This window comes from Mus musculus, chromosome 3, assembly GCF_000001635.26.
Source record: "Mus musculus strain C57BL/6J chromosome 3, GRCm38.p6 C57BL/6J".
NCBI lineage: Eukaryota > Metazoa > Chordata > Mammalia > Rodentia > Muridae > Mus > Mus musculus.
This window is the reverse complement of record NC_000069.6, coordinates 144,683,172-144,754,953: the sequence shown is the minus strand read 5'-3', so window position 1 is coordinate 144,754,953 and position 71,782 is coordinate 144,683,172. Positions and strand designations below refer to the sequence as shown.

Below are 71,782 nucleotides of genomic sequence, written 5' to 3'. Positions count from 1 at the left end.
GTTGAATTTTGCACAGAAAAAAACCACAATGCAGAAGCCCCAAACCTACAAAACAAAATGTGCAATCGCAGAAGCACGTGGGATGTAATCAAGACGTCTGCTGACTTTCAGAATGCCCCTCCCATGAGAGGAACAGAAGCCCCTCCTCCACCTACATTTTCACTGCTCAAGTCCAGAAGGCGAGTGGTGTGCTTGGTGCTGGATAAATCTGGAAGCATGGACAAAGTAAGAAACGATATGCTGGATTTCTTAAATTAAGTATTTAAGCGAAATACAGAACTATAATTTATTCTGAGGTTTAGTTCTACTAAACATATAAACCTATATATTCATGATCAAATGTATGTGTATATGTATATGTATGTATATATATATATATATTCATGATCAGAAAAATATCTACCCAACAATTGTATGTAAATAAGTACCTAGAATAAGTTTTTTAAAACAAGTTATTGATGCCCCAGTATAGGGAAATGCCAGAGCCAGGAATGGGAGTGGGTGGGTTGAGGAGTGGGAGGATGGGGGAGGGGATAGAGGATTTTCAGAGGGGAAACTAGGAAAAGGGATAACATTTGAAATATAAATAAAGAAAATATCTAATAAAAGAAAAAATAAAATAAGTTATTGAGCCTGGCAGAGGTGGTGCACGCCTTTAATCCACAGACTTGGGAGGTAGAAGCAGGTACCCTCTGAGTTCGAGACCATCCTGGTCTACAGAGTGAGACAAAGCTCCCAAGACAGGCAAAGCTACACAGAAAAACCCTGACTCAAAAAAAAAAAAAAGTTTTGCTGTTGTTTTTATTGGATTAAAGGTCATTTTTACTCCTGAACTTTCAGTTTTTGCTACAAAAAAAGTACAACAAGAAGAAAAAATTTACAATTTCAATATTTCATGTTTTATTTTTATTACATTCGCCTTTCCTCTCAAAAGCTATTATATTTTAGATGTTTTATAATCCAACTTTTATAGAATCTACCACATATACTCCTTACCAAAAAGAAAAAGAAAACAATTATTTTGTGAAAAAAAAATTGTGTGGGTGTGTGTATGTGGGTGGGGAAGAGCGGGGTGCTGGGAATTGAACCCAGAGCCTTGTAAATACTAGGCATGCATTCTGACACTAATTTTTTTTTTGTCTGTTGGTATTTTGAGACCAAGTCATGATATGGAGCCATAGGTGGCCTCATGTCTGCAAGGTGGTCACTCAGACAGGTCTCAATCTGTGTCCTTCCATCTGTCTCAGGACCGTATGTGCTTGGATTGCAGGCATGTAGGCCCACCTCCATGACATACCTTGTGAAATACTTGTTACAATTTCATACATGTATGCAATATATTTTTAACATATAAAACCCCACTGCCCTGTCTTTCACTGCTTCTCGCACCACCTCAGCAATTATCCCTACGACTCTCAAGGGTATTGTAGTAATGGCTCCCTTACTGTGGAAAGCACAGGAATTTCATCAGTGTCTACCTGTAGAGAAAGATGAGTCCCCTTCCCCAGCAGCCCTGAAATGCCCTGAGAGCCTCTTGAGCCCTCCCCCACCCACACAGGGATGTTCATGTTGCCTGGCTTGATCTTGTGCAGGTATCCAGAGCTGAGTTCATAGTGCAGTGACCACGTCATGGCCAGTAGAGGGCGCCTCACAGCTCCAGCTCTAAGCCTCTTTCCACCTTCTCCCTTGCCCTGTTTCCTGGACTGTGGAGAAGGCAGGATACAGTGTCTCATTTATTCTCAGTACTTTGACCAGTTATGAGTCTCTGAATTAACCACTTCCCATTGCAAAAAGAAGCTCCTGTGAATGCCCCAGAAACTAAGGCCCAGAGGCAGCACTAATCTATAGGTATAAGCATATTTAGAAGGCAAAATGTAAGTATTTGATAACATGTACAAACATGGCAAAACTGGTAGTAGATTCCCCAGTACAACCTATAACCATGCCAGCCTTGGGTTCATGACCATTTTTGCAGTGTGAGGCATGAACTCTCTCTCGTGGAGAGGGTGTCATAGCCAACCAGAAAGCAGTTGATTGCACCCATGGCAGTGATGTGACCATTACACCAGCAGACACATTTTTTTGGCAGATGGGCATTGTACTGCCCATTTGCCACCATTAAAATAAGACTATCCCAGTGACCTTATATTTCCAGACGCCTATATAGCTCCTTCTGGCAGCATGAAAGCTATCCATCAGGGAAAATGATTCTTGCTTGTCTCCATCTTGATTTCTCTGCATCCACCAGCCTGAGAGTGTTGTCTACTGTCTAGTTCTGGGGAGGAGCCAAAAGTAATGATAGGGATTGATATTGTTTGGTGACCCTTTGGAAGGAAGTGTCCCACACTTCTCATTGGAGTTATTGTTTAATAACATAGGCTTTCTGGAAGCAGCAATAGCCCATCAAGCACAGACACAATTTTTAAGGATATTATATAAACAGTGTTCCATAATCTTCATAAATACTTCTGTATTAATGGACATTTTTGAGATATTCACCGTGTTACTTTTAAAATATATTCCAATAAACACATCTTATGTGCTTTAAAAATCATTTCCTCAGCTGAAACTTCCAAATAGATAACTGTTGGAAAATGAGCATAGACTTTGAAGGTTGTCAGAACTATAACAACTAAAGTTTAAATATCTTAAACTTTTTAATTAGATTAAAGAGTTAAAATTTTAATGTCCATTAATTATTACCATGTTCTATGGTCCATGGATGCCTTTATTGTTCATTAATCCGTCAAGGTTGGAAGAGACCCTGCTATTGTACATGCATCTTTCTCTTACAGGAAGACCGTCTTATTCGAATGAATCAAGCAGCAGAACTGTACTTAACTCAAATTGTGGAAAAGGAGTCTATGGTTGGATTAGTCACATTTGACAGCGCTGCCCACATCCAAAATTATCTAATAAAAATAACGAGTAGTAGTGACTACCAAAAGATCACCGCAAACCTCCCCCAACAGGCTTCTGGTGGAACTTCAATTTGCCATGGACTCCAGGCAGGATTTCAGGTGATCTTTTAAATTGAATGTAACTGGACATTGACTTTCCATCCTATCTGTTTACCTTTGAATAGGGTCCTGAATTCAGGGTTCACTCATTTAATAGCATTCTGACCTGAAAGAGAAAAACCTTTCTGAAAGTAGCTTCACCAACTATTATTTACGGCCACACCTTTTCAGTTTTCATTTGCTCTACTGATAAAATCCTGAGAGGCTGTGTGACCGGAGGTAGAGGACAGGGCAAAGGTTCCTTGGGCAAACAATTATCAAAACCTCAATGAGGAGCTACACATTTCTCTGGGATCCCATTAATAGATAGAATTTGTATGAATAGAAGAAGATGCCACAGAACGGGTAGAAAGAAGTTTGTAACAACTGTGTAGTTCAGATAAAAGTCATAGCACACTAATTTAAATTGGAGGCAGCTCCACAAGCAACAAGCAACAAACACAGGTGCACACAAAATGAAATCATGATGGTGAACAAGAAAACGCAGACTTCCTTTTGAGCACTGTACTCAGAGGTTACAGTATCTGTCTGATTCTCTCCCACCCCAAGTCAGCCTCCACTTTAGTATTTGTGGTCATGTTTTGAGCCAGCAAAATGGGAGACTATTTCCGTTCCTCATCCTGCCTGTGTGGAAGTCATCACTACTACCCTATGCAGACCTTTGATTCACACTATCCCTTAGCTTGCTTCATGGCACCCAGGTCAAAAATCAGATGGGTTTTTAAAACCGGAGGTGCTCACTCTACTGTATATTATCTAAAGGATCTTGTGAAAGTAAGAATAATTTTTATTCATTTGGTAGCTACTGTATGCCAGAAATCGTTATTGGAGATTTGTTCGTCCTCTACTGAGTAGCCAACATGTCTATCTCTGGAGGATTAAAAATGCTGAGAAGTCTAATGCTTGCCCATTTCCGTGTATCATCAAGTCAGCTAAGAAAGAGAATATTAAAAATATTGAAAATCTCTTTCCTGAACTCAGATGACATGGTTATAAATAGGGTTTACCACATTTAACTATAGCAATTATATAAGTAAATGTTCACAAAGATTTGCTATTTTGAAAGTAATTGTCATACATCTATTCAGTTCTAAAGCATGAATAAAATAACCAGCTTTCACTTAATGAAATCATATCAAGACCTAAATGTATTACTCTCACAATAATTATAAAGTAGCTATATGTTGGCCATACAGTATATTACTGACTGTGCTAAGTACCGTGGATGTGTGATCTTGTATTCTTTTACTTTTAGGAGTTAAGTAACATTAGTAAAGCCATTCTGCCCAAAATGAAGCTGAAATATGGAATAGTGAGATTTATCCATTATAAGACAATTGCCAAATCTAAGATTGAGAACCTTATCTCTACAGTCTATAAACGATCATTACACTAACAGTCTGAAAGAGGGGTGTGTGTGTGTGTGTGTGTGTGTGTGTGTGTGTGTGTGTGTGTGTGTGAGTGTTTGGGAAAATCTCAGGAAAGACTAAACATAAATTAGAAAACATAATTTCTTCTCAAGGTACCTAAAACAAAGACCCTTAACTAATATTCTTGGTGGAAGCCAGAAAAATATGCAAACCAATTATAACAAAGTATATCAACTTCTTCCTTCATGATAAGTCAAAGTTGTTTTGTTTTGGGTAAATCATAAAATTCTTTAATAATAACTAAATAAAATACACGAAAAGTCACATATCAAATAATTGAATCTTGCTAGTCCAACTGTGGTCATGACTTTGCAAATGCTATTGAGTCGGAAGGAATCTACAACTATCTGAAAGTCTTGAATCTTCATCAAGTGTTTTGTGGGGAGATAATAACAACTATTTACATTCAACTATTTACATTCATACATAATTTTTATTCATTTGGTAGCTACTGTATGCCAGAAATCGTTATTGGAGATTTGTTCGTCCTCTACTGAGTAGCCAACATGTCTATCTCTGGAGGATTAAAAATGCTGAGAAGTCTAATGCTTGCCCATTTCCGTGTATCATCAAGTCAGCTAAGAAAGAGAATATTAAAAAGATGTGCATTCTTAAGTTTATCAGCAGTGACAGCATGTAATTAGCACCCTGCTTTTCACAGGCAATTACCTCCAGTGACCAGAGCACTTCCGGTTCTGAGATCGTATTGCTGACAGATGGGGAAGATAATGGAATACGTTCCTGCTTTGAGGCCGTCTCTCGCAGCGGTGCCATCATCCACACCATCGCTCTGGGGCCTTCGGCTGCCCGAGAACTGGAGACTCTGTCGGACATGACAGGTACAACTTCGGAACAGTTTGAACAGATGTTCACCAAGTGGGAAGCTTTTCAAGACTTCCCTGTTTAAAGTTAATTTTTCTCTCTTCTTTGACCTTCAAGTTCAGTTCTTTCCTTTCTCTGCTTCTTCGCATGTCCCCATCTTAAATTATTCGGTGCCTGCTGCTTTCATTCATCCTTCACCCACTTTTTCTTCATTGCACTAAACAGACGCTCTGTCTCCATGGTTACGCAAATACAAGTAGAAAGTGTCAGCTCAATACCAAAGTACCATTCAATCCCGCAGTAAAGATTTAGACGTCTCATGATAGGTGAGGAGGTGAAAACCTGGAGACACAAATGATTTTCTCAATTAAAACCCTGGTCACCGGATCAGGCCTCCCCGCCAGCCCACTCTGCTCCCACCACCTCAGGAGATCCGAGTATCTTCTCTCCCTAACAGGTTTTCCCATCACACCCTGACCCAGCACTCACACCCTGCCTAGGTTACTTCCAGGATCTTCCAGTTGGCCTTTCTGAAATGCATTACTTTAGTTAGCATGCACTGGTTGGTACATTTCTGGCAGTCATTTGTCTAACTCCTGTCCTTTGTTATCTAGTCTTTCCCATATCTTCATACCCAAAAATCTTCTTTCACTGCCATCATTTAATCTCTGCATTTTGCCCATGACTATTCTGTTATACATTGGCATCCTCTGAAGCAATCTTCAGTCTCACCTTCTATAGAACCACTGGGTACTGGCCCAATTTCACTATCACACTTACCTCTGCTGATTGACATAAAATAATGAAATTTCCCTTATGCTTACATTTTCCACTTCTCTTTAACCTACCTATTCTGAATAAGATTTTTTGATTAATATAGGTTTATAGTAAGTTCAGAGATACTCTGAATGTCCATGGTTTAGAAACTCATCTTCTGTGGAGTTTAAACAGAAATGTTAACTCGAGGCTGGTGATTCAGCTCAGTGAGTGAAGGTTCACAGCCTGAGTTCAACTCCTGAACTAACATGGCGGAAAGAGAGAAGCAACTTCAACAAGCTGTCCACTGACTTACCTGCAGGCACACAAATATAGTTATTTAATAATAAAAGACACATCAAATGGACTTTAAACTAAATCTCTGATAGCACATTTGATTTTCCCATTTAAAACTCCCCTTCAGGAGGGCTTCGTTTCTATGCCAACAAAGACCTAAACAGCCTTATCGATGCTTTCAGTAGAATTTCATCTACAAGTGGCAGCGTCTCCCAGCAGGCTCTGCAGGTCAGTACATGGAGAGAATACTTTAAAATATTCCCTCACCTTTGCAGTAAATTCCTATTATGTTTCTTATTACCTCTTCTTTCTCTAATAAATCATTCTTTTGCCAAAAAATTAATTCCATTATGAAAAACACCATCAGTGTATTTTCTTTTAGAAGTCATACAAAATGTGGTTACCTTTTCCTCTGGCATTCGTTCCTTAGTTTTACATGGGGTGTCTGTGTGTTTTCTGTGTGTGTGAGAGAGAGAGAGAGAGAGAGAGAGAGAGAGAGAGAGAGAGAGATATGAAAAGCTGTTCAACAATTCCCTGTGTTAACATTACTTTTTGTCTCTTCCATGACCTTCAAGTTCACTTCGTTCCTCTTTCTCAGCTTCTTCACATGACAGCATCTTAAATTGTTCAGTCCCTGCCACTTTCATTCCCTCTTCATCCACTCTCTTTTCATCGCACTAAACACAAGCTTCTGTCTCCATGGTTACTCAGATACAAGACCAAAGTGTTGGCTCAGTTGCAAAGTACCATTCAATCCCACAGTAAAGATTTACACATCTCATTTTTAGGTGAGGAGTGTGTCAGTACATGCACGGGAGGGGAGAGAGAGAGAAAGAGGGGGGGAGAGAGAGCAAGAGAGAGAGGGAGGGAGGGAGAGAGATTGGTGGACTGTGGTTTGAAGAATGTTTTAAATCATCATTGCAACTAAATCTTATATATGATTTTTAAATTACTTTGAACTGCCTAAATTAGAAAATTCCACTACTTAAGATAACAAATATGTTTTATGTGTTTGCTTTTTCTTTCTGTTACAGTTGGAGAGCAAAGCCTTCGATGTCAGAGCAGGGGCATGGATAAACGGTACAGTACCTCTGGACAGTACCGTCGGCAACGACACGTTCTTTGTTATCACCTGGATGGTAAAAAAGCCAGAAATCATTCTTCAAGATCCAAAAGGAAAAAAATATACAACCTCAGATTTCCAAGATGATAAACTAAACATCCGGTCTGCTAGACTTCAAATACCGGGCACTGCAGAGGTAAGTCTATTCTTTTCACCATGTTTTATTAATCCATACTTGTGCTGTAAAAATAAAATAATGACATGTTACATTATCAGTATTAAGATCAATGAAAGAATAGTTTTCACTAAAAATTAAGTTGAATATCTAAGTGTTCAAATCTATATTATCTATTAGTTTTTAACAATCACCCATTAAAATCAGTATTGAGGTTAGCAATGTAGGTCTCTACTCTTAGTAGGACAGTTGTTTACCATGCGTAAGGCATGAGTTCCATATTCAGCACCCCACGTTTTTCAATTTTATTTTTCCAAGTAGCAAGAAATCCTTAGCAAAGTTCTTAAAGAGAATTTTTTCAGACAGGTACTTGGACTTACAGCATCACGGGTACCAAGTCTCAGTTGATTACAATGACAGTGACCACTCGAGCAAGAAGTCCCACCATGGAACCACTCCTGGCTACTGCTCACATGAGTCAGAGCACAGCCCAGTACCCTAGCCGGATGATTGTGTACGCACGGGTCAGCCAAGGATTTTTGCCTGTTCTGGGAGCCAATGTCACAGCCCTCATAGAAGCTGAACATGGACATCAAGTCACCTTGGAGCTCTGGGACAATGGGGCAGGTATTGGGAGCCTGTATCAATTCCATGAATTGAAATTCTCCTATAGGATCCTATAACTTGGTAGTCAACATTTTTTAAATAGTTATAAACCTATTTGAGTAATACTGTCTTTAAAACTTCTTACTTGCTTATCTTGACAAAGCAAGCCCAGACAAAAGCACAAGTATTTTGGTTAAATTTGTTTATCAGTTTCATACTTCCCATGGAACTTGAGATAGTTTTTCCTTTTCGCTAATATTAGGAGTTTGCATATGGTTTTGGGGGTCTAAATATATTTTCTTTGTTCTGGTAAGCTTCTTCTTTAGTATTCAACATATATATTTATAGGCTTTCCATATGAGAATATTACAGATTTAATCACACTCACCCTTTGGTACCTCCCCCTCTCTCTCTTCCTCCCCCTCTCTCTTCTTCTTCTTCTTCTTCTTCTTCTTCTCCTATTTCTTCCTCTCTCTCTCTCTCTCTCTCTCTCTCTCTCTCTCTCTCTCTCTCTCTCTCTCTCTGTCTCTTACTCTTTCTCTCTGTCTCTTCCTCTCTCTCTCTCTCCCCCACCCTCTCCCTCTGTCTGTCTCCTCCCACCAATATCCTTCATTTTACCTTCAAATATAATTTTATTTATCTATATAAATTTCAATAGCTACACATGAGAGAAAACGTGTGGGTTTAATGCTAGGTCCTGTATCCATTCCACAGGTATACAGGTATGCCCTTTGGCAACACTGCACTACTTTGTTACTGTGGTTCTAGCAGCACTGAGCTACTTTGTTACTGTGGTTCTAGCAGCACTGAGCTACTTTGTTACTGTGGTTCTAGCAGCACTGAGCTACTTTGTTACTGTGGTTCTAGCAGCACTGAGCTACTTTGTTACTGTGGTTCTAGCAGCACTGAGCTACTTTGTTACTGTGGTTCTAGCAGCACTGAGCTACTTTGTTACTGTGGTTCTAGCAGCACTGAGCTACTTTGTTACTGTGGTTCTAGCAGCACCGCACTACTTTGTTACTGTGGTTCTAGCAGCACCGCACTACATTGTTACTGTGGTTCTAGCAGCACTGAGCTACTTTGTTACTGTGGTTCTAGCAGCACCGCACTACATTGTTACTGTGGTTCTAGCAGCACTGAGCTACTTTGTTACTGTGGTTCTAGCAGCACCGCACTACTTTGTTACTGTGGTTCTAGCAGCACCGCACTACTTTGTTACTGTGGTTCTAGCAGCACCGCACTACTTTGTTACTGTGGTTCTAGCAGCACCGCACTACTTTGTTACTGTGGTTCTAGCAGCACCGCACTACTTTGTTACTGTGGTTCTAGCAGCACCGCACTACTTTGTTACTGTGGTTCTAGCAGCACCGCACTACTTTGTTACTGTGGTTCTAGCAGCACCGTACTACATCGTTACTGTGGTTCTAGCAGCCCTGAGCTACTTTGTTACTGTGGTTCTAGCAGCACCGCACTACATCGTTACTGAGGTTCTAGCAGCCCTGAGCTACTTTGTTACTGTGGTTCTAGCAGCACCGCACTACTTTGTTACTGTGGTTCTAGCAGCACCGCACTACTTTGTTACTGTGGTTCTAGCAGCACCGCGCTACTTTGTTACTGTGGTTCTCTAGTATACCTCACAGACCTAGTAATACCACCACCAGCTTTGTTCCCTTTATTCGGAGATGATTTGGCTGTTCTGGGGCTTTTGTGTTCCCATATGGATTGTACTTTTAATTCTATCCCTGTGAAGAATGTCACTAAACTTTTTGGGGGATTGTTGAATCTGCAGATGGCTCTGGGCTGTGAGTCCATTTTCACAGTGCTAGTCCTGCTGACGTAAGCACGGAAACCTTTTCCATGTCCCTCCTCTATGGTTTACGGTTTTCACTGAAGAGGTCTTTCACGTCCTCAATAAAGGTTACTCCTGGATAATTTTTAAGGTGTTATAAATAGTATGGTTTTCCCGGTTTCTTTCTCAGCATGTTCATTGACTTTTTAATCAGTAATAATCTCATATCAGATGAGCTTCATTGGTTATATAATACTGTCGTCACACAAAAGTTGGCTAATATTTTTTTACATTGGTTTTAGATCTTGCTTCTATGCTAAATGTCTTGTCTGTTCTGAGTGCTTTTGGACACCTTTCTATTGTGGAATAAAAATAACTGCTAATGTTAACTAAATATCTACTACAAGTTATATTTTCTTTTTTTTAGCTCTTTTTTTTAATTTATTATGTATTTCCTCAATGACATTTCCAATGCTATCCCAAAAGTCCCCCATACCCTCCCCCCCACTTCCCTACCCACCCATTCTCATTTTTTTGGCCCTGGTGTTCCCCTGTACTGGGGCATATAAAGTTTGTGTCTGATGGGCCTCTCTTTCCAGTGATGGCCGACTAGGCCATCTTTTGATACATATGTAGCTAGAGTCAAGAGCTCCGGAGTACTGGTTAGTTCATAATGTTGTTGCACCTACAGGGTTGCAGATCTCTTTAGCTCTTTGGATACTTTCTCTAGCTCCTCCACTGGGGGCCCTATGATCCATCCAATAGCTGACTGTGAGCATCTACTTATGTGTTTGCTAGGCCCCTGCCTAGTCTCACAAGAGACAGCTATATCTGGGTCCTTTCAGCAAAATCTTTCTAGTGTATGCAGTGGTGTCAGCATTTGGAAGCTGATTATGGGGTGGATCCCTAGGTAAGGCAGTCTCTAGATGGTCCATCCTTTTGTCGCAGCTCCAAACTTTGTCTCTGTAACTCCTTCCATGGGTGTTTTGTTTCCAATTCTAAGAAAGGGCACAGTGTCCACACTTTGGTCTTCATTCTTCTAGAGTTTCATGCATTTGGCAAATTGTATCTTATATCTTGGGTATACTAAGTTTTGGGCTATTATCCACTTATCAGTGAGTACATATTGTGTGAGTTCCTTTTTGATTGGGTTACCTCGCTCAGTATGATGCCCTCCAGGTCCATTCATTTGCCTAGGAATTTCATAAATTCATTCTTTTTAATAGCTGAGTAGTACTCCATTGTGTAAATGTACCACATTTTCTGTATCCATTCCTCTGTTGAGGGGCATCTGGGTTCTTTTCAGCTTCTGGCTATTATAAATAAGGCTGCTATGAACATAGTGGTGTATGTGTCCTTCATACTGGTTGGGACATCTTCTAGATATATGCCCAGAAGAGGTATTGCTGGATCCTCCGGTAGTACTATGTCCAATTTTCTAAGGAACCGCCAGACTGATTTCCAGAGTGGTTGTGCAAGCTTGCAATCCCACCAACAGTGGAGGAGTGTTTCTCTTTCTCCACATCCTCGCCAGCATCTGCTGTCACCTGAATTTTTGATCTTAGCCATTCTGACTGGTGTGAGGTGGAATCTCAGGGTTGTTTTGATTTGCATTTCCCTAATGATTAAGGATGTTGAACATTTTTTCAGGTGCTTCTCTGCCATTCGGTATTCCTCGGGTGAGAATTCTTTGTTCAATTCTGAGCCCCATTTTTTAATGGGGTTATTTGATTTTCTGGAGTCCACCCTCTTCAGTTCTTTATATATATTGGACATTAGTCCCCTATCTGATTTAGGACAGGTAAAGATCCTTTCCCAATCTGTTGGTGGCCTTTTTGTCTTATTGACAGTATCTTTTGCCTTGCAGAAGCTTTGCAATTTCATGAGGTCCCATTTGTCGATTCTTGATCTTACAGCACAAGCTATTGCTGTTCTATTCAGGAATTTTTCCCCTATGCCCATATCTTCGAGGCTTTTCCCCACTTTCTCCTCTATAAGTTTCAGTGTCTCTGGTTTTATGTGAAGTTCCTTGATCCACTTAGATTTGACCTTAGTACAAGGAGATAGAAATGGATCAATTCGCATTCATCTATAGGATAACAACCAGTTGTGCCAGCACCATTTGTTGAAAATGCTGTCTTTCTTCCACTGGATGGTTTTAGCTCCCTTGTCGAAGATCAAATGGCCATAGGTGTGTGGGTTCATTTCTGGGTCTTCAATTCTATTCCATTGGTCTACTTGTCTGTCACTATACCAGTACCATGCAGTTTTTATCACAATTGCTCTGTAGTAAAGCTTTAGGTCCGGCATGGTGATTCCACCAGAGGTTCTTTTATCCTTGAGAAGAGTTTTTGCTATCCTAGGTTTTTTGTTATTCCAGATGAATTTGCAGATTGCTCTTTCTAATTCATTGAAGAATTGAGTTGGAATTTTGATGGGGATTGCATTGAATCTGTAGATTGCTTTTGGCAAGATAGCCATTTTTACAATGTTGATCCTGCCAATCCATGAGCATGGGAGATCTTTCCATCTTCTGAGATCTTCTTTAATTTCTTTCTTCAGAGACTTGAGGTTTTTATCATACAGATCTTTCACTTCCTTTGTTAGAGTCACGACAAGATATTTTATATTATTTGTGACTATTGAGAAGGGTGTTTTTTCCCTAATTTCTTTCTCAGCCTGTTTATTCTTTGTGTAGAGAAAGGCCATTGACTTGTTTGAATTAATTTTATATCCTGCTACTTCACAGAAGCTGTTTATCAGTTTTACGAGTTCTCTGGTGGAAGTTTTAGGGTAACTGATATATACTATCATATCATCTGCAAAAAGTGATATTTTGACTTCCTCTTTTCCAATTTGTATCCCCTTGATCTCCTTTTGTTGTCGAATTGCTCTGGCTAGGACTTCAAGAACAATGTTGAATAGGTATGGAGAGAGTGGACAGCCTTGTCTAGTCCCTGATTTTAGTGGGATTGCTTCCAGCTTCTCACCATTTACTTTGATGTTGGCTACTGTTTTGCTGTAGATTGCTTTTATCATGTTTAGGTATGGGCCTTGAATTCCTGATCTTTGCAAGACTTATCATGAATGGGTGTTGGATCTTGTCGAATGCTTTTTCTGCATCTAACGAGATGATCATGTGGTTTTTGTCTTTGAGTTTGTTTATATACTGGATTACGTTGATGGATTTCTGTATATTAAACCATCCTTGCATCCCTGGAATAAAATATACTTGGTCAGGATGGATGATTGCTTTAATGTGTTCTTGAATTCGGTTAGCGAGAATTTTATTGAGTATTTTTGCATCGATATTCATAAGAGAAATTGGTCTGAAGTTCTCTATCTTTTTGGGATCTTTCTGTGGTTTAGGTATCAGAGTAATTGTGGCTTCATAGAATGATTTGGGTAGAGTACCTTCTATTTCTATTTTGTGGAATAGTTTGTGCAGAACTGGAATTAGATCTTCTTTGAAGGTCTGATAGAACTCTGCACTAAACCCATCTGGTCCTGGGCTTTTTTTTGGTTGGGAGACTATTAATGACTGCTTCTATTTCTTTAGGGAATATGGGACTGTTTGGATTGTTAACTTGATCCTGGTTTAACTTTGGTACCTGGTATCTGTCTAGAAATTTGTCAATTTCGTCCAGGTTTTCCAGCTTTGTTGATTATAGCCTTTTGTAGAAGGATCTGATGGTGTTTTGGATTTCTTCAGGATCTGTTGTTATGTCTCCCTTTTCATTTCTGATTTTGTTAATTAGGATGCTGTCCCTGTGCCCTCTAGTGAGTCTAGCTAAGGGTTTATCTATCTTGTTGATTTTCTCAAAGAACCAACTCTTGTTTGGTTAATTCTTTGAATAGTTCGTCTTCTTTCCACTTGGTTGATTTCACCCCTGAGTTTGATTATTTCCTGCCGTCTACTTCTCCTGGGTGAATTTTCTTCCTTTTTTTCTAGAGCTTTTAGATGTGTTGTCAAGCTGCTAGTGTGTGCTCTCTCTAGTTTCTTTATGGAGGCACTCAGAGCTATGAGTTTTTCTCTTAGAAATGCTTTCATTGTGTCCCATAGGTTTGGGTATGTTGTAGCTTCATTTTCATTAAATTCTAAAAAGTCTTTAATTTCTTTCTTTATTCCTTCTTTGACCAAGGTATCATTGAGAAGAGTGTTGTTCAGTTTCCACGTGAATTTTGGCTTTCCATTATTTATGTTGTTATTGAAGATCAGCCTTAGTCCATGGTGGTCTGATAGGATGCATGGGACAATTTCAATATTTTTGTATCTGTTGAGGCCTGTTTTGTGACCAATTATATGGTCAGTTTTGGAGAAGGTCCCGTGAGGTGCTGAGAAGAAGGTAAATCCTTTTGTTTTAGGATAAAATGTTCTGTAGATATCTGTTAATTCCATTTGTTTCATAAGTTCTGTTAGGTTCACTGTGTCCCTGTTTAGTTTCTGTTTCCACGATCTGTCCATTGATGAAAGTGGTGTGTTGAAGTCTCCCACTATTATTGTGTGAGGTGCAATGTGTGTTTTGAGCTTTACTAATGTGTCTTTAATGAATGTGGCTGCCCTTGTATTTGGAGCATAGATATTCAGGATTGAGAGTTCCTCTTGGAGGATTTTACCTTTGATGAATATGAAGTGTCCCTCCTTGTCTTTTTTGATGACTTTGGGTTGGAAGTCAATTTTATTCGATATTAGAATGGCTACTCCAGCTTGTTTCTTCAGACCATTTGCTTGGAAAATTGTTTTCCAGCCTTTCACTCTGAGGTATTGTCTGTCTTTTTCCCTGAGATGGGTTTCTTGTAAGCAGCAGAATGTTGGGTCCTGTTTGTGTAGCCAGTCTGTTAGTCTATGTCTTTTTATTGGGGAATTGAGTCCATTGATATTAAGAGATATTAAGGAAAAGTAAATGTTGCTTCCTTTTATTTTTGTCGTTAGAGTTGGCATTCTGTTCTTGTGGCTGTCTTCTTTTTGGTTTGTTGAGGGATTACTTTCTTGCTTTTTCTAGGGCGTGATTTCCGTCCTTGTATTGTTTTTTTGGTTTTTTCGGTTTTTTTCTGTTATTATCCTTTGAAGGGCTGGATTCGTGGAAAGATAATGTGTAAATTTTGTTTTGTCGTGTAATACTTTGGTTTCTCCATCAGTGATAATTGAGAGTTTGGCTGGGTATAGTAGCCTGGGCTGGCATTTGTGTTCTCTTAGTGTCTGTATAACATCTGTCCAGGCTCTTCTGGCTTTCATCGTCTCTGGTGAAAAGTCTGGTGTAATTCTGATAGGCTTGCCTTTATATGTTACTTGACCTTTCTCCCTTACAGCTTTTAATATTCTATCTTTATTTAGTGCATTTGTTGTTCTGATTATTATGTGTTGGGAGGAATTTCTTTTCTGGTCCAGTCTATTTGGAGTTCTGTAGGCTTCCTGTATGTTCATGGGCATTTCTTTCTTTAGGTTTGGGAAGTTTTCTTCTATAATTTTGTTGAATATATTTGCTGGCCCTTTAAGTTGAAAATCTTCGTTCTCATCAACTCCTATTATCCGTAGGTTTGGTCTTCTCATTGTGTCCTGTATTTCCTGGATGTTTTGAGTTAGGATCCTTCTGCATTTTGTATTTTCTTTGATTGTTGTGCCAATGTTCTCTATGGAATCTTCTGCACCTGAGATTCTCTCTTCCATCTCTTGTATTCTGTTGCTGATGCTCACATCTATGGTTCCAGATTTCTTTCCTAGGGTTTCTATCTCCAGCGTTGCCTCACTTTGGGTTTTCTTTATTGTGCCTACTTCCCTTTTTATGTCTAGTATGGTTTTGTTCATTTCCATCACCTGTTTGGATGTGTTTCCTGTTTTTCTATAAGGACTTCTACCTGTTTGGTTGTGTTTTCCTGTTTTTCTTTAAGGACTTGTAACTCTTTAGCAGTGTTCTCCTGTATTTCTTTAAGTGAGTTATTAAAGTCCTTCTTGATGTCCTCTACCATCATCATGAGATATGCTTTTAAATCCGGGTCTAGCTTTTCGGTTGTGTTGGGGTGCCCAGGACTAGATGGGGTGGGAGTGTTGCGTTCTGATGATGGTGAGTGGTCTTGATTTCTGTTAGTAGGATTCTTACGTTTGCCTTTCGCCATCTGGTATTCTCTGGAGCTGTGCAGGATACACTCAGCGGGGTCCTGGAACCAAGATGTCTGTGCAGGGTATACTCGGCAGGGTCCCGGAACTAAGATGTCTGCTACCAATGCTCAGGCAAAGCGCTCCTGCGCCGGGCAGGTCCCTATCCTCTGGCCGGGAAAATGGTCACCTGCCTGTGCAGGATACACTCAGCGGGATCCCAGAACCAAGATATCTGCTGCCGATGCTCAGGCAAAATGCTCCCGCGCCGGGCAGATCCCTATCCTCTGGCCGGGAAAATGGCCAGCTCTCTGTGCAGGATACACTCGGCGGGGTCCTGGAACCGAGATGTCTGCTGTCCATGCTCAGGCAAAGCGCTCCCGCGCCAGGCAGATCCCAATCCTCAGAATTCTTAAGATCGCGTGGCTGGTGTTGTGGGTATCTGGCGGTAGTCAGCCGACTCTGCGCCCGAGCTACCCCAGTGCTGCTCGGACCGAAGGGGGCTTGTGCCCCTACTCAGACCGGGTTTTCTGCTTTCCTAACTAATGCAGTCTTAGGTCCCGCACGATTGGATTGGAGCAGATGCTGTGTTCCACTCACCAGAAGTCTTAAGATCGCTTGGTGGGTGTTGTGGGTAGCTGGCGATAGTCAGACGACTGAGCACCCTAGCTATCCAGGTGCTGCTCGGAAGTTATATTTTCTAAAAACAGCATTACTACACAGTCAAGCAAGGCTTTGTATCAGAACAGTGTGACCTAGTGTTTAACTGTGCTGTATACTCTCTGACACACTCTTATCATCAATGCGAACAAACAGCATCAATTTTCATTTTAACTTACTATGTGACTAATCACTGTGCTTCATTATAAAGGTGCTGATACTGTTAAAAATGATGGCATCTACACAAGATACTTTACAGATTATCATGGAAATGGTAGATACAGCCTAAAAGTGCGTGTCCAGGCACAAAGAAACAAAACCAGACTGAGCTTAAGACAGAAGAACAAGTCTTTATATATACCTGGCTATGTGGAAAATGGTAAGTAGTATTAAAACAGATATGGCTTACCTGCAGATAGATAGACAGACAGATAGATACATAGATACATAGATAGAGCAAACACTGAATAGAGAGTCACACCCACCCAACTATATAATTATGGAGTCAGCCTTGTGATTTAAAACAATATTCATGTCAATGGGCCCAGCATAAATGACATTTCCACATAATTTGTTACAATCTTCCTCAGTTTGTTTTATTTCCACTGAAAAATACATTTCCTGACCTTGTGGAACAAACCCTGTGGTAAGTTGTAAAGCTGAGTGAAATACGAGTATTGTCGCCACGGATCTCATGAGAAGGTGATAGGGAAAACAGGGTCAAAAATTAGTTTTAACTTATCACATTTCAAAATGATAGTTAAGCCAGCTTTCTCCCCCTTATTATTTTAACATTTATCTTTATGTGCATTGGTGATTTGTCTATATGTATATCTGAAGGTGTCAGATCCCCGAGAAGTGAAGGGACAGACAGGTGTGAGCTGCCATGTTGGTGCTGGGTACTGAACCCAGGTCCTCTGGAAGGACAGCCACCGTTCTTAACCACTGAGCCTTCTATCCAATCCTTTCTTCCACTTTTCAGTGTCTGCTGTCAATTTACCTAAGCCCTGAGCAGATGTAGGTCAGCACGAGATAACAAACAGACAAGATGAGAGTCACAAATGCCTGGGGGTGTTTTTTTATAGGTAAAATTGTACTGAATCCACCCAGACCAGATGTCCAAGAAGAAGCCATAGAAGCTACAGTGGAAGACTTCAACAGAGTAACCTCTGGAGGGTCGTTTACTGTGTCTGGAGCGCCCCCTGATGGCGACCACGCTCGTGTGTTCCCACCAAGTAAAGTCACAGACCTGGAGGCTGAGTTTATAGGTGATTATATTCACCTTACATGGACGGCCCCTGGCAAGGTTCTCGACAATGGAAGAGGTGAGTCTGATGGCGAATTTAAAATGTAATGAAAGACACCCCTTTATCTTTCATTTTTCCAAAGCTTCTTCAATGTCTCACTTATAAATAATATTTATGGAATGTCTTCTATAGGCCATTATTCATTTATTTTTATATGTAAAAGCTGAACTTCAGAAAAGCTGAAATAGGACAAAGTTATTCCTGTCATTTTAATTTAAAATTCTCAAACCATCTCTAATATTAATGTCCTGTCCCTGACCTCTGCTCCCTGTCTGCACAACCTTGAAATTACTTTAAAACAAACACTAGCAGATTTCTGCTACATTCGTTGTAATGTACAATTTTCTAAGTATTTCTACACTTGGGAAATTCTATTCAGCGATTGTTGAGTTTTCAAATACAATCAAGTTTTAAGGGACAACCTCTACTCTCAGAACAGTTAACCAAAAGGACACACAAGCACCCAGATACTTTAGGATAGATGAATGAGATAGATAGATGACAGACAGATAGATCCACCTACATAGATTACAAGGATTCTGTGGAGGACAGCAGCAAGGGGGACACAGCTTAATCATCAGGTGAACTGAGTTGTAAGCACAAGCAGAGGCTTTAGCCAGGCCCTGGGCAGAGGTGCAGAGTGACTCAAAAGGCAAAGCTTCTCACCGCACATCTAAAACATTTTCACATTTCCTGAAAACGTTAAAAAACAAACCCATGTGGATAGGATGGAGTCCAGTGCTCGCCTGGCATGCACAGGCCCTCAGTTCAATTCTGAGCACCACATATAGGTAACAAATAAACAAATTTGTAAAAAAAAAAAAAAAAATGTCCACACCCACACCAAAAGGACATTAGATGTTTTCCTTTCACATGTAAAGATACAAGAAGATATTTTCTTATCAATATCAATGACTGAGGTAGATTACTAACATCAGTATCAGCCTGTGAGTCAACACTCATATAAGCCTCCTCCTTTCCTTTCCTGATAAAATAATACTTTTTTTAAAAAAGCATTTCAGACAGCTATTAACCACAACTTACTACTTATTAGTACAGCTAAACACTTTTATGCATTTATCATTTATAATTCTCACCACCGGAACAGTGAGCATTCCAAGAGTGGGTTAGAAAAACTAAGTATGTTTTAAAAAATTTAAAAACTGAACCTTGGGGAGCCTCTAGAAAAGTGGCCTGGTAAAGAAGAGTGCTTGCTCCTGTACCCCAGAAAACCCGGGCAAGGTGGGGCATATCTCTAACCACAGACTGGGTTGAGGAGCAGAGACAGACACCTGAGGGAGGGTTGCCACTGCCCAGGAATAACACCTGGAACAGCTAGTTCTAGTTGCAAATGTTTTAATTCAAGCCAGAAACTTTTAAAATAGGAAACCATACCACATTCTTAAAATTCAAGACAAAGATTTTTTTAAGACCGTGTCCTTCATCTTGGAGACCAAAGGAGTAAGATCAGCAAATTCAGTCTCCGGCCCTCATGTACACACACTGAAACTGGAGATGAGACACATTAAAGAATAATAGCGATGACTCAACAAATGGCTCCCCAGGCAAGAGCTGGTTGTTCTTCCAGAGGAGCCAGGTTCAATTTCCAGCACCCACAAGGCATCTCACAATCTTCTGTTACTCCATCTTCAAGGGACTCTCTTCTGGTCCTTTACACCAAACATGCACATGGTGCTCAAACATGCAGGCAGGCAAAACACCCACACACGTAATAAAAAAAAAAGTATTAAAATAAACTCTAAAAAAGCACAGTAGCATAGAATTAAGAGCTAGTGAAGGTCAGACTAGCTCCTCAGCAAATGTTTACGTAGTGTTCATCCTACTTCTGTGACCTTTGACTCCTCCTTATCTGTCGTCCTCCCAGGTCCTGTCTCTGAGTGCTCCCACATTGCTCCTTCCCTGAACTTGATAAAAAGTCACAGAGGACACTTATGGTCTTTACTGAACATGAATATTATGTGTTCCCTGTTCTAATATAAAACTGAATTCCACTGTTTTTTCTAAATAAAAAACTGGCTTCTGGGTGGAAGGCAGGTCACGTATCATCTTACTTAGGGTTCCATTGCTGTGAAGAGACACTATGACCACAGCAACTATTGTAAAGGACAATATTTAATTGGGGCTGGCTTACAGCTTCTGAGGTTCAGTCCATGATCATGATGGGAAGCATGGCAGCATCTAGGCAGACATGGCACTGGAGGAGCCAAGAGTTCTACATCTTGATCCAAAGGCAACCATGAGAGACTCTCTCCATCACAAAGGCATAGGACCACAAAGCCAACTCCTACAGTGACACACTTCCTCTGACAAGGTCACACCTATTCCAACAGGGTCATACCTCCTAATAGTGCCATGTCCCATGCCCAAGCATATTCAAATGACCACATTCCACTCACTGGCCCCATTGGCTTGTTCAAACATATGATTCTGCGGGGCTGTACCTAGCCATAGCATAATGCAAAATGTATTTTGTCCAACTTCAAAAGTCCACAAAGTCTATAGTGTCTCAACAATGTTAAAAGTCCAAAATTCAAGGAACCTCTTCTGGGATTCTTACAATCTCTTAACTGTAATCTCTAATAAAATCAAAATCAAAAAGAAGATCACATACTTCCAACATCACAGGATATAGATTACCATTCCAAAATCTCATAGTGGGGAGACACTGAAGCAAAGCAAGACCGAAAGCCAGCTGAGCAAACTCCAAACTCTGCATCTCCATGTCTGATGTCACAGCGCTCTTCAGATCTCCAACTCCTTTCATCTTTGTGGACTGCAACACAATTCTTTCTCTTGGGCTGGTTCCACACCCTGAGAGCAGCTTTTCTCAGCAGGTGTCCTGTGGACTCAGCATCCCTAGTTTTTTGGAGACTCTGTACTGGCTAGTTTTGTGTCAACTTGACACAGCTGGAGTTATCACAGAGAAAGGAGCTTCAGTTGAGGAAATGCCTCCATGAGATCCAACTGTAAGGCATTTTCTCAATTCGTGATCAAGGGGGAAAGGCCCCTTGTGGGTGGGACCATCTCTGGGCTGGTAGTCTTGGGTTTTATAAGAGAGCAGGCTAAGCAAGCCAGTAAAGAACATCCCTCCATGGCCTCTGCATCAGCTCCTGCTTTCTGACCTGCTTGAGTTCCAGTCCTGCATCCTTTGGTGATCAACAGCAGTATGGAAATGTAAGCCAAATAAACCCTTTCCTCCCCAACTTGCTTCTTGGTCATGATGCTTGTGCAGGAATAGAAATCCTGACTAAGACAAATTGGTACCAGGAGTGGGGTATTCCTGTGACAAGCTGACCATGTTTTGGGGAGGACTGTGGAAGGACTTTGGAACTTTGGGCTTGAAGATCCATCCGTTGTTAAGAGCTCTGTCGGATGCCGTGTAGGAGCTTGGAAGATAATGTTGAGAACACCGCAGAAGATGGAGGTCTGGTTTGTGAAATTTCAGAGGGAAAATTAAAGACTCTTTTCAGGGCCATTGCTGTTCTTGATTGTGAAGATTCTGTAGTTCTGGTTAGCTGGGGCTGAAGAATCAGCTGTGATTAACAAGATACCAGAACTACCAAAGCAAAAACTTTGCATTATTGGGACTATTGATGCTGGTTAGCTGGAGCTAAGAAATTAGCGGTGATTAAGAAGAGACCAGCATCATTGAGGTGACATCTTCTGGGAAGTGTTTTCTGAAAGCACAGTGGCTGTGTTCCAGATATAGCCAAAGTTGTACCTTGTGCTGTGGCTGGACTTGGTAATGTGTAAGGGTCACCCAGGTGGTACTGGTTTTGAAGGCATGAAGGAGTTGAGCAGAGCAGCTGAGGCTTGGCACTGTGAGAGGCCATGGAAGGCCATTCGTGAAGGTGCAGCCTCAGTTGCAATTGAAGGCCCAGGACTGAAGGGGTCATACAGTGTTTTGGAGATGCCAGTGCCATGAGATGACCACCAAGAGCAGCAGCAGCAGTGGGGTACAGGCATCTGGAGCCTAGAGGATGATGCGTGTGCTACAAAGGGCATGGCTGGAGAAGTGACCCAAGCCCTTGGAGGAGCCCAGAAGATCGTGAGTTGGATCCCAGACATTGGACAGTTGGAGATTGACTTTTGCTTTTGATTGTGACTGTGCCCTGATATTTTCCCTCTTGAAGGAAGAAACTGTTTTAGTGGAGCCCACAGTTAAGAGACTTTTAATTGTAAAAAGACTTTGGATTTTAAAAAAGATGGATATTTTAAAGAGATTGAAATTTTAAGAATATGTAAAGGCTGTGGGACTTTTAAAGTTATTTAGATCTTGGGGATGAATAAGATTGTAAGGGTTGAGGCTTACTAGTGATGTTTTTGTGTGTCAAGTTGACAAGGGGTCAATTGTACTGGCTAGTTTTGTGTCAACTTGACACAGCTGGAGTTATCACAGAGAAAGGAGCTTCAGTTGAGGAAATGCCTCCATGAGATCCAACTGTAAGGCATTTTCTCAATTCGTGATCAAGGGGGAAAGGCCCCTTGTGGGTGGGACCATCTCTGGGCTGGTAGTCTTGGGTTTTATAAGAGAGCAGGCTAAGCAAGCCAGTAAAGAACATCCCTCCATGGCCTCTGCATCAGCTCCTGCTTTCTGACCTGCTTGAGATCCAGTCCTGCATCCTTTGGTGATCAACAGCAGTATGGAAATGTAAGCCAAATAAACCCTTTCCTCCCCAACTTGCTTCTTGGTCATGATGCTTGTGCAGGAATAGAAATCCTGACTAAGACAGACTCCAAGGCAACTTCAACTTTACATCTTCTTATTCTAGTCTCTGGAATCCAGTGATCTTCTGGGATCCTCCAAAGGGCTCGTGTTACTGCTTCAGCTCTGCCTTCTGTAGCACTCTAGGCTCTGGGTGACTCCACTTCAATGCTGCTGCTGTTCTTGGTGATCTTGGTGGCATCTCCAATATCCTCTGGAATTAGGCTTCACTAATAGCCTTTCATAGGTTCCCTTTAATGGTGCCAAGCTTCAACTTCTTTGCATGACCCTATCAGTCCTAGGCTGTCAAATGCAACTGAGGCTGCACCTTCACCAATGGCCTTTCCTGGCCTCTCACAGTGCCAAACCTCAGCTGCTTTTCATGACCCTTTCATGCCTTCAAAACCAGTACCACCTGGGTGACTCTCACAAGTCCAACTGCCAATGAGATGTCTATCTCTGGAACATAGCTTCTTTGTGCTCTCAGAAAACACTTCCCACAGTTCAAGTAACCCTCAGCACCTCAGTCCTCCATGCATCGACTAGAATGGCCCATTAAGCCCCACTTAAAGCATGCCACTGCTTTCCAAAGTTCCAAAATCCACATTCCTCCAAACAAAGGTATGGTCAGGCCTATCAGAGCAATACCCCACTCTTGGTACCAACTTCTCTCTTAATTAGGATCTCGTTGTTGTAAAGAGACACCATGACCAAAGCAACCCTTATGAAGAACATTTAATTGGGACTGGATTACAGGTTCAGAGGTTCAGTCCATGATCATCAAGACAGGAGCATGACAGCATCCAGGCAGACATGGCACTAAAGGTCCTGAGAGTTCTACATCTTGTTCTGAAGGCAAACAGGAGAAGACTGAATCTCTCAGGAAGCTAGGAGGAGGCTCACAAAGCTTACCCCCTACAGTGACACACTTCCTTCAACAAGGCCACACCTATTCCAACAAGGCCACACCTCCTAATAGTGCCATTTCCCAAGGGTTAAGCCTATTCAAAGGACCACATACATATATGATACTGAATTAAGCTTTTCTGTGATTTTGAAAACTGGACATTTGTTTGTCAATAATTGCTCCTATACTTGTTTGTAAAATCAGTGAGATGGGATAACCAGACACAAATGATATCTGGGCTCTCAGTCTAAAGCTGTCATGCACCACTCAGAGCTTCCACACAGGTGCAGGGCAGAGGCAGAGACCATCTTTGGAATATTAATGAACATCTCTCTCTCTCTTTTAGCACATAGATACATCATCAGAATGAGCCAGCATCCTCTGGATCTCCAAGAAGATTTTAACAATGCTACTTTAGTGAATGCTTCCAGTCTGATACCTAAAGAAGCTGGCTCAAAAGAAACATTTAAATTCAAACCAGAAACTTTTAAAATAGCAAATGGCATCCAGCTCTACATTGCAATCCAGGCAGACAATGAAGCCAGTCTCACCTCTGAGGTCTCCAACATCGCACAGGCTGTCAAGCTTACTTCTCTAGAAGATAGTATCTCTGCACTGGGTGATGATATTTCTGCAATCTCTATGACAATTTGGGGGTTAACTGTGATTTTTAACTCTATTTTAAACTAGAAGATAGAATGGCACTAAAATGCAATCCTGTACATATTTGCTAAGTGTTGCTTTAGAATGACTTTACTACACACTCAAAGGCTGCCTGTCAACAATTGTAATATAGAAGTTCATATTCAAAGTTGAAAATCCCGAGTTACTAACAACATTCTTTTGCTATATGTAGATCAAGATTAACAGTTCCTCATTCAATTTCTTAATTGTTCCATTTACTATGGAAATAAGATATCCATTCTCTTTTCACAGTGTGATGCAAGTTCACTTTGTATATGAAAATAAAAAATTTGTACAAGTCGATTAAAGGGAATTATTCATATTTAATAGCAAACAATTTTATAGTTGAATTATTTGTAAGACAATTAATAAAGAATGCTTCCTGCTTATACAACTGAAATCAAGAGGGACTATGAAAGTAATTTGTAGGGCTGAAGAGATGGCTCAGTGGTTAAGAGCACTGACTGCTCTTCCAGAGGTCCTGAGTTCAATTCCCAGCAACCACATGGTAGCTCATAACCATCTGTAATGGGATCTGATGCCCTCTTCTTGTGTGTCTGAAGACAGCAACAGTGTACTCATACACATAAAAATTAATAAATAAATCTTTAAAAGAATTTCATCTATATCTTCAAAAGTAATTTGTAGAGAAAAATGGTCAAAAGAGGTCATAAAGTCAAATGTCTTTTGTCATTGGCTGAAGGTGTTTTATCAGTACACAAAGTGATTAGCAAGAATGTCTTTACCTATGAATTGCAGGCATCACACTGAGTCTGGTTCTGTCCTGGGACCATCATTTGATCTTAAGAGCATCAGCAAGACGTACAGTTAGAATTGAGATTTTTTTTTTCACTTTGTAGCTCTTGGATCTAGAGAAAAACTTGATATGTAGTAGACATTCAATAAATGTTTGGTAAATAATTAATGTTTTTTTTACTTTCAAAGAAAAAAAAAAAAAAACAAATGGCCCCAATCACTTCCACAATGCCCCCACAATATCATGGGTATGTGAGAACTTAAATATATGTGTACTCTATAATATTAACCTTAAAACATAAAATTTCAAACATTTTTATTTACTTATTTATTTCTTTATCTGTTTGTTTTTTATTACCTCAACAGAATGTATAATCTATTCTTAAAATGAGGCTGATAGTGTTGCTATGGTAGGATCTTCCTGAGAAAGAAAGTTTTATTGGAGGAAAGCCTTTCTTTATAGTCAAGATTTCAAGAACTTTTTTTTGTTGTTGTTAAAATGTCACTTTTATTTTAGCACACCTGAATTAAGTGTGGGACAGTGAAACAAATACAACAGGATATATACAGCACGTCAAGGAGGCAGGCTTTAAAACCATGCTATAGGAAAGAGAAGACTGGGAGGACGCCCGATTTAAGCAGCTTTGGATAATGATTAATGGATATGCAAATATAGTATTCTCCAGTGGATTTGGCAAAGATTTTGTTTTTCATCTCCAGTCTTTTAAAGTAGACAGCTGATTTTCAGAGCACATAAGATTTAAATACAAACAGTAGAATTCAGCAGAGTGATAAAGGTGCCTGCAACAAAACTGACCACCCAAGGTAATGGTGGACAGCTAGGCTAGAATCCTCATCCAGCAAAGCAGGCAGAGGGGGAACTGCAAAGTGGGGTTCGTGGGTAACCTTAGCTTCTACTTGCTACTCAATTCACAAAGTCAGAGGCCTTTACAGATAACCCGCACGCACCCTTTAATTTTCTGCTATGTAATAGGATTATAAGGCCACAATATTCCTTTGGGGAAAACCCTTTAATGATTTTAATATCACTTACTTGTTCTTTTGAAGTGTAAAGTGTCTTAACTGGACTATGATTACAGATCAGTTTTAAATACACCATTGCTACTATATTAAAATTATTTATACTATTTATATCTAATATTCAAAGAAATTTACTAGTAAATGCTACATTAGGCATCAGTCTGACATGCTTATTAATTGATGCCATAGGTATAATTATAGGTCATGACAAGAGTCTATTCTGTCTCACTAAATCAGGAACACCGCATTTACAGAACAAATTAACACACATAGTGCAAACACCCAAGGACCATGCTAGCTTTTCAACTAGCTGTCACAGCTCAGACATGAATCCTTCACTGTGTGAACAGAACTCAGATCCAAATCTTCATCAGAAGGTGCCAATGGAAGTTGTCAGACGCCTTCCAATGTAGGTCCCCAAGCCAATGGCCAGCAGATGAGACAGTAACTGAAATGGAAGGAAAACCTTCAGAAAGTCTGCTGAGAAAATTCCCCCTTTCTTCATAATGCTTGTGTTTCTCATGATGAGAGTAGATGTGCACTTCGGGTGTTTAAAAAGGAACTCCTTGGGGGTGAATATTTTCTGGCCGACTTGACCAACCCCATATTCAATCTGAGTTTTTCTTCAAGATACTTTCAACTTCTCTTCTTCTCTCAATATAATCTTCCTCAGACAAAGTGCTGTTTTTCTCGCCATAGCTGTGGGTGTGTCTCTTTCAGCTCTGTTGGTATCTTGTGATGTCTGGGAGCAAGGTGGGCTGTCACAGTGAGAACTCTTGGAGCTACTTCGTCCAGATTCATGCTGGGCATCCAACAGTATTTTTTCCATGTCGCCATTATAAATAGAGATGGAGGCTGGAACGCTGCTCCCATTGGAATTGCTGAAGTGCAGTTCTACCCAGGAGCCCTGCAGGTTCTCCTCCCCACTCTGCGACATGGTGGCTCGGCAAAGGAGCCCAAGCCCAACTGCATAGGCCTGGGAGGCAATCACCGAGAGGTAGCAGGGGCAGCCTGTGCCGCTCAGTTCTCTCAAGAACTTTTTAAATATCTAAAAGGAAGAAGCACTATGAAATCAGAAAAATCAAGAAAACAAATTTTAAAAAAACATGAAAACCAATATTACCAAGTAGACTTCATGTTAGTGAGCCAAAGATTAGTTAATATAAAAATAGTATCTGTATAGGACCACATTAATCACTGAAAAAAAAACTGTGTCAAGTTTTTTTTATTAGATATTTTCTTCATTTACATTTCAAATGCTATCCAGAAAGTCCGCATATATCTTCCCCCGCTCTGCTCCCCTCCCCACTCACTCCCACTTCTTGGCCCTGGCGATCCCCTGTACTGGGCATATAAATTTTGCATGACCAAGGGGCCTCTCTCCCAATGATGGCTGACTAGGCCATCCTCTGCTACATATGCAGCTAGAGACACGAGCTCCAGGGGATACTGGTTACTTCATATTGTTGTTCCACCTATAGGGTTGCAGACACTTTCAGCTCCTCGGGTACTTTCTCTAGTTCCTCCATTGGGGGCCCTGTGTTCCATCCAATAGATGACTGTGAGCATCCACTTCTGTATTTGCCAGGCACTGGCAGAGCCTCACAAGAGACAGCTAAGCTATATCAGGGTCCTTTCACGTGTCAAGTTTTGATGAAACTCTCTGGGGGAGGGAGAGATGTATTTGCCAAGTATAAAAAAACATGCACAACGCTTACAGTGATATGTGTATGTGTGTGTATATATGTGCATTTTTGTTCCTTAATCTGTGAAGAAAGATACTCACTAGATCTAGAAATGATGGTAGATGCCTGTAATCCCAGTACTTAGGAGGCTGAGGCAGGAGGATCTCAAGCTTGAGACCAGTGTGGGCTACATGGTAAGACATCATCTCAAAATATCAAATAAACAAACAAACTGTAGATTAGTTTTCACAATTAAAACCAGAAGGCTGGAGAGATGCCTCTGCAGTTAAGAGCACTGGGCTGTTCCTCCAGAGGACCAGGGTTCATCTGCAGCACCCCTGTGGAGACTCATAGCCTTATTCCTTAGGGAATACAACCTCCCCTTTCTCCTCTGTGAGCACTATGCACATGTGCTGCACAGACACTCATGTAGGCAAAGCATCGATACACATGAGATTTTAAAATTAAGAAATAAAAGTAAAAATCTCTAAATATTCAACAGTAAGGACCTCCACAGTGAGAATGTGAGACACTCATTTGATCAGCCCTTCCACTGACCTGGTTACTTTCTGTTGCTGTAATGAAACATGGACTAAAACTTAGGGGGAAAAGGGGCTTGCTTGGCTTATATGTCCAGTCCCAGTCTATCAGTGGAAGAACCCAGGGCAGGAACCATGGAGAAACGCTACTTACTGGCTTGCTCATTCTGACATGTTCAGCTGGCCAACCCTGAGCCACCAACCCATGAGGGACACCATCCCCAGTGGACTGGGCCCTCCCCCTTTTGTCGTCAGTCAAGAAAATGCCCTCAATGACATCAAAGACAAGCTCAAGGGCCAATCTGATAGAGGAAACTCTTCAGTTGAGGCCTCCTCTTCCCAAGAGACACAAGTTTGTATCAAGATGACAAAAAAAAAAAAAATCTTACCAGCATATACATAACTGAAGGAAATACATTAAACCTATTTCAAACACATAATACCAAGTAAGAAAAATCACAGAAGGGAAGATGAGGTGTTACATAATGTACATAAATTAAAATATAAATGATTCTATATTTGTTTGTGAATATAATTAAGTAAGAAACACACTAAAATCTTCATGGAGATGCTTAGATGGAGACAAGAAGGCAGTTTAAGCTAATGGTATTGGAGTTTTTTAAAGATTTATTTTGTTTTGAAATTATGTGGTGTGGGAGGGGTTATAAGCATTAGAGTTCAGGTGTCAACAAAGGCCAGAAGAGGATGTCTGATCCCTTGAAGCTGGTGTTGGAGAGGTTGGACATCGCATGATAGAGGAGCTGAGATCTGAACTCTGGTCCTCTGTAAGAGCAGCAAAGGCTCTTAACTGCTGATCCACCCATAATGATATTGGTCTTGTTTCCTTGACAGAAGCAGTGATGTTTTAACTCTTCACGTTGGTTCAGTACAAAATAAGTTGTTGCAATTTTTAGGTTTTCAATGAAAGCAGTTTTTCATTTTTAAAATTACATATTAGTCTTTATATGTAAACTGTCTATTGACACACTCAGACATACACAGGCACTGACATTGGGTCATCCGTCATGACCCAAATATAACAGATTTTACCTATATTAATTTTGTGTTGCTCTCAGATTCACAAAAATAATACACAGATTTATTGAACTATAAGTGGCCACAGCAGATAGCATATATTTTCTTATTTATCCTTCATCTCCTCACCACAGGCAGACCTTAGGCTATATTTCCACTTCATCAATGAGAGAACTAAAGATCAGAGATACAAAATGACTTGCCCAAGATCAAACTAAGACCACAAACGGTGTTGCTGACAACCATAATCTGTATAATTACAAACACTGTGCTCATGCCATGACTATCTAATCCATTCCACAAGTCAACACCTTCATCCACCTGACATAAGCAAAATCCTGAGTGCTAACAACACTCTCATTGTCAAAACACCTTTAGTTTTTAGAAATATGTATTTTTATAAATAATCACAAATAATTAATGGGTTAAAGTTTTAAGAATAGTTATTTAGTATCTTTAAAACCAAGTTTTCAGAATAACTATCTCATTTGGAATATTTTATTGAGATTGACTCTCTTTGTGTTTGTGTGTGTGTGTGTGTGTGTGTGTGTGTGTGCATGTGTGTGTGTGCATGTGTGTGTGTAAGCATGTGGGCAAGCAAATATAATGGTTAAAAGGCATCTTTCAGAAACAGGTTCTTTACTTCTGCCCATGTGGGTCTTAGCAATCAAAGTCAGGACACCAGGCATGACAGCAAGTGCCCTTGCTGCCTGAGCCAGCTTGCCAATCATTTAAGGATAAACAGGATCCAACATTGAAATATTAGTAACAATTCTGCCTTGTATTTGGTACTCAATAGAGTGTTACTAGCTTTTATGTCTCATAGATATTTTACAGTTCAGAGAGTTTAAGGCTTAATGAAAAACCCAAAAATTTTTATACTACAAGAGAATTCTAACTTCCATACTGAATATACAACCACAAAACAGCTATGACCTGTTTCAAACATATTGACAAAAGCATTCTCTCTTTTCATTAGAGGAACATAGAAGCTTACAATAGCTTAACTGCATTTTTACTCAACACTTTAATTGTAAAACAATTAACTTTTTAGGCTACTCTGACATCTATCTAGTAGAATCATCATAGACATTGAAAATATATAAAATACACACTTGTATTTTAAGTAAAAGACTACTAACTTAATCACTAATATTTTTTTTAATTTTCCCAGCTAATTGTTTTGTTGTTGCTGATGCTGCTGGCATTGTTATTTGAAAAAGAGTTTTACTAAGCTTGTCACCCTGGCTAGCCTGGAACTTTCTGTGTAGACCAGGCTGGCCTGAAACAGAGATCCACCTACCTCTGCCTTTTGAGTGCTGGAATTAGAGGGTTGCACCACCACACCTAGCTGTATGGGATTTTAAATATTATAGGTTGTTTAGCAACTCAAGATAACAAGAAACATCACTTAAGGTTTCTATACTTCACTCCATTGACCTGGGTGACTGGGTAAACTATTAAATAAAATGTGCATGGTTTTCAAGTAGAGCAGCAGATTTTGCTCTTTATCCTAAGATTAGTAAAAAGACATTAGTGGTTGAAAGCAAAGGAGTAACTTGGTGAAAATAATTGTTTAAGTTTGGAAGGGTTTCATAATTATGAGGTAACTGGAAGGCCTTGATGGCCTATTTCTTAAAACTAAGGAAATATTGTTAATTTTTCTTTAGACACATGAATGGTATTACAGTAATATTTAACAAGAAAGTTCATACCATCTAATGGATAAGATGAAAGGGAATTTTATGACACCTGTGCACAAGCAGACCCTTGGATGGAGGCGAGTGTTATAGAAAAGAATAAAGAAATGACAAGGGAGACCTTGGGAAATTTCCATTAGAGTCCAGGAAAATGGGGATATGGGGGCAGGGACCACATCAGAAGTGGTACCAGGCACTGCCAGAAGAGGGCAGTCAAAGCATCACACAGGCAAAGCAGGAGAGGGTTCTTAAGGAAAAACTGCAGGTAAAGTTAACACATCGAAGCAGTACCTGGACCGTGGATAAATTCTCAACACACTGTCTTACGGTGATGACTGAGATAAAAACAGTGTAGAAAAATTACTGCTGGAAGAGGAAAAAGAAAATAGTTCTTGGGCACAGTGGTAGAAGGGGCCACGTTTGAGTGATCCAGGGTAAATGGAGATTCATAGGCACTGAGGCTGTAATTGCTAACCTTGTTTTCAAGGTTTTGACCTCTAAGGGAAGGAAGGAGATGAGAAGAGGGCCAGGGTTGTGAGGGTGACTGGCAGCAGTGTCTGTGGTTGTGACAATGAGAGAACTGAGGTTCCATTCAGGAGGTCCTGGCTTACATATTCAAGTGCTGGTAAGAATTCTGTAGGAAAGGGGAACAAATGAAAAGATAAGTACATACATTCGACAGTAGTAAAGGCAGAATTCAAGGCCCTGGGAAAGGCCTGGTTGCTGACGACAGAGGACGTTTTTATTGTCCCAGGAGCGAGAGGGTCAAGTGTACACAGGATGGGAAGGGCCTTTCCGTGCTCCCTTCCCCAGAAACGAACAGAACAGTTGTCTGGGCTGAGCAGGACCCCAGCACCTAGGAGACTAGGCAAGAGGATTACACTGTCGGGTCCAGGCTAAGCCAGAGAGACGCTGTCTCCAAAGCAGACAAATAAATAAAAAGAGAAAAAAAGAAAAAAAAAGAAATATTCATACAAAGCAACTGTATGCCCCCTCCCCAGTACCCTCTCCCACCTGTCCCTCTGTCTGTCCATCCCCCATTCTCTCACCCTGTTGCTCTCATGCTTACATTTAGACCTGTGTCACACATGCTTCATCTATATTTACAGAGAGAGAGAAACAAATGTTACCACTGGCTAACTCTGAGTATCTGAGTGACTGGCAGCTCTCATCCCGCTGCATTTCTGTGCTATTTGGGTATTTTAATGGCCATACATTGAAGCCATTAAATCAGTAAAGTATTTGTCTTAAAATCCAAAAGTGATGTAAGCCAGAAACGTGATGTGCATGTGGGCATGTATACACACATCATCTAAGACACATCCATGTCAGACAAACCTATACACAGACAGAAACTGAAAACACAAGCAGCAGAGAAAGCTACAAATTCAAAGTCAACACCTCAGCCAACAAAGCACACATATAGTGGAGAGTCGGCAAAGGACCAGAGTTCAGTTCTCAGTGATCCTGGGTGGGAAGTAACCATGGGAAGCTACAGGGTCTATAGCTATGCTGATTTCTCCTCTGGCTTCTGAGTGCATCAGGCACACAAGTGGTCCGTGGACATATATGCAGGCAAAATACTCAAATACAGATTTTTTTTTAAATCTTTCTACAGCGTATAACGTACAGATACTCTTGTTCCCTATTAATATATAGTAAAATCCTCACAAATAATCCAACTTTTAGTTTTTGTCTATAATGGCATTAAATAGCAAAAAATACTGTCACAGGCCAAATGATAGACAACAGAAGAAACCACGGTTTGTTTTATCTCCTTTTAACAGGGTCGACGTGCACCCATCCACTCCACCCCCGTTTTTCCTGTTTTCTTTTCTTTCAGTTGGGACTGGAACCAATGGCCTAACACTTACACTTGGAAAATTCTACCCACTGAGCTCCAGCCTCAGAACTTCCTCCCGATTTTTTAAAATTATATAGACCTAAAGCCTGCAGAGAGGTTCCAGAGATCGTAAGACTCCTTTCGTTCTTGCTTGATAGCAGCAAAGCAAATGTCAACAGCTGCGTCTCCTGTAACTATTCTCTCCTTCTTCGATAGCACAAGCTCTGTCTTGTCTAAGACAACAATACGTACTGTTAAAGACAAGACCTACCATTCTCTCACAAATGCTCTTAGTTTTTTTTAACAGAGCACATTGCATTTATTCGATCGAACTGCCATTGTGAGGACCTAAATGGCCCAGTTCTCACTAACGATGTGAAAATGAAAGTTTACGAGCTGGGGGTTATGGAATGCTTGTTTTAAAGGAGAAAGGGACACTGAGCTGGTGTGTACTTTTGCCTCTCCCCTTCATTTCCTTTCTAATGTGAGAACATATGTGTGATATCTAGAGGTTCCAGAGGCATCTTGAAACACCAAAATGAAAGTTACATGATAAGACCTGTAAAACAGGATCTATTGGACAGTGGTTTGGTCCCCAGGATAAAGGAAGTGGGGAGAAGAAAAAGGAGGGAGGAACAAGAAAGAAAAACAAAGACAGGAGGGTGATGGGTTTGAAGCGGTCTTTGGATACCTGAAGCCAGGCTAGGTCGCATGAGGCCTTTTCTCAGAAAACAGAAACTAAATTAGCTGAGTGTAGTGTGGGTGTCTGGGTGGGTGGGTGTGGGGGGAAGGGCTCATGCCTTTATCACACAGCTAAGAGTTGGAAGGTTGAGGCCCTGCCAGACAGTAGGTACTCAGGAGTGAAGGAATGTATAACCGGATAGGAACCTTGTCTTTCTTCTCCATTGTCTCTCTGAAATGCTCTTATATACCTTCCCAGGGGATGGGAGATACTTTCTAAATATGCCTCAGATGACCACCAGCCACCAAAGGGACTGAACCCTTCAGCACCTACTCAATGCCTCACACACAATAGGTCCTCAACAGTGAGTCAAAGTATAATAGGGTAGGGGACAATGAAGACAATCCCGTTCAGCAAAGATTGGCTAGGTGTCTACCCAAGCCATAGGTAGCCTTTGACCCCAGACCCAATACAGGAAATCCGGGCCAATGATTCTATAGTGTCAGTTCTGTTTCCTTTTAAGGAACGTTTTGTCCATGCTTTTCTAAGGAACTTTTGTCCGGGCGATTCTGTCACAGACACTCACTGAGATGCTGTGGGAGGGAATCAGGGTGAGAGCCCAGGAGGCTCTCGTTCTGGTAAGAACTTCCACTGATGCTCTGACACTGGCTTGGTGCTTAGTGAGCTGTCAGGAGAGCCTCAGCCGCGGCTCCACCCAGTGGTGAATCCTCGGCCACCCTGCAGGGGTCGCTGTTCCCATGAGAACCTCTGCAGCGGCTCCACCCAGTGGTGAATCCTCGGCCTCCCTGCAGGGGTCGCTGTTCCCATGAGAACCTCTGCAGCGGCTCCACCCAGTGGTGAATCCTCGGCCACCCTGCAGGGGTCGCTGTTCCCGCGAGGACACCCCCGCCCCCCACCCCACGCCATCGGTGAGGCCACGCCCCCCTCCCGGCCGGCTGTTTTCCGCCGCGGTTGCACAGTCGCCGGGCGGCGGGGCGGGGCGGGGCCTTCCTCCGGACGCGACCTCGGTCCCCGTGGCTCGCAGCTGCTCGGCGACGCGACAGGCCCAGCGTGTGAGCGGAGAGGCGCGCGCTCGCGGGCGCCCGCCCTCTTCCCTCCCCCGCCTCCCCGCCAGGAAACGACAGCTGCGCGGGGCTGGCGCCGCCTCCCGCCACCTACCACGTCCGCCCCGCCGTCGCCGTCGCCCGGCGCCCCAGCCCGGCCGCGGCGCTCCCCGCCTCCCCGCTAGCGCAGCCGGCGGCTCTGCCCGGCTGCCGCCCGGCATGAACATCATGGATTTCAACGTGAAGAAGCTGGCGGCCGACGCGGGCACCTTCCTCAGCCGGGCCGTGCAGGTACGGCGGCGGCGGTTGGGGCCGGGCGGGGTGGTGGCGCCGGGGAGGGCGAGCGGAGGGCGGGTCGGGGACGGCGTCGCCCTGGTACCCAGGCCTGCCGATGGGCGCGGCCTGGCGCCCCTGCCCCGCTGGCCGTTTCCGCCTCGCTCGCCCGGCCGCCGCCGCCCCGCGCCCCGGCAGGCGAGTCGGGACGCGGCCCAGGGCGGACACCTTGGGTTCACCCCGGGGCGGAGGCCTCGGTGCCCCAGCCGGCGAGGCAGGGCACGCCGAGCACCTTGGCGCCACCCCCACCCTCCGCTGCGCTCGCTCTCGCCCTCCGGGCCGCGTCCGACCGAGAAGGGAGTTTCCTTTTCCTGCCCCTCAACGCAGAGGAGCTGCCAGCTCAGTTCCCACCAGCCCTCGCTGCTGCCCCTTGGAAGGATTGTCCCAGAGCTTAGCAGCCCGTGGGGGAGATGGAGATTGCCTGTCCCTGTCGGTGTCCCAGCTTCACCAAGGACGCAGGACACCTAGGATTAGGGGTGCCCTGACGCGTTCCCCAGATGGGCTATATAGAGCAGGGGTGAGAGGAGGACGCGATTCACGTTGTTGTCACATTGGAGGGGACCGGGCACGCTTGGCTTCAGGCGCACTTGGAAGGGAAAAGTTCACTGCGTCTCCTTATTCTGTGATTAAGGAAGTGTCAGCAATAGGGAACTTGGGCAGATTTTTTACAGTCAACACCCACATTATGCAAACTCAGTTAAATCTCGGAGCAGATGTCAATTTCACAACGTGGCTTGTAAACAATCTGGTATTGAAGTTAGTGACATAGGGTAGCAGCAGCCCTCTGTTCCGGAAAGAGAAAACAAAAGTAATGTCCCATGTGCCAAAATCCCACCGAACTATAAATCTCACGTGTGCTGCTTTATTTCTTGATTCATTTCATTTTACTGGCACTGTGAATATCATATTTCGTTATCCTTGGCAAAAGAATCGGACAGTTCCCCAGGGTAATGACTGCCTATCTTATGAAAAATAGTATGACGAGCAGTTTACTGTGCATTGAACGTACTAGCTGCAGCCCATCTCTGTCACTTTGCCAGAGAGGCATTGTTCGCCCTCCCTTAAAAAGGAAGCAGTCTTAGAGAGGGTAAATAAACTGGCTTGACTTGCTTGGCTAGCAGACAACCAAAGTTGCCCTCTGACCCACTACTTACTATACTAGAGGCTGCGTTTTCCCTCAGAATGATCATCACGGGGTTAAGATATGTAAAATAGCAATATGATGTGGCCCCAAGAGAACTTAAAGATCATTTGGTAAAATCTGAACTCTTACCAACAGTGAGTAACGCTTAGGGATGGGAGATTCCACCTCGCTTTTGATTCCCTGGACCAGTGCACTGTGTGAGAAGCTCACAGCCATACTCGCCCCTTAATCCTCCTTCCTCCCCAGAAATGTGTGATTCAATAATTGGGGGATGAGATGAGGTGTTTTTAGACTTAACATTAACTCAGTAGAGGAGCCGAGGCTGTGGTAAGTTTTGTTTAGTGTTGCTTACCTGTTACTCCAGGTATTTAATGTGACAGATACTACATAATCCACAGTTTAATACAATTATGTGTCTCAATCAGACACAAAATACATAATTCAATCTAAATTATTGAAAGACTCAATTTTAGAAAGTAAAGCTAGAAATTTTCATAAAAATTATACTTCCCCAATGAATTTTAGTTTCTAATTGTTTCTGGTGCTTTTTTACCGAAAAGGTTTTTAAGTTGTATCCTAACGTGTAAGCTGGCAAATAATTTTCTCTTCAGTCTTATTCAGTTCTATGTTCCATGTTTAGCTTCACTGATTAAAATAAAATCAGAAGAGTCTCCTCCCAGCCCAGCAGCATAGAGCGCATGAGCAAACAAGGCAGTGGAAGCGGAAAGGGTACTTACTCGGAGAGGTGGCGGTGGCCATGCTATGGTGCCAGGAGACTTGGGCTTCCCATTCTAATGGCATGAGGCACCAAGAGACCTTCGTGAAGTAACAGAAACACAGTGCTTGTGGGGCTTTGCTGTTTGGTTGGTTTTTATTTTGGAAGAAAGCTATTCCAGACAAACAAGTTGAGAATACTGGGGAGGCCAGGTGGAAAAGAGCTGTGTCCCCAAGACCAGCTAAGTATTTGTGACTAGTTGACTGTGTCAGACTAGCCCTGGAGTAGGAGAAAAACCTGTGAAAAATGACTCTGGATTGTGACTTCAAACATTTATTAAGGAGGGAATGAGAACTGAGGTTTTAAATGTGTCCTTTTATGTTGTCTGTTAACATTACATGCTGAAAAGTTATGGTTATACTCGTTTGAGGCTCACTCTACAGTTTTTCAGAAGAACAGACCAAGTAATTGAAAGCAGATTAGCAGAATTTTGGTAGTTGTTGAAACTGAATTATAAGTAAGGTTTATGAAGATTCATTATACTGCTTTCCACTATACTGCTAGTTTTTTGTTTGACACATTCCACGGTATTTTTCAAGTAAATTTACAAGGAAAGCAGGGTGTTTCTAAGTTACAACGTGAAATCCAGAATGCTGGAATATTAGTTTTCAATAAAGCACTGTTTTCTTATTCCAGCATTTCGTCAATAACTGAGTTACTGCTCTGAGCTATGGTGATATCTGTAGAGTGCCAAAGTGCCAAGTTCCATGCCAAGAGTAGTTTAAGAACTGTGCAGTGGCTCTTTATAAGCAAGAGTAGTAGAGAAAAGTAAGCTTTCTCATTTCTAAGTAATTTCCTTTCAAAGAAAATTGTACTTTAAAAAAGTGGGCCATTCTCTGGTCACCTTCCATAGGTACATACATACATTTTGCTCAGGCATTTTATTAGAAATTATCCTTTTGTTTTAAGTGGAAACATGAGATCAAAACTATTCAAATATATAAATAGGTAGATAAGTCTTGGTACTTTAAAAGTGTTAGGGTAGAATATATATAGGGGACTGGCTTTTACTAACTCATCCAGTGCCTAGTATAATGCTCTCAACTCAAAGACAATCCCTTTCTTAAAACACTGTTGGGAGAGTATATAAAGAATTAAACGTTCAGTCCTTGTGCCATTTTACTGTGCTGCAGATGAAATAGTGTGAAAAACTTGGCATCCGATTATGCTTTTGGAGAAGTTGGGCCCCCAAATATAAGATCATGGGAAATAATCCTATTTTATACAAGTTTACATTTTAGTAAAGAAGTTTAATTACTTCTGGTTAGAAATATAACACTAGCAGTGTTACTGCATACCTGTCCCAGCCCCAGCTTCCATTGTTTTTTTAATCCAAGATAGCAATTAAGCCATCCCTACATTGGTAATTAATGTGAGTATCCTGTGAAATGCAGATTGGTCTACAGTGCTGTAAAATACACCACACAGTGAAGCACGGCATGGCTGTATTTGGATTATCGTAGTAAAATAAAAACTAACTTCTTGAGGTCAGCATAAGTCAAACAAGTAATTATTCAATCCCAGTACTTGACACTTTAGCCATAGTGTTAATCATTCCAGTCCTCAAGTTATTCATCACGAGAATTATTGTTCTTACCTGTAAAGTTTTGAAAAATGTCTGATAAAAGAAAATGTATAGCTTAGTATATGGAATTTTTAACACAAACTAAGCCCTGACATTAGAGAATTTAGAAGCATGGCAAAGATGCATTCTCTACTGGGGGTAGTGGGGGGGAGCATTTTAGAAATAAGCTGGGCACGGTGCATATGCCACGGTGCCTGAACTCAGGAAAAGAAGGCAAGAAAATCGAGTTGGAGGCCATCCTGGTGTCCATACCTCAACTGTCTGCCTCTCAGTCGTCACAACACTAATAAACTGCTAAGCTCTGAGCACTAACAAGGCCATGTGTGCTGAACTGTGACACATAGGTGTGAGTACGGTGAGACCAGGAAATGACTGTTTCTTGCGCACCCTGCTCGCAGGGGCCGCCCTCCAGAATGGTTGTCTAAACAGCTTCTGCATTCAGACTCTTACAGAAAGTTTCCTTTTGTCCGTGAGGAGTTTGCTCTTCTGTCTTTGAGGGTTTGTTTGTTTTGTTCATTGTCTTCTGAACTAAAATCAACCTGCTCACTTTGGTAGGTCCCTGCTGTGTCTGTCCGTCCCTGCTGTTCGTCCCTGTTCTTGTTTGCTTTCTGCTGCTGTGATAAACACCATTCCCAAGACCAACTTGGGAAAGAAGGGTTTACTAATCTTAAAGCTCACAATCTACCAGCCACTAAGGTTCTAATCATTAGAAATACTGTCATAAAGCTTTCCTGAATCCTAATTTGTCTCAATAAACTCAGTGACTATATCTTGAGTTACTTCCATAAACATGTTTTAATAGTTTCTAATCTGTACCTTTAAATCTAGTATCACTAAATATGTTAGATATAACTGACATTTGACATACTAAGAAGGGGGCCTGTATTTTCATAATTCTTAGTAGTACATTTCAGTTAGTTCTACCTTTTAACAGAGACCAAATCTTATTAGAAAAGTACCTCATACAAAAATTAATGATGTTGATTTTTCTGTTATTTATTCTTTAAAAGTCTGTTCTTAGATATAATAGAGATCTCTTTATGGAAATTGATGTTTAATATACATAAAAGTGGCAATAGTGAGCCTGTGGAAAGAGCAACTGGCAGTCATCAGAAGGAACACTGTGTGCCCCCCACACCCTCCACACTTACCTCTGCACAGCTCATTTCAGGCGAGCTGCTCTTATTCACGGTGCCGCTCTCCATCCCGCGCTGGCACCCCTGCTCCTTCAGGCTCAGCTGGCACCCCTGCTCCTTCAGGCTCAGCTGGCACCCCTGCTCCTTCAGGCTCATCCTTCCCCAGTCTGTAACTCCTGACTCCTCCTCTTCCGATAATTATTCTTCTGGACTTAGATTTATTATTATGTCACACAGAAAGAAATCAAACCACCTACGTTGGTCTTCTGTTGAGCATCTCTAAACCTTTGCATCCTTATTCTCAAATTGTTTACATCTTGTTTCTTCCCTCTAAAAATGTTAGATTCTTAAAAACAAAGTCTTGGCCTGCTCTGTTAGGAAGCTGAGTGCTTACCCTGGTACTAGCACATATATCGGTGCGTAACATTGTTGAGGGCCAGGGACATGGCTCAGCCAGTGAAGCACTTGTCAGCAAGCCGATGTTTGAGTTCTGTCACCACGCCCTCCGTGTCCGGGGAGAGAACATGCTTGCAGGCTGTCTTCTGGCTTCCTGCCACTTGTATGCATGTACACATGCACGTATGCACACCGAATTAAATGTAATTTTACATTTTTAAAGAAAAAGTATTTGTTGAAGGAGTGACTAGATAAAGGAAAAATGGCATATATTTTAAAAGCTAAGAGAAAATTTTCTTGGCCCTCTTTTAAGATAATGATCACCTAAGTGTGTTTCCTTTCCCTCTGTACTTTCTGAGTTTTACCATTGGAGGTAGTTTGAACATGTAAAGTGCTAATACATGCCTCTCCAAAAGGTCTGCTGCTTAGAATCCTGAAGAACGAGTAAGGTCTCCCTGGCTCTGTCCTAAGGACGAGGACACAGTTTACTTGGCTGACCTTGGGATCAGGGTTTGCCATTCTTGCCGCCCAGTCCTTCGTTACAGCGCCCTGTGCAGGGCCTGTGCACAGAAGTTGGCAGGTTTAGGAGTCTTACAGCAATAGCTTTGGAACTGCTCTTCAAAGTTTATCCACTGAGGTGACCTCTGGCCTGAGAAGGAGGTTTGGAAACGGCTAGGAGAGCTATTCAGCTAAGAGTGCTGATAATCCTTTGGAAGTATTAAGCCAAGAAGAACGAGCTCCAAAGAGATGGGTGAAAAACTCAGAGAAATAAAGCAAAAGAAAGGAGAGAAAGGGAAGGAAGGGGTGAGGCAAACATGCTTCAGTTAGCTAACCATTGAGTCTGTTTTCCTACATTAAGGAGAAACGCTGTACATTCTAGAGGAAAACTGCATATGACGTAGAGCCTTGGATATCCCATCTGTTGTTTATCTGAAAGCATCCAGAAGGCTCCATTTGATCAGAAACCTTTTTTCTCTATTATGTAGACATGGCTGCCTTTCCTCAGCCACTAACACAGCCTGTATAATCAAAATGGGTACGTTGAATGTATCCAACTACATTTTCTGGTCTTCAAAGAAAACACCTACATTTTGGGACTGGAGAGGTACCTCAGCGAATAAAGATGCATCACTCTTGCAAACAGAGGGTCTGAGTTCAATTCTCAACACCCATGTTTGGTGGCTGAGAACTCTCACTAATCCAACTTCAGAACTTCCAGTACCCTCTTCTGGACTCTGAGGGCACCTACACTCTTCATGCTCACACACACACACACACACACACACACACACACACATGGACACACGGACACATACACACACACACACACACACACACACACACTCACACACACACACATACACACATACACACACACTCACACACACGGACACATACACACGGACACATACACACACACTCACTCACACACATACACACTCACACACATACACACACACACTTAAATCCTTTTCTAAAAATAAATCTTATAAAAAATCCTTCTGCTGTATGAAGAATGCAGCAGAAATTAGCCTCTACACTCTGTTGGAGCAGACCCTTAGGAAGCAACTCCAAGGATCCCATAAATGTGTCACTTGGGGGTAGTTAAACTTACAAGTAATACCTAAGTCATAGAAGAATTAAAATATTTCAGATTTGAATAATAATTACCAGGCTCTAAGTAGAGAGATTTATTTCTGTAGACAGTCTTATTTAACCCTCAAAACATTTGTTGTTTGGGAAGCTGAGACAGGAAAAAGTCAAAACTACTCTGAGCTACACAGTAAGACCTCATCTCAAAAGAACGTATTCATTGTGTCACTTTTATGATGGATGATACAAAAGGAAAAAAGACTGAAAAACTTGCCCATGTCAGTTAACGCACAGTCAGTATCCAAAGACAGAGTCAGCCAATCCAAGTCTTAGTGGTTGTTTGGAATACTTATTATACACCATGCAGTTTATCAGAGGACAGTGTGAATTCTGTGGGTGGGAGGATGGATAAATGATACAGGCACAAAACAACACTAATAAGCAGTGACTTATACACAAGCCTGGCGTGATTTACATGGCTTACATGGCTCAATCGTTTGGATTTGATTTTTACTCTTCGTCAGTTTCCTGTATATTTGAAGTGTGTTTACATTCTTATATTCTTATTTTAAATATTCACAGTTCACAGAAGAAAAGCTTGGCCAGGCAGAGAAGACAGAACTGGACGCTCACCTGGAAAACCTCCTTAGCAAAGCTGAATGTACCAAAATATGGACAGAAAAGATAATGAAGCAGACCGAAGTGCTGTTGCAGCCAAATCCAAGTGAGACCCTCCCTTCTCTCCCCCTTACGTGTTGCTGCCGATGGTTTTCAGGTTGAAAAGAGTGTGTTCTGTGTCTCCAGGGTCTTTTTTGTGGCTTTTATGTGTGTGATTTAGGTTAGAAGAGATGATGAACACAACACGTCTTTATACCTCCTAACAAATTTATAGTTAATGTCATATAGGCCTGTTTAGAAAACAGACATTTTAAGTTTGATATTTTCCTATAAGTTATTAAACTTGATTTTCAGACAAGCACAAAGTGTTGAGGATCAATCAGTCAGTAGCCTTGCAAATGAGGTGTGCTCGAATTGTTACAGAGAGCATTGCTAGGTGAGCTTCTTAGGCAACACAGCGAGCGAGCGAGCTGGAGGTGGAGCCTCAGCTGGAACCAAATGTATTGACATCTAGTCTTTTTCCCCCATTACTCGTTTATTCACTTTACATCCAATTGCAGCCCCCTTCCTCCCAGTCCCCACCTCACACAGGCCATCCCCATTTCTCCTCCCCTCTCCTGATAAGGGGAAGCTTCCCCCACACACACCATAGCAACCCACTCTGGCACATCAAGTCACTGCAGCACCCGGTGTATCCTCTTCGATTGAGGCTAGACAAGGCAGCCCAATTAGGGGAACAAGACCCACAGGCAGAAAACAGACTCAGGGGCAGTGCCACGCCCCCTCAATTGTTGGGAGACCCACATGAAGACCAAGCTGCACATATGTGCAGGGGGTGGGGGAGGCCTATGTTCAGCCTGTGTGTGTTCTTTGCTTGGCAGTTCAGTCTCTGGGAGCCCCGTACAGTCCGTTACTTGACTCTGTGCCCCAGTGTAGGGGATGCTAGGGCAGGAAGACTGGAGGGGGTGGGGGGGGGGTAGGATAGGGGGTTTCAGAAAAGGAGACCTGAAAAGGGGAAAGCATTATGTAAATAAAGAAAAATATAAAATAAAATAAAAATAAACAAAGGGCAAGGCAACCATGCATGTTTTTCTTTTCCCCAATGCTATTGTGAGCACATTGCAAAATTCCATTGTCTTAAACTTCAGGCATTATAAAAATACTAATAATTGTGTGCCATTGTAGTTAAGCTGTTATAACCTTTAAAAGTTAACTATGTAAGCCTTGAGTAAGACCTCTTGTCATTGGACACCACAGACGCAGTACAGTGTTTGCTCAGTAACTAACATTTAAGTTATATACAACTATACTTTAACACTAATACTGCTTCTTTTTCTACTCAGGGCCCCACATGTAGAACAGTCTGTATGCAGTTTGTTTTCTGAACAAGTGCTCAGTGACTGGCGGGCGAGTGGAGACGGATAACACAGTATCCACTCTAGCCTTTTCTCCATTGTTTTCCAGGAAGTAAATCAGGATAATTGTTCTGTGCTCTAGTTATAAAATTATGTGAATTTAAAGTGACCTTTTATCTTTCCTAAAAGTCCTATGATTTAGTTTTGGTTTTTTTGGTTTTTTGTTTTTGGTTTTTCGAGACAGGGTTTCTCTGTGTAGCCCTGGCTGTCCTGCAACTCACTTTTGTAGACCAGGTTGGCCTCGAACTCAGAAATCCTCCTGCCTCTGCCTCCCAAGTGCTGAGATTAAAGGCATGTGCCACCACTGCCTGGCTAATTTAGATATTTTAAAAGAACTATGCATAAATACATAGTGCTATAGCAGAAATGCCTGTATAATTTCAGATCTTATGAATAACTTAATGAAATGAAGCAATATTTACTAATATACTATATATTTACTTATTTATTTACTTAAAACAATGTGGGATTATTTACCTTTTAACTCATGACCATATAGGTAAAAAGCAATTAGAGCTGAAAATCATAATTAGAAAATTGAACCGTGGTCAGTATTGCATGGACAGATAATTCAGAATGACTCACTTTAGTTGTAATAAAGGCTTTGGAGTTTTGTTCTTGTTTTGAGGTAGGGTCTCTTTGTATAGCTCTGGCTACTTGGAACTAAGTAGATCAGGCTTGCCTCAAACTCACAGATATTATTCTGCCTCTGCCTCCAAAGTTCTGAGACTAAAGGTATGCTCTTGGCTAATTGAAAGGTTTTTAAGTTCTGTTTTACAATTCTTGTGGTTTTGCAGCAGACTCTGCCAAAAAAGCAAGTATTATTTTGACACTCTCTAATTCATATATTTTATGTGCTAGAATTAACAGTTTAGCCAACTTCTAAAGTATTTCCATTACCATTTTTTGGACCTTAAAAAAAAACAAAAAAACAAAAACCAAAATAACCAAACCTGTTGACCTATGGTCTAGGAAGAACCCAACCACTCACTCTGATTACTCCATGCATCTGCACGTGTGTGCACCTCACCCCCACCAAAAAAACACGTGTGTGCACCTCACCCCCACCAAAAAAACACGTGTGTGCACCTCACCCCCACCAAAAAAACACGTGTGTGCTCCTCACCCCCACCAAAAAAAACGTGTGTGCACCTCACCCCCACCAAAAAACACGTGTGTGCACCTCACCCCCACCAAAAAAACACGTGTGTGCTCCTCACCCCCACCAAAAAAAAAAAAGATATTTTAGCCGTCACACTGCTGATCAGTGTGAAGACTGTTCCAGGGCGGGGTTGTTGTACCCCTTAAGCTCTGTGTCTGTGTTTAGACTCTGTAAGAGAGAATGACATGTTCACGCCAAAAGGTTGTCAGATATGACTCTTAGACCTTAGATACTTTGTATCCATGTTTCCCTAGCTACATATCCCTGATTTTTAAATCATAAGCGTAATTTCAGAGGCTGTTAAAGGCAACTTCACTATATATTAAATATATAAATTTCTTTTGTGGAACGTAAAATCTCAAAAAATACCCAAATGACAAGTTTAACTTTAGAATATTTGCCTTTGTGCTGAGATACATTACCAGATTTCTGAACTATAAACCTTTAGAGATTGTGTAGTGAGCCAACATATAATTGGACTTAATGAGACATAGTTGAATAAATGCTAATTTTGTATTTTTAAGAGGTAGTAAATGGCTGGAAGGGGAACAAACTACTTAAATAATTTTGCTAGTTTATTTAAAATTCTTTCCCCTTGTGGTTTGGGGAGTACAGGTCTTCGCTGTGCAGTGGACTCTAGCCTCGGATAACAGCATTTCCGCCTCCACCTCCCGTTGCTGAAGTTGCAGGCCTGTGCCACCATGCCTGCTTTTTCACTCTTTTGAAATACTGATATTCCTAACCTCTCTCCTAGATGCCAGGATAGAAGAATTTGTTTATGAGAAACTGGATAGAAAAGCACCAAGTCGTATAAACAACCCGGAACTTTTGGGACAATATATGATTGATGCAGGAACTGAGTTTGGCCCAGGGACAGCTTATGGTAAGTTCAAGTGGAGGTTCTGAGTGGAAACTGAATCAGATTTAAGATCAAGTTTATTACGATAAAATTTTGATGAAAAAAATAGAGCATTCACATCTTAAAATTAATTCATGTTCTTATTGGTCTGACATGACCTCTGTTGTAGTACTGATTGTTATAGTGACTTAGATTAAAACTTTCAGTGGTTATTTATTTTATATTAAAAGTGCATGTTTGGCCCGACCATATTGCTTTTGTTTACCTGCTGGATGTCAGTACCCAGGGTATGTTAAGTAGTCGTCTTGCCTGGATTCGATGGGTTCACTGCAACTCGGGTTTTCTCTTGTGACATTGCAGCCAACCCAGCTTTGTCAGTTGCTCTGCTTGCTCTGTGTACATCTGTGTGAATGTGTGTGTGCCTGTATGAATGTGCGTGTGCCCCGGTGTTTATGCACAGGTCAAAGGACACCTGGCAGGAATTAGCTCTCTCTTATCATGTGAGAGTCTCAGGGATCAAACTCAGGCTGTCAGGCTTGGTAACAAACATCTTCCCTCCTAAGTTGTCTCTGGGCCTACATGGACCTCAACATGTTTCTGTTATCACACCTAATTTTCTTATGACACAAGACTATTTTAGATTTCTATGACTAATATTCTGCTTGTGTCAGAAGGAAATAAACCTAAGTATTATATAATGCCATTAACCAATTAAATTAGCTTTTTTATATATGTAACACTGAAATATTTACAGTATATTCTTTGATTTCTTTGAGAAATCTGAAATGATTAAATTTACTGCTAATAATAATTGCTAATTTTAAAGAAACTTCATGATATATTGCTTGCTTGTTCTGGGCTATTTATCAGAGACAGGTAGGAGATTCTAGGAGACTGAATATTAAAATATTTTAGATTTTCTCTTTTTCTTAACCAATTTGTACTTCTAGTAATTCTGGTGAATGTGTCTGGGAGTTGGAACTAGACTTTAAGAATCTATTACAAGAAAAGTGGCTAAAAATGTGTATCCCAGGCTCTGGACAATAAGCACAATATATTTGTAATTTTGGTAAACCCTCATTTTTTAAAATACCTTTTGGAGTTTTGAGGCTGGGTGTTGCTTTGTAACATTGTTAATAGTAGAAATTCTTTTGTGCCCATTTTAAAAACAAGAAATTTAGGTTTGAAGAGGCTGTACAACCTGTGAGCACATTGGTGACGATTCCAATGCAGATGTCTGTATCCAGAGGCCGGAGTTCTTAACTATTTACCAACCTGGATCTAATCTCATTTTAACATAAAAGGATTAAGATCTACATTGTCCAAGCTTTATTGGAAATTGAACTGGAAATAGAGTCCTGATTGCGTGGCTCCCCTTCTGTGGCTCCACTCTCTATCTCTGCTTAGCTACTTTAATGTTTAAATATTAGGGCTACTCTCTCTGGTAGAATGTGAGTGCGTTCTCTCTCTCTCTCTCTCTCTCTTTCTCTCTCTCTCTCTCTCTCTCTCTCTCTCCCTCTCTCTCTCCCCCTCCCTCTCTCTCTCTCTCTTTCCCCTCCCCCTCCTCCTACCTCCCTCCCTCTCCCTCTCCCTCTCCCTCCCTCTCTTTCCAAGGAGAAAGGGTCCCTTTGGCTGGGAGGTCACAGCAGCAGCCCCTAGGAGAGATGAGTCACTGCCTCTGCCGTAGAAGCAGGGATGAGCCTGCTTTCAAAGTGTTCCTTTAAAGGTTGCAGTCCCTGCCCAGAGAAAAGTCCCACCCACAGTGTGTCTCCTACCTAAATTACACCCCATCTCCAGACATGGCCAGAGGCCTCTCCCAGGCAGTTCTGGATTCCGTCCTGTTGACAGTTAATACTACCCATCACTCTTGGCATATGATAACAACAATGAGTGAATTTTAAATGTCTTTCCTGATTTGAGCTATAGGGTTTCCTTTGAGCCATGAGACAGTCTAGTAAGTTCAAAAAGGTAGAAAGAAACCCTTGTTCTGGACCAACAAAAACAAAAAACACAGGTCCATGGGTGCTGATTGCCCATAAACACAAGCCTAGTGAATGGGGCTACTGAGAGTTAGACTGTGACCCCGTTTTCCAACACCGCCAGACCCCCTGGCACCTCAGTATGAACTTTTCTCAAGGTGTAAGTCTTGGGGAATTTGAGGTGTATACAGATGTAGGAACAGGACAGACTGCGACTTGATCTACCCAGTAAAAGACTGTGCTTGTACTGGGCTACATCCCCAGGCCAGCTTTGTGTCTCCATGTACCCGTCCTCTTTAATCTCATCGGCAGAGATTATAGTTAGCATATGATAGGATAGGCGCTTAGTTCATCTCTGTCCTTTTCATTTATATAATTTACCTTAAATTACTTTTAAATAAGTGTACCTTTCAAATAATGTTTGGTTCTGCTGACATAAACAGGCTGACGGTGCACTTTTTTAAGCCGATCAAGCAGGTAAATTATATTAATTTTCTGATATTATTAAACTATTAAAAAGATACAATTTTTTTTGTTTCTTTGAAGGAAATGCCCTTATTAAATGTGGAGAAACACAGAAGCGAATTGGAACAGCTGACCGAGAGCTGATTCAAACATCAGCCTTAAATTTCCTCACTCCTTTAAGAAACTTTATAGAAGGGGATTACAAAACAATCGCAGTAAGTAGGAAAATGATCCATTTGTCGCAAGATTTAGACTTCTGCTTTGTCTTTGATGAATAATCCACCCTCTTAGTTATGGTAAATGTTACAGATTCAAATGCTTAAATATTCTAAATAGGTGCACACTCACCAGAATACAAACTAAACTTCAAGAAAAAGCTTTTCGTAACATAATCCCCAGTCTTTAGCCCTACCTTTAAATCTGTGGAGAAATTCCTGGAATAACTATGAAAATAAAATATTGCTATAGTATACTTGCATGTTAATTTAAACTAACTAGAAACCTAAATATCGTAAATTGTATTTCTGTTCCATACTTTAGCTATATATTCCAAGAAGTGTATTGTTTTTGAAATGCTATTCATTGCTGAAGCATAAACGTTTATGTTGTCACTTTCTTTATAAACTTAGTCTGTTCGTCCAGAAAGCTTGTCTCATCACTGACAGAGAATAGAAGCTCTTGGTCACTGTTTCTTCCTAAGACTTTCTCAGTGCTACCCATTGTTATACATATAACCCTATCTATATTGCATACTACAGTTATCCTAGGACATTTCAGTATATTTACCGTGTTTTACTTCTGTGAACATCAGTAGTCTGGGCTTTACTTAAATTGAAATTACTAAAAAAAAATACTAGCTTAAGCTCAGAATATGGCTCAGTGTTTGCCTAGCATGATAAAATTGGGTTCAGTCCCTCCATTAAAAATAATAATATGTCAGTAGGATGAAATCTGATACATGGAATATAAAAATGAAGAAAAAGGACTCTATTACAGTTATTATAAAGTATTGTGTAGAAACTTGAATTGCTATTAACAACAATATACTGTTTATATATTATTCGGTCTGTAAATTTTAAATTCTGTTTTGTAGTAGTTGAGTTACATTTAGTGGTGTGACATATTAAGAACAACTGGCCCAATGTATAGATGGCCTTACAGATTTTAGTGTTCTTGGCTTTACTTTATTCTTTTTGATTATTTATAGAAAGAAAGGAAACTATTACAGAATAAGAGACTGGATTTGGATGCTGCAAAAACAAGACTAAAAAAGGCAAAAGCTGCAGAAACTAAAAGTTCAGTAAGTAGTGTCTGTTTATTTGTGTCTAATAGACAACCATTTCAGCTCAGGAACTTCAAAGATTGTGAAGTATTTTACTGGTACACCATGCAAAATGCAGATTACAGAACAGTGTGGCAAGCAGGCCATATTTCTATTATGAAACACATTGGTCAGAACTAAACACATCCAAGCCAATACAAAAGAGTCATCAAGAGGCATTAATCACCACCATGGGGGGAGGTGTCTCCTAAGGCTACCTTTGTACTCTATTCTTAGTGTGCATGACTAATATGCTTTTTTAAAAAAGGAGATAGATATAATAGGAATGGGAAAAGATTTTAATTAAGGTGAAAATGAATCAATTTTGAAAATATTTGCCTATGGCTTAAAAAGTAAATAAATTTTGTTTCCATGTGTAACTCAAAGGAATTGTCAAAAAGAATAGTTCCATAATCAGCTCCCAAACGCTGACACCATTGCATACACTAGCAAGCGTTTGCTGAAAGGACCCTGATATAGCTGTCTCTTGTGAGACGATGCCGGGGCCCAGCAAACACAGAAGTGGATGCTCACAGTCGGCTATTGGATGGGTCACACGGCCCCCAATGGAGGAGTTAGAGAAAATACCCAAGGAGCTAAAGAGATTTGCAACCCTATAGGTGGAACAACAATATGAACTAACCAGTACCCCCCGGAGCTCCTGTCTCTAGCTGCATATGTATCAAAAGATGGCCTAGACGGCCATCAGTGGAAAGAGAGGCCCATTGGTCGTGCAAACTTTATCTGCCTCAGTACAGGGGAACGCCAGGGCCAAGAAGTTGGAGTGGGTGGGTAGGGGAGTGGGTGGGGGAGCGTGTGTGGGACTTTTGGGATAGCATTGGAAATATAAATGAAATAAATACCTAATAAAAAAAAGAAATTTAAAAAAAAAAAGAATAGTTCCAAAAAGGTTGAATAGTGTTAGCATGGTCTCCCAGGTGGCTCTATGTGGAGAAATAAGTTTGGATGTATTTTTAGAAAGCCAGCTTTAAAAATAGGGGTTTTTAATTGTATATTAAATATGATAGTTCAGTGCTTTTAGCTATAACTTTTATTGATATACTCTATTCTAACATGTACATTATTTATATCAGGACGTAACAGTTTGAAAAATAGTATAATATAAACAAATGTGAGTTTGTTAGAAGAAGCTAACATTTTAACTTGAGCATAGGGATGTGTGTGGTTACGAGGCGTGATATCAGGACTAGCCACCACAAGCACAGCCGCTGTATAGAAAGCATATAACCTCACTGCCAGGGAAGTCCTGCAGTCGCCTTTGGAGAAAGAAAGGTTGAAATGTATACTTTGTATTAGCGAGTGCTGGGCAGGGCTAGCTCTGAGACAACAGCAATTCACTTTCATTTTCACTTCTCAGTTTATTACAACGTCATCACCACAGTGTGATTTCCATTAAACAAGCCATCTGTAAAATTAATATTTTACAAATGAATGCAGGAGACTCCAAGAGACCCTACATTAGTTTATTGGTTTCTAGTTGTTATGACAGATAAGTTAGCATGGACTGACTTTTGAGATTCTAACTTTATAATTAGGAAAATCTTAACAAGAATCATTATTCCCTTAATAAGGGGAGTAGGAAAAAACCTGATAACTGTGGCATAAGACTAGTAGTGCCAGGCTGCAGTGGGAACATTTACTTAACAAGCACGAGGCTGGTCTGCTTTTAACATAGCCAAGTGCCAGGAAGCCCAGATCTCAGGGTGACTGTCCTCTGCTTATGCTACAGTGCTGTAGCACTGCTCTTAGCATAGGAGCTAAGTATAATAGACACCTTCTGAAAAAAACAAAATAGTTCTGGGAGAGTTGTTGGCAGTTACTACAGCCATGAAAATTCGTGTTCAGAATTACAAGATGATACAGGTGGTATAGCCCAGCAATTTGATTTATTTTAATGTTTCTAGAAATATGGCATTACATAAAAATTTATCGATAGCCAAATCATGAAAATATTAGTCGGGACAAAAATTCTGGGTCTTTTTCCCTAGTTAACTCATTCTTCTTCAGTCATTGCCATAAATTTGAATCCCACTAGGTAGGAAAAGTGCTCTTGGTTGATTCCTGCACGTAGCCGTGAGACATACTGCTGCATTTGGTGAAATCGGCTCTCTCCCTGCTCTTTCGGTAAATGAAAGAGGAGAAGCCGCTGCGACTTTAGTTTTGCCTTTTGTTTTTGTTTTTGTTTTCTGCTATAGTTGTTGATTTTTAGCTGGCAAGTAAAGAGGGTACTTGTTAGCCTAGATATTGTTTAGTTTCACTGCTTTCTTAAAACATGAGTTATTTTGTGACTCCCACTGCTGGACTAGGGAGGTTCATCACCACTTTCTAAAATATTTTAGTTACTGTTTTCCTGGTTTTGCTTTTTAAATTCTGTTTGTATTGAATGCTAATTTTGTTAAATGTTCCTACTTTAATTAATACTACAAAATTTCTGCTACCCTCAATTCACAAATTAGTAGATTAGCCTTAGCTATATTATTAAAAAACAAAAACAAAAACAAAAAAGCCAGATGTAATCTACCTGTCTCCAGCATTGAGTAACTTCTGTTTAGGTTTGTGTACTGAAAAATGATAAAACGATACCAGAAGCATTTCTCAAAAATGTCCCAGCATAGTGAGACTAAAAAAGTCTCACAGTGAATATGAAAAAAACTATTGATACAGTAAGACTCTACTGAGAGCGTGCGTGGTCAGCCATAGAATACTTGCCCTGATTATGTTCCCAGCACCACTAAATAAATAAATAATAATGAAATAAAGAAAAGCAGACATAGGTAGGCCTGTGATCCTAGCACTTGAGAGAGTACCCCAGCTGCCTTCTGAACTTGAGGCCAGTGTGGGGTGAGTGAGAACTGCTTAAAAACAAAACAAAAATGCCAATAAACAATCATGTCAGAGAAGTGCGGAGAAAAGTGAATTAGTGTGTTTAAATCATGAGGCACCTATATTTGGTAACTTAATAATAATATTATGTTTTAAAAACACTTGTTTAATGAGGAGAAAGAATTGGTTTTAGTGTTTTTTAGCATTTAAAGGAATCTATGAGAAAGTACCCCTTCAGGTAATTTCCATAGCATAAATTCTTTTTGTGACTTAAGTATATCCGCAGCAATCTAAATCTTTAGCCCATAACTCAGTAGGTTAGCGCACTGTCATTAACCTCAACTTTACCTATACACATTTGCATTTAAAGCTCATTAGAAACACAGGCACTGCTTATCTTCCATGTGTATAAGCTAGATCCACATGGCTGAGAAAATGGTCACAAACGCCAAAAGTTCACAGAACAGAAATGAGCATTAAACAGGAAATGTGTTGGTATGAAGTAGGCTTTCATAGATGAAAATTTAATAGTGTTAATTTGTAATTTTTAAAGCGTATGTTTCCCATAAATGAGTCTGATTAGAAATTAAGTATCAACTGGTTTTTGTTTTGAAAGTTCTGTATCTCTGGGTAGGCACTATTGCATGAACTCTTTAGAAAAGCAGATGTGGTTTGTTTCTTTGTAAATAAAGAGCATGAGCGTGCAATGGCTGCCGAGTGTGTGCTTTCTTGTGCAGCAGTGACCCTTGCAGTGTGTTCATGGCTATAACGTGTTCTTTGTCTCTCACCTATGCACTTAAGCAACTAAACTCCGCCCGCCCTGAAGGAGATAACATTATGGTAAATTTCTCTTACATGCTCAACTTCCTGCATGTAAAATGGCTGAAGGTTTGTTGGCCTACTGTGTTTTCTACATCTTACATAAAATGCCTTCTCTTGCTACTAGCTGCATGTCTAAATAGCTGAAGTCAAGCATTGCTTGTGTCTAGGCATTGAAAATGCCAGTCGGAAGGACAGCTAGCACATTATAACAGCCAAATGTATTGCCAAACACAGATTGCAAAACCATGCGTCTATAATGCACTTTTTCATCTAGTCTTAGATGTTCATGTAGTGTTAATTTAGGCTGAAATTTCACAATTACTTTTAGCGATGAAAATTAACACAATTTACATTACTTAAAAAACATGAAAGTATACAAAGTGACTTTGGGGTTTTTTGTCTTTTGGTTTTTGGTTTTGTTTAGTAACTTCATTCTTTACTGTATTACTATTGAAATTCAACATAGAATTATTGTTTCTGCCATTCCTGGATGACACAAATTCCAGTGGCCAGGCCTATTCCATATCCAGTGCTAATAACTCACTTAAAGTTTCAGGATGGCGATAGCCTGGAATACGATAATGAAAATTGTTTATAATAGTTAACATTCAGACAAATTGAGCTCAAATTGAAAACATTTTTGAGATACTGAGTTTTGTTTACTGTAATGAAGTAAAATTGTGTGAATATAGACACAGTTGGTTCATGTTGGTTTATAGCAATTGGTAGTCCTTGCGGCTGGATACATGTCTCAACCAGAACAGTGCTCAGAACAGGAACTGGGCTTGGACGCCCCAGCACCTACATAAGAGCCAGGCATTGCAGTACCTATCAGTAACCTCCGCCCTGGAGGCAGAGGTAGGAGCCGAGGCTCCCCGGAGCAGGGGGCTAAGCGCCAGCTTCAGTGACAGACCTAACCCAAGAATAAGGCGAAGAGCATCAAGGAAGTCACTCTCCGTAGTCAATCTCTGCCCTCTACATCTCTGCACCAACACACATATACACATACGCACACATACACGCCTGCACGCACAAATGAGTACATATACTGACACACAAAAATTTTTTTTGAAATTATATTCTAAATAAATTATTCCCACTAAAAGTGGCAAGAAATAATAGTCTACTTACTTAATAATTAATGGATCCTTGATTGATTACTTTTAGTCTTTTAGCACTGAGCTAAAAGCAGGAAAAAAAAAACCTGATGTTTTGGTACTAACTGTTGCTTCTACCTATTAGTTTTTGAAGCCCTGGCAAAATTATAGTTTTCTTTAGATAGCAAGAGAATGCATTTATTTATTTCCATTGTCTTATCTGTAGGTAACAGAGAAGGGTGAGACTATTCCAGTCATTTTTTAATTTTATGTAAATCATAGGTTTCCTTTTGTCCGTGGTAAAAATACCTAAACAATTAGCAAGACTTTGTTCAATTTATTAAAAACATTTGTATTACAGCTGTTTCTGGTCTATTTACAATAAGATATTTAACTGTCAATCTTAAATGTATTATATTTCAAAGTGCTTGTTTCTCCCAAAATATCATTGTATCAGTATTCAGTGTCCATATATCCTTGATTTATTTTTTACTTCCTAAAATTTTAGAATTTATTCCTCAAAGAGAAGTTAGAAATCATATAGTTCCGACTTTTCATTTTGCACGAGACTGTAGGTTCTCTATGATAGGTCAGATTTCTCCATTTGAGGAAGCTGCTTTTCTTATTTGTAGAGTTATATGATTGTTAAGTTGGTAGTGTTGATACATATAGAAGGCAGACTTCATGATATACTCAGCTATACTGATTTAGATTACTACTGTGTTAGTTTGTAAGGGAGAGAATATGCCATTTAAATTAAAGCACATTTTTCTGTACTAAGTTGTAGGAAATGTTCAATTCCAACTTTATTTCATGCTGTATATTTCTCTCTAATTTTTAATGCTGGCTAGATTTGGGCAGAGGAAGTGACAAAAGTAAGTAAACCTTAAACGCCTGGATCAGGAACCAAATGTCATTGTCATTGAGTTAATAGACACTAGATGAGCAGATGAGCACCGGCCTGGAGCCACTCATCACTGTGACCTGTGTTACAAACGTGGGAATTACGGAATTATCGAGTGTGCTACTAACAGCAGTTCCGTACAGCACTAGAATTAGGCCAACATGAGGAGTCCTAGACAAGAGCTAAGCAAGTGCTATTCATACAGTGCCTTCCTAGAAGACAGGTGAAGTACTTGAGTTATTTATTGATAGTTATTTTTCAATGATATCTTAAATGTAAAGATAATAAATATTGTGGCCCCTTGTCTTCAGAGACCTGGGTTCGAGGAAACTAATGGTGGTCTCTTGAGCACCAAACTGACTTTTTCTGTCACTTTTGTAGGAATAGCCATAAAATGTGTAGTTTAAGGCTGTATATATACAGCATAGCAAATATTTTATTTATAGTTAACTTCATAACTACAGATATCCATCATTATACTATGTGACAATTGGGTCTTTTAATTTTCGTCCTTCCCTTTAGTGTAATACTGTTGCTTGTAAAAGTGTCTCTCTGCCTGTGGTCAGCTGTCCTTCTGCCTGTGGTCAGCTGTCCCTCTGCCTGTGGTCAGCTGTCCTTCTGCCTCTGTTACTGTCTTTTACTTTCTCTTGGCTGGGAAATCAAGTTATAACTCAATAATTTAAAGAAGAAAATGATAGTAGTGTAGATTGACTTGGAATGTTATTGGGGTCTTCAGACATTTGTCATGGGCTCCCCCCATTTACTTGCAGGCCTACCAAAGTCTGCATTCCAAACGAGGGTGTTAGCAAAGAGGACACGTGGGAACTGTGGCCTCAGACACTTAGATAGCTTGATAAGCCTTACTGGTATCACGTATAAAACTACAGACTCTACAGTGTGTTCCAGGCATCGTTTCTAGAACTATTGGCTGTGTGGTTTGTCAGTACAATAACTGTGGTCCACCCTGGCTCCTCATTGTTTTTGAACCTCTGACATGAAAAGAAGGCAAAACAATGTGTGAGAGAATATAAGCTGAACCATAAAAGCAAGATAAAAATACCATGGCCAAAAGCAACGTGAAGTAGAAAGTTAACATTGGCTTGGGGTTCTAGAGGGAGAGTCTGTCATAGCAGGGAAGACATGACATGGCAACAGGAGCAGGAAGCCAGCTGGTCACATTTCCATCTGTCATAGGAAGCAGAGAGAGAGAGCAGAAGGGTTAAGGTTAGGGTTAGGGTCTTGGATAGGATCCTAGAGCAACTGATCCTGTACTCGATTGTTAACTGGTTCATGGGCCACTTCTGTTACAAGGATCACCAAGGTAAAGACGGCTATGGAAGGAGACGGTCTGACCTTGCCTTATGACATGTGGGAATGGTGTTGATTGTCTGCGTATGATTGATTATTTATGGTAGAATCTGTCACCTGCAGTCATTTCCAGTTGTGGGATTAATCTCTGAAGATTTATTTTTTTCCTCCTCACTTTACTACGAACTACTTCTAACCACTTTGGATCTGTAATGCCAGTATTTAGGATATTTAGATATTGTTGCTTTCTCTGTGAACTGTTTTGTTCCAGCACTAAACAGAAGTCAGTACTACTTCTCATTTCCAAAGTCAGCAACTTCATCTTGGGAACTGGAGAAAAGCCCCAGTGAGGGTATTTATATCACGTAGATCAGGAGGTTAGAGCACTTCCTTTTTCCTTTGAAAAGAAAAGGGTGTACTCAAGACCAACTCTAACTGGCAGAAAAACTCCAATCTTAATGATGCTAATGACTGAACCCTATTATGCATAACTTAGGGAGAAATCGTAAAAGAAAGTTAGGGTATAGGACCAAGAATCCCATGAAGGAAGCCAAGAGCCTGTCTTAGTAACAAGTGTTGAGTAACGAAACACAGAGGTGGGAAGCCTGTGGCTTTACTCTTTAACCTTCTATTTGAACTTGAAGACTACTGTTAAAGTGCCAAAGAAAAGCACACAGTAATAATTTGGAGTTTTAAACATAATACTGCTTTATACTTATAAAATGTGGTACTCTTATGATTTTGTAAAATACTCAATTCAGCAAAATACTAGAAAAGGTACAAAGATATCTTGACAGTCATAATGTGTCCAACTAATGCTTTGGCATGGGTCGAGTGCTGATAAAGGATGGGTTGTGTCAGTTGTGTTTGGTGACACAGGTAGGTCTAGAAACTCAAAAACAGTTAAGACATACACAAAAGAGTTGGTGTATCATCAGACTCTAATTTGGAGTATATTGGGAATTTCTTTCTTTTCTTTTTTTCATTTTGGTATATGTAAAGTGGACTGAGTCTTCTATTGAGAGCCTAACAGTATGTTATAATTTCAGTCTGAACAGGAATTGAGAATAACTCAAAGTGAATTTGATCGTCAGGCAGAGATTACCCGACTCCTGCTTGAGGGAATCAGCAGTACACACGTGAGTGTTACATCATTGCCCCAAAAAAAAAAAAAAAAAAAAAAAAAAAAAAAAAACGCTGAGACAACCCCAGGCAGCTAAGGAGGAGCATGTGCAGGCGAGAGCTTCCTGTGGCATTTACCTCTCAAGGAAAGCTGAAGAGAGTTTACAAGGATCTGAAGAAATGTGTTCATTTTCTCTCACATCTCACCACACATTTTACACATTGCATAAATTTTCCTGCTGGTTTCTATTGGCTAAACAAAGTTTGTCAACATATTGTTCACCAGTAATTCATCTTAGTAAGTCTGATAGGAGTACCCCAGTAATAAGCTTTACAGTAGGTTGCCACCGCTGATTCTCCCTTGTGACAGTGTTAGCCTTTGTTCCCCTTGGCTTGTAGCACTTGAACTTCTGAGAATGACCGTAACTTTTCCATTGCAGGCCCATCATCTCCGCTGTCTGAATGACTTTGTAGAAGCCCAGATGACTTACTATGCACAGTGTTACCAGTATATGCTAGACCTACAGAAGCAACTGGGAAGGTAGTGTCTCCCTTTCTATGTGAAAGTCATGATAGGGGGAATAGGCTCAGTGGGGAGCACTGGCTGGGCACACACCGCAGCATGGATCTGTTACTGCAACACCAAGCTGGGAAGCGAAGCAAGAGAGTCCACTTCCCAGGCCAGCCAGCAGGGTCAGGAGGGAGGGCAGCGGGAAGTGGACTGAATGAAGCAAGCATGACACCTGTTGTACTAAAACTCTACTCTGCTCACTAACAACAACAACAAAAGACATCATTTGTTTAAGTCCTGATGAAAGACGGTCAAATTTTTTTTATATGTGAGGGCTGGTGACATGGCTCAGTGTGTAAAGGCTCTTGCTACCAAGCCTAATGACCTGAGTTCAATTCCCAGGACCCACTTGGAAAAGGAGAGAACTCCTAAAAGGTATCCTCTGAGCTCCACATGACCTCTACATGCCCACCACATGCCCACCATGGCACATACACACATACCACAGAAAATAAATGAAATTTAATTTTAAATATTTAAGTTTTTTATGTATAATCCAACAGCAGGAATGAAATTTTCTAGAACAGTTAAAGATTCTGTTAGCTTGCATACAGTTGCCTTTTTTGTTATTATCAGACTTCTGAGGTAACATCTTTAGCATTTCTAGCACAAAATGATGTTACCTGAAAAAGATACTGAGGCTTAACCTCTCTCTTACTACTGAATACTTTTGCTGTTTGTTGAGGAAGATAGACATGGCTACATTAACACTTTATTCTTAAAGGTAAGTTAATTCATGTTTGTTAATTTTGGAATAGTCCGAAGACCCCACGCCCCTTACATAATTATTTTGAATATGGTAATATACTTTAAAGCAAAATGATATATAAAGCACATAACTGAATCATTTAACTATTAAATATTTATAGAATCCCTGCCTTAGGTCGCAAATGTATTCTGGACTTACATCAGCAAACAAGCCAGGGTACTTGCCTTGGGGAAGCTTATATGTAAGGTGACATTTTAACAATGTATGTAGGATCTAAGAGTATCTGCCATGGATAGACCAGCCACGTAAAGTGGTAGAAGGAGCAGGGTGCAGTGAGGACATCTAATTATGGCCCGGCTGACTCCAGATGAGTTTCCCAGCTGGAGTTATTTTAGTGAGAGTCATATAGATGCACAAGGCACGGATAAATGTTACAGGCAGACAGGATACAGGAGAGATGAGAGAAGCAGCGAGGGAGTTTGGGTAATGGACAATACTTTGATTCTAGTGAGAGCAGTGGTTTAGTGGGTAAGGAATGCGGCTGGAGGTGTGGACTGGGTTGCAGCATGAATGGCCATAAAAGTGAACTGTAGTAAGGAGTCAGGTACTCACAGAACCATTGAGCAAGAGCAGTGACGTGTGAAGGAAAGACAGCAGAACTTACAGTTTAACAAGAGAGTGTTGATCCTGCACAGTCATCCTTCAGATTTAGGTCCACTCTAAAGTTAGGCAACATCACAAAGCTAAGTTTGGATCTTCAGAATAAACTGGCAGAAAACTAACAAATTAGTGTTCTGGTAGACCTGCATGGTTTACATTTCTACATACTTGGTGTTTTAGTAATCGTATTCATGTCTGAATGCAGAACAATTTAAACCCGAGAAACCTAAACACTTCCTTCCCACTTGCCCTGAGACTCTGCGAGTGGAGCAGACGGGTTGTACTTGTACATACTTAAGCTATGCTGTCCTGGGCACACGGCCATGGAAACCCAGCCGCATCACTGTACTCTGCAAGCACCTTACAGAGTAGAACCAGTGCTGTCCTAGAGAAGAAAGTCCGTCTTGCCTCTCTACCTTCAAAGGATTGCATTACTGTGACAGGAGTAGAGGGAATGTTAACCCTCTAGTTTCTTCCAAGATCCTTTTCCAAGAGAGGGTGGGATGTAAGGGCATATGCCTGCAGGCTTGTAGTGAGACCCAGGCGGGCGGGGCCAGCCTGGCAACATAATGAACCTTTTAGCTAGTTAGTTACTTCTTCCTTTAGGTTTTACTATGCAGACCTTAACAAATAAGAAAGCATCCAGACTGCACTAGCCAGCCCAAAGCTATTCCTAGAGAAAAAAGGCATGTTGTGATAGCTGTGTTGATAGTAGCAGCTGAGTAACTCTGTCACTTCTGTAAGGGCTAAAGCTGTGCCCAAACACTCCCCACACACGTCCTGCGTGTTTCATAGACTTTGCTATCTTCACCACCACACAGAATGGGCACTGTTAGTCATAAGGAAGCAAGAACCAGGCACACAGGTAGTGATTTTTTTAAATTATTTTTATAGTAATTAAAAGGCTTTAACCTTTCAGCACTTTTGTTAAAAATAAAGATTCCGTAAGTCTGGGCTCTGTGGTAAGGTGGCAAGCTAGAGAGAGTGCTAGAGTCCTAATCATGGCACAGAGAGTTGAATCAACAAGAGCAGCTGGCAGGACAGTGGTGGCGGCGTTTGTTATCTGAGATGCTGGCAGAGGAACTGTGACAGACTGAGCAGAGGCTCCAGGTAGCTCTTTGTAAAACACAGCCAAAGGGAAGAGCATCTGCAGGTTTGTTCCTTTAAATCCAGAGCTAGCAGTGAGTGGCTTCCCAGGTAGAGGAGAAGGACGGACTAGACTGAGAGCACATGGTTGTATCGGACAGAGGGAGGGATTGCGAGACTCGTCTCCGCAAGACACAGTTCTGTACCTACAACAGGATCAGCCGCAAAATACAGGCAGCCATCAACAGTAGGAGACTAGGCACCACTCCCTCGCTGTTATTAGTCCTCTTCACTAAAAAGGACGAAGTCTGTCATCTGGCTGCAAGGCTTTGGGAAGAATGGCTGGCATTTTGAAGGTAAATGAGAGGCTATAAAATGGTCACCAGGAAAACACGTGAGTTTCCTAGACCTAATGTACAATGCCAGGCAGCATTGTAGACCAGTTTAAGGGGTTTTACTCACAAGTATAAGACAGCAACAGAGATTTTTCTTTTTCTTCCAACACAGTGGCTGCACTAGTACTGAGCCCGTGTGTTGGGGAGAATTTGCCAAGTGAATGTAGTGATGTGAGAGTGTGCAGGCATGGCGTGGTTACCGTAACTCACTCTGGACACAAAGGAAGGCTAGCCTGGTACTGGCAGGCTGTGTAAGTGGAATTATTAGAGGAAATGTGATAAAGAAGACAGTAGAAACTATGCTGCTTCACCTTGCATTTTCTGAGATTAGTAAGTCTAGATGGGTGGGAGGCTGAGGATGGGCAGCAGCTGGGACCTGGTGGGAATCAACACAGAAGTTCATGAATATAAGAGGCTAAAGTTTTGGAAAAATTGTCTTGCATGGCTATTAAAATCACCAAGAATTATATATAATATCATTCCACTTAGTCAGGAAGTATATTTTAGCAATGAAACATCTTCAAATGTTTGCAACAAAAGATGGGACAATATATGGGAGACTGGTGTGAAGGTCTAGAGAGTTGGTTAGGGAAGGGTAGAAATGGGAAACATAGGGTCGGTCCCTGCACTGTTGACCTCTGCAGTCAGACAGGAGCAGGGTCAGACAGAAACATGAGTCATGCAGGGCATGTTGCTAGTGGCTGACTGGTTCTAGGCAGGACAGTGGTCATAAGGAAAATTTTGTCAGGCTATATAGATGGCTCAATGGTTAAGAGAACTTGCTCTTGAGAAGACCTGAATTAGATTCCCAGCACCCACATGGTAGCTCACATCCATCTGTAACCTCAGGTCCAGGGGATCCAACAGGAATGTGTAGTGCACATACATACATGCAGGTAAAACATTCATGCACATAATGTAAAATAAATAGAAAAAAATGTAAGGACAATGTTATTTTCCGAGGCATGAATTTCGTACTGCTTAACAGATAAAAGGCCTCACATGTTTTTATGACTAGCTTGATTAAAGCATAAGTATGGGCAGGGTATGTGACTCTGTAGAAGAGCATCTGCTTGCACACACAGGCCTGCTGCTTCAGTAGGAAGCGGACCGCACAAGCAGCTTTAAACGCATTGGAGACTCTACACTATGTCACTTCTTTATTGTAGGGCTTTAATTTTTCCTTTAAAATTAATAGAAAAATTACCTTGTAAAATTTGCTATATTCTCCTATTAAGTTTTATATTTCATCACAACTATCAATCATAATAAATTAAGTTGAATGCATTTTCTCTAGGTCTTTGTGCCCATAAAGTAATCATAACACTGGTTATTCTTAAAATAGCAATGCTGAACATGCTAGACAGTACATACCTGTTCCTGATAGGAAAATGTGATATATTGGCTTTATGACAAAGCTCAGGCAACCAAATATTTCCCAAAATAAATAAATAAGGAAACTTCACTTTTACAATAGTACCTACTATTTAGCTTTTCTTTGTTTTAACAATTCACAGAGAAGAAAAGAGATTAATCGTGTGGGGGGGTGGGGGGGAATGTATATACTTAAGAATAAACATCCACACATATATACCCCAGAGAGGAGTGTTAGCCAAAATGTTCTTTAAATTTAAGTCAGTAAGGAGAGACAGCTTTGAAGTATTTGAGTACTGCCTTCGAGGGAAGAGAAAAGCGACCATATACTTCCTCACTAAAGGACATCTTTCCAATGAGGAAGTTGGTAACTGGTGACACCAAGTGGTGAAAGTGAGGAACTTTAATCACTGGAAGAGAGATAAGTAAAGTTTCTTTTTTTATTTATTTATTTTTCTTTTTTTCCAACAGTTTTCCATCCAATTATCTTTCTAACAACAATCAGACCTCTGGGACACCAGTGCCATATGCTTTGTCAAATGCAATTGGTCCTTCTGCCCAGGCTTCAACGGGTAGCCTTGTAATCACCTGTCCTTCTAACCTCAATGACCTTAAAGAATCCAGCAACAACAGGAAGGCTAGGGTCCTCTATGATTATGATGCTGCAAATAGCACTGAACTGTCACTCCTGGCCGATGAGGTGAGTGATATTTGTCCAGGAAGAAAATTAGATCATAGACAAACATACCTAGTCTAATATTAGTGCAAAATGTAAATTTCTCACTGTAACTTGGAAAGAGTTTATTATGAATGTTTCATGAATTTCAGTTGTTAATATTGACAATTTAAATTTTTATTTTATATATTAGATTAATAGAAATAATGTTTTAAATGTTTACACGTTTTACTTATATATAGAACTGCCACTGATAAAATCCATAATTTTTCAGCTAAATGGATATTTTAAGTCTTTAAATAGTGAATAATTTAAACATTTAATGTAAATCTGATATTTGCTATATGCCTATGTTAATATAGTTAATAATTGGAAATATTATATTTTGTAGGTAATCACTGTGTTCAGTGTCGTTGGAATGGACTCCGACTGGCTAATGGGAGAGAGAGGAAATCAAAAGGGCAAGGTGCCAATTACCTACTTAGAACTTCTCAATTAAACAGGGAGACCACGAGAGGTTACCCATCACAACACCATATTTATATAAATAACTCTAAAGCAGGTTTAAATATCTTCCAATGTTAATGTCATAAGAGACTGAAAAAGAAAAATTATAAGCCATCAGAAACTGGCCATTCTGCCAATAAAACTGCATGGTTAATCCTTCATTACAGAATCTATGTTAGCGATTTCATGACAGGAGTGTTTTCTTAAACAATTCTCTTTCTACTGAGGTTTTACTAACAAGCAACTTCTACTTTTGAGCCCCAACTTAAAAATGAAAGGATTCTTTTCTACTGAATTTTTCATTAACAGGAAGCTTTTTCTTTTATGCAAAATAAATTTATTGTGCATGATACCAGTGACTCATTTATTAGATACAATAGCCAAAGAATAAAGTAAAAACTCCTTTTTACCTTGCTGCCCAATAGGAATCAGATGACTTAAATACTAGGCCTTACTAGGGTCTCTTGGCTTTGGAGTTTTGCTTGGTTTGGGTTGGGTTTGGTTTATTTATGTTTATTACACTACTGGATAGTTTCTTTTAAACCTGAGTCTTGAAAAGTATTACCTTATTTCATAATTTTGTTAAGATTGCAGAACACTGGGGACAAATTCATTCACTAAGAATAATCTTCAGATTATTCAGTTGCCAAAATTTGATGACCAATCAGAATTGCATCCATTGAGAAGATACTACACTACAGTAAAGATTTGTTGTTGAACAATGATTGTGTATAAAATACAGATTGGTGCGACAGCCTTCATTATAGGCCAAGTCATGCAGTGGATGCAGTCTGTCTTCAGCAGGATCTTTGGTTATGTGGCGCGCGCTCTGGAGGTTGCTAATGACACATTTGGAACTAGAGAATTGCTGTGAGGACCATGCTATCCATCAGCAAACGTTGCTGTGAATTGCCAGTTGAGGAATTCTTTGGTTAGGTCTTCATGTCTCACTCGTTCATCATCCATCCATTCAAAAGACATTTATTGAGGGCCAGGTACTTTGTTGATCAACTAAGTACACCTCTAACAGGATTGATATTGTGATGGAAGAAATAAAAGTGTTGTGTTTAGGAATTACCTGGTTTGGGTCTGAGAAGTCAGAAGTAGAATCCCACGTAGAAGGAAAGACTTGTTTTGGGCCTAGAACCAACAGAACATAAAATTGTCCAGAGTACCTTAGTAGCGGAGTACAAAGGTGTAGTTCACTTACTCACAGAGTCTTGTAAACTTTTGAGCCCTAAAGTACTATTTAAATAGCACTTTAAAGCATCCATTTGTGTTAAGAGCTTGGTAAACATGGAAAACTTGGTTCTTGGTCTCAGCATTAAAAACCCCTTTCTCTGCAGTCAGATAAATTCCTCTGCAGTTTTCTAGTTCTGTAAGACTCTGACTTACACTTGAGTTACATACTTGAGGGACTCCAGAGACAACTGAGATGCTAGTGTTCTAGGGAATCAAGTGAATGAGGTTTGTTGTTCTTTTTCTTCCTCAGAAAGGAAGTTTTATAGCCTAAAGCGCCATCTGTTATATTTGTCCAAAATTAGGTTTTGAGGGACTATAGAAATTTGGGTGACTTTAAACAGCAGCTTCAGTTCAGCAAATTCAGTTTATGGGAAATAGATCAGTGCAGGAGAAAATATAAATATGGACTGAATTGGTTCTGGTTTGTATCCTCACATATTGGGCTCCCTGGAGTTCAACTCAGATTTAGAGCTGCCATTTTTTATCAGTATAATGGGAATAAGCATTGTTACCTAGCAGGAGACTATTCCACAAGTATTACTTTGTGTTTTGTGCTTTTAGGCAAAGACCTGGCATATAGTACATATGCTGTAAGCCCAGATGTCCTTTTCAGTCCCTGACACATGGGCAGTGAGGAACATGTCTGACCTCTGTGCTGTGCTTGCCCCCTTCAGCCCATTCTCCACCTCCCGGAAACCCGAGCAGAGCCTCCTCACCCCGCCCACACTCCTCACCCCGCCCACACTCCTCACCCCGCCCACACCCCTCACCCTGCCCCACACGCTCCTCTGTGTAAGCTCTGTAGCAGGACCCGGTGCTTCCAGCAGGAGTGCTGGTTACTGAAGATGCGCTTAGACACAAGAGGACCCACCCAGGCTGTAGTGCTAAGAGGAGCAAAGGCGCTTTCCTTGTACCTTTGTCTATTATCGATCCAACGTAATCTTTAGGCCTGCTCTTTTGTTTTCATTTTTTTGTTTTCATGAGCTTTATTGTTTGGTTGGGAGTTTTCTTTAATTTTGGTTTTGACTTAAAGTTATGAGTTTAGTTTTTGCTCACGTAAAGGCCCAAGGAAATTGTGTATCATAGAAGAAAACTCTTAGAAAACCCATTAATTCGTGGTGTAATTCAAAGTTATTTAAATAAACTCTTGGCGCCTGAGCATAATTCAGTAGCACATTAATGAGTGGAGGGTACATATATTCATAAAATAATAAATGAGATGTTTATAGGCCCTCTACAAACTGAAAAAGAAGTGGATTTTAACTACCTTTGTCCTTAAAGGAATCTGACCCACATGGTTATAGTTAAAACATTTTTTCATGGTGCTAATCAAAAAAAAAAAAAAAAAATTCGTGTTGCAGGAGATGAGGTTCCTAAAATGAGAATGTACCTCACTCCGATGGAACAAGGAAAATAAGGCCTAAGCCAGCATCCCCAGGTTGCCACAGCCCATCCTTCATAGCAGGAAAATAAGGCCTAAGCCAGCATCCCCAGGTTGCCACAGCCCATCCTTCAAGCAGGAGCGAAAGGAAGCTAGTGTTAGTCAGGAAGGATGGTTCTGAGGAGAAGTGGCAGCGGGGAGGAGAGAGGGTGGCACAGACTTGTTTATGCAGAGAGCTCTCACAGAGGACTGCTTTGTCACACAGTCCCAGCACCTGAAACTTTGCAATGAACTGCCTAGTGGCACAAGCCAGAGTGAAGAGCTGTGGAGGGGAGCTCGGCTCACAGCCAGATCTGCTTCACGCCCTCTGCTTCCCTGTGTGCTTCCCTCCCTGTCACATCATAAAACTATGACGTAAGGGAAAGTTCACACGAGACTTTAAACCAGCCGTATCAGCATTGCTGCGAACTTGTTGAAAATGCTAATTGCTGTTTTCAAATATTCTACCTTATTTATACTTTTGTCTACACGGGCCTGTGGATTAGTAGCATTAATCTTCCCTGTGACCGCTTTTTAAATGTTTTAAGACAAAAACCTAATTTTACTTTCTTTACTGTGTTCTAACTATTAATTGTAATTATGTTGTTATTTTTATAATTTATTTATTTAGCATGTAACTGTCACTTTAGAATGTAGCCTTTCTAAGATAGAGACTATAATTCTGTTAATCATAAATCACTCTTAGCACACAGCTTGGCTCTTATATGCTCAATAAATACTTGTTGGGTAAAAGGGAAAAAAATGCTAATACCTGTGTCTTCCCCCACAAAACCTACTGAGCCAAATTCTGGAAGCAGGGCCCCACAGTTGTCCAGGAAGCCATTTGCATGGCCCTGCGGTAGTCAGTTGTAAGAACCACCGCAGGGCCGACAGAAGTGGCCATTCACCCTCAGGCACCAACGATTGACAACACTTGAACATTTCCCCTTGCCTCTGTTAGCCTTACCGCCACCCTCACTGGTTGAGGTCCTTTCAGACCCGTCTAAGAAGTGGGTCCGAAGGTAGAAGGATACAGTCAGTGTCAGTGAGGAGAGGACTGCGTAGAAGAGCAGGGCCTGGGTGACAGGAGTCTGGGAATGTGGACCTACCTCTACAGCAGTGTTCTCACCTGTGTCGTATGACCCTTTCACAGGGCTCGGCTAAGGTCATCGGAAAACACAGATATGTATTTACATTATGATTTGTAACAGGAGCGAAATGACAGTTATGAAGTAACAGGGAAAAGAATGTTACGGTTGGGGTCACCATAACATGAGGAACTGTATTAGAGGGCCACAGCGTTACACAGGCTGAGAATCACAGCTCTAAAGAAAGTGAGCTCTAACCACCATACTTCCATACAGTGCCTTTGAACTGGGGTTTAGCTTCAAGACACCCTGAGAAACCAGTGAAGCAGTATTAGACTAATGTATGCACACCTCTGTACCTCAGTCCCTAAGCTGTAATCTAACTCCTACGACAGTAGACTTTTTAAGAATTGTTAATGCTTTTTTATTAATACAAGTCATAATATGCTGACAAAAAGAAAAATTTTAGAGGTTAAAAATAAAACATGGCCTACAGTTCCACTATCAGAGAAGTGCTATGACTGAGGTGGCCTCCAGGCTCTCTGCACACTTACAGATTTTTTTAACGGGATCAAATTGTACATGCTGTTTTGTAACTTTTTCACTCAACAGTCCCATGCCTATCTTGCTGTGTCATGTGTGTCTACATCTTTTTTAATGGATGCATGATATTTCCTCATATGTGCCACATTTTGTTAAACTACTGTTGAATTTTTAGGTTTCCAGTTTTTCACTAATAAACTGCTTTGAAGAGCACTGTGCTGCTAGCTCTTTGTGTTCCTAACTCTTTCCTCAAGTGCTACATGGCTTACATGTGCCTGGGTCCACAGATGAGCAGTCCTCCCCTCCACCTGCTAGTGGGGACGCTGCACCATCCATGTCAGTCCTTCCCTGATGACCTCAAGTTTCTCTGGCCACTGGCAGTGAAGCTGAGGAGTGGGCTGAAAGTTGGTAGAGCTGACCCTCCTGGCATTGTACAGAAGTGGGTGTGGAAGCTGGTGGTAGTGGATGTTGTTGACGGAAATGGAGTTACTTCCCAGCACTCAGACTCTTTCCTCAATTACCTAGTAGCATTCTTTCTCTAGCTGATGAAAGAGTAACAGAGGGGCTGGTGAAATGTCTGCAAGCCTGAGGACCTGAGTTGGTGTCCTCATGTACCCGTTAACCTACCATATGCAGCTGCCAAGAACAAAATGTAAAGTCCTCCAAGCTCCACACAGTCATTGTGACACCTCCTTCATTCTTTCTCCCATACAAGAACACACACTAATCAGAGTCGTCTGCCTTAGCAATCTCACAGTGACAGAGCCCTGGCCCGCACACTACCTACTGAGCCCTAACCTATCCCTTCATACCTGCTGCATACCACCCACACCCACACCCGCACTGCCTGCTCATTACTGCCTAAGACTAAGGGAGGCCCGAGCACCAAGGGCTCCCACAAAGTACAGAAGCTCTTAAATTTTACACACACAAACCTAATTCTCCCAGGAGAGCACCTTCATCAGCATGGCTAGGAAAGAAAAATGCCATGATACATCTATGAGACACTCCCACTCCTAAGGCGCGGGGAACCTTGCAGATGAAGAGGCAGAAAGATTGTAAGAGCCAGAGGATCGGGAAATTTGCTGTGAGACTGTGCCTCATAGTAACATCAGAAGCTGTGTCGTAAAGTCTCACCAATATGACCGCCCATATGGTCACCAGTATGACAGACATGCCAAACTGGGGAAAGCCCACGAGGCCTCAACCCTAGACAAAGAACTAGAAGCAACTAAATAAAGCAGGGGCAGGGAGAGGTGGGCCTGAGGAAGGAGCACACTAATGGTCAGCCCTGAAAACATACAAGTGACACTCTATAACATGTTATACTTGGGGATATATAGGTGTGTGTGTGTGTGTGTGTGTATACCAATGTACACACACACACATATATATATATGTATACACTGCATCAACAGTTGATTAAAAAAGATATGAATGAAGAAAAGCAGGAAGGGGTTATGGGAAGTTTGGAAGAAGGAAAGGGAGAGGAGAAATGTAATTAAAACCAAAAGTAAACATCAATAAAAAGATAAATGTCCTAAGTGGACGCTGCAGCCATGTCATCAGGGTTCCCTTTGTCCCACATCCTTTGGAATGACACTGCCCTTGTCCATTTCTATCCGCATAAGGGAGTTTCTCTTGGGAGTATATTATTCTCCCCTGCACTCTGGCTTTGATTAGGAACATATCACAACATCCACTTTTTAATATATTTGGAACCCAACACTGGGAGTCATAGAGACCAGCCTTATTACTAGGATCCATCCCAACTGCTATTGCTACAACATAGCACTACTGCTATTCTGTCTAGACAGAATAGGTTGGTGCTAAAACCTCTCCGCACAGAAAGTAAGACTATAGACTTTGGAATACTATATAGACTATAGAGTCAAGAAATTTTTTTAAACCTATCATTATTACCACCTATGTCTGAGGCAAATTATATGACCTTAATTCCTGTTTGTTTGTTTGTTTTCACAAGTAATATGCAGACTGACGGCCCGGCCTCCCTGGTGTGAAGCATGCGGTAGTTCTGAAACAGCTCCCTGGCCAGCAGTGCACCACTGGAGAATGTCTTAGAAATCCAAACTCTCTGATCCCCGCAGAATCAGGAAATCCAGAGGTGGAGTACAGCAGCATGGGCTTTACAAACCCTCAGGGAAGATGATGTGTGTAGAACCTGGTGGGCCACCGTTGTGCAAATTAAAAGAATTCACACAACCTGCACATCATAAATAGTTACTCATTTCTAAGTAACACCATTAGCATTTCTAAAGTACTGAAATGGACCATTCACAGGGAAATTTCTTATGTCCCTTTCATAACTGCCAATTTGACAGCCAAAAGTTTGAGGTTAAGATTTCTGATGAGCATATGAAGCACACATCCCAATACTTTCACCATAGATATAATGGCAATATTTAGAAAAAAAAGTAATTGAGATGATCTTAGTGTTCTATTGCTGTGAAGATGCACCATGACCAAGGCAGCTCTTGTGAAGGAAAACATTTCATTGGAGCTAGCTTACATTCAGAAGTTTAGTCCATTTTTGTTCTGGCTAAGCATGGCAGCACACAGGTAGACATGGTGCTGGAGAGGTAGCTGAGAATTCTACATCGAGATTGGCAGGCAGTAGGAAAAGAAACACTGGGCCTGGCTTGAGCATCTGAATCCCCAAAGCCCAGCCCCAGTAACAAACTTCCTCCAACAAGGCCACACCTACTCCAACAAGGCCATGCCTCCTAATTCCTGTTACTTAGTACCACTCCCTCATGAGCAAGTGTTCAAATATATGAGCCTGCAAGGGCCAGTCCTATTCAAAACACCACAGAGATCTGTCTATAAAAATCATCTCACTTCCTAAAAAGAGAACTATTAGAAGAGGGGTGAGACTTTGCTCAGAAAACAGTCCAGATCTGCTTCTACACGGGGAAAAACCAAGTGGGAGAGTTTGAGCTTCAAAATGCTAAATCATAGCTCGGAAACATGATCAGGTTAGCTTGGAATTGCTCAAAGCACACATAATGGCATGGTATGTTCTAAAGAAATCTCATTATACGTGCATAACAGGACTAACTGTACCCCATGAACCTTCCTAACAAAGTTCATTTCATAATGGAACCCTGGAAAACTAAATGAATTTACCTTCAACACAGGGTGTTTGGATATAAACGAGTTACATGCAGGATTCTAAAATAATGGTGAGTTTAGAACACTTTCTCATAACCCATTCTTTTAGAGAGCACTAGACAGCAAGTCCCGCAGAACTTAAATATGTGGTTCATACGGCAAATTATTCACGTAAGCTCATAGGCCCTAGGATTCCTCGCTGATAAAAGGAAAATGTTAGAAATCAGATCACGAACGTCTTTCACGCTCTTGTATCCCAACAGACTTGAGAAAAGCCCAAGTTTTTCAAGTTTTAATAATAAACTAAACCACACTTACTCACCGGAACAGTATGCACAATTCTAGTGGTGGCTGTTGGGTGGGGTGAGTTTGCTTATATGTTAAATTACAAAGCTGCTCGGTCAGAATGTTTGGGCTGATAAGTAACCAGGAGACATTTGGGAATCCCTCTCAACCAGGACGGACCCGGACCCAGCCCTCCCCTCAGAGGAACTGGACACACACCATGCTGACTTGGTAGTGGTTCTAATGAGCCTTTATGAACAGTGGCACGGCATCCTGTGGATTCAGGGCCTTCAGGATTCCCTTCGAAAATACTGATAACACACGGTACTCCTAACATTTGGCCTACAGTTAATGAACACTATCTTCCTTGAGCCCAACAGAAAGGCATGTCTGCCCCTGCTTTGCAGATAAGAGAGTCGTGAGCCATTCTGAGAGAAGGCAGCAGAGCCAGGTCTTGTTTCCAGCTCAGCAGCCCAGTCTCTCTCTTTACACTTAATTGCATGTGTGCACACATGAAGAAATATGTATGCCATGA

At 41.0% G+C, this 71,782-nt stretch overlaps 2 protein-coding genes, 1 long non-coding RNA gene and 1 pseudogene across 16 annotated transcripts in view; 2 read left to right on the top strand and 2 right to left on the bottom strand.

Moving 5' to 3' along the window:
• The window catches only part of Clca3a1 (chloride channel accessory 3A1), a 31,301-nt gene extending 6,024 nt beyond the window's left edge, over positions 1-25,277 (top strand). The window contains exons 6-14 of one of the 6 annotated variants that reach the window (XR_003954276.1): positions 1-225; positions 2,796-3,020; positions 5,112-5,289; positions 6,453-6,553; positions 7,360-7,584; positions 7,930-8,190; positions 16,924-17,091; positions 17,798-18,037; positions 23,999-25,257. The exon at positions 1-225 is cut by the window's left edge and continues 3 nt beyond it. Coding sequence is in view for 4 of the 6 variants with exons in the window: in NM_009899.4 (NP_034029.2) it covers positions 1-225; positions 2,796-3,020; positions 5,112-5,289; positions 6,453-6,553; positions 7,360-7,584; positions 7,926-8,190; positions 16,924-17,091; positions 17,798-18,037; positions 23,999-24,342 (1,971 nt within the window). In the remaining 2 variants the exon portion in view is untranslated. Of the gene's footprint in view, positions 226-2,795; positions 3,021-5,111; positions 5,290-6,452; positions 6,554-7,359; positions 7,585-7,925; positions 8,191-16,923; positions 17,092-17,797; positions 18,038-19,904; positions 20,070-23,998 lie in introns of those variants that run through there. The other 5 variants (NM_009899.4, XM_011240004.1, XM_006500965.4 and 2 more) reach the window with 5 other exon arrangements.
• Positions 4,864-7,391, bottom strand: Gm34866. Its single transcript, XR_001784022.2, has 2 exons — positions 6,730-7,391; positions 4,864-5,614 (listed from the first exon to the last, which is right to left on the bottom strand). It is a non-coding gene; the product is annotated as a predicted gene, 34866 (long non-coding RNA).
• Gm9419 (predicted gene 9419) lies at positions 25,585-27,161 on the bottom strand (annotated as a pseudogene).
• On the top strand, positions 34,546-71,289 carry Sh3glb1 (SH3-domain GRB2-like B1 (endophilin)). Of its 9 annotated transcripts, none has more exons than NM_001379171.1 (12): positions 34,785-34,972; positions 42,226-42,367; positions 45,593-45,721; positions 48,223-48,356; positions 49,349-49,441; positions 53,108-53,146; positions 55,077-55,100; positions 57,487-57,576; positions 58,000-58,100; positions 62,826-63,054; positions 63,422-63,496; positions 69,815-71,289. In NM_001379171.1, the coding sequence occupies exons 1-12, from the start codon at positions 34,901-34,903 to the stop codon at positions 69,815-69,817; spliced, it is 1,131 nt and encodes a 376-aa protein (NP_001366100.1). In that variant the 5' UTR covers positions 34,785-34,900; the 3' UTR covers positions 69,818-71,289. The 9 variants fall into 9 exon arrangements, with proteins under 9 accessions (XP_006501780.1, NP_001268966.1, NP_001268971.1 ...); NM_001379174.1 differs by having other exon boundaries at positions 53,108-53,194; XM_006501717.2 differs by lacking the exon at positions 63,422-63,496 and having other exon boundaries at positions 34,546-34,972; positions 53,108-53,194; positions 69,815-70,059.
• Positions 71,290-71,782: the final 493 nt, after the last annotated feature.

What these genes read in the sequence shown, in the direction of transcription:
- Sh3glb1 (NM_001379170.1), top strand. Translation starts at nt 34,901, where the DNA reads ATGAACATCATGGATTTCAACGTGAAGAAGCTGGCGGCCGACGCGGGC. An exon ending in TGCATGTAAAATGGCTGAAG is followed by an intron (nt 53,195 to 55,076) that starts GTTTGTTGGCCT and finishes AATGCTGGCTAG; the next exon opens with ATTTGGGCAGAGGAAGTGAC. An exon ending in TGTCACTCCTGGCCGATGAG is followed by an intron (nt 63,055 to 63,421) that starts GTGAGTGATATT and finishes TATATTTTGTAG; the next exon opens with GTAATCACTGTGTTCAGTGT.